Source organism: Procambarus clarkii, chromosome 23, assembly GCF_040958095.1.
Source record: "Procambarus clarkii isolate CNS0578487 chromosome 23, FALCON_Pclarkii_2.0, whole genome shotgun sequence".
In the NCBI taxonomy this organism is placed as follows: Eukaryota; Metazoa; Arthropoda; class Malacostraca; order Decapoda; family Cambaridae; genus Procambarus; species Procambarus clarkii.
This window is the reverse complement of record NC_091172.1, coordinates 24898396-24968061: the sequence shown is the minus strand read 5'-3', so window position 1 is coordinate 24968061 and position 69666 is coordinate 24898396. Positions and strand designations below refer to the sequence as shown.

At 40.6% G+C, this 69666-nt stretch overlaps 1 protein-coding gene across 2 annotated transcripts; it reads left to right on the top strand.

Moving 5' to 3' along the window:
• Positions 1–9444: 9444 nt before the first annotated feature.
• Positions 9445–46780, top strand: Pgant9 (polypeptide N-acetylgalactosaminyltransferase 9; the record flags this gene model as incomplete). Of its 2 annotated transcripts, none has more annotated exon segments than XM_069329988.1 (7): positions 9445–9593; positions 12996–13178; positions 13951–14136; positions 15265–15393; positions 32518–32628; positions 41213–41341; positions 45088–46780. In XM_069329988.1, coding segments are annotated over 7 exon segments (1031 nt in total), but the record flags the coding sequence as incomplete, so codon positions are not given.
• Between the last annotated feature and the right edge of the window lie 22886 nt (positions 46781–69666).

Here is a 69666-nt window from a genome sequence, read left to right as displayed (position 1 = left end):
ATTCCTAATTCAAGTTTCTAAATGCCGTTCTTATGTTGGCCAACCTGGCATATGCCGCTGATATTATTTTGATGAAGGGAGCCGGTCGGCCGAGCGGACAGCACACTTGACTTGTGATCCTGTGTTCCTGGGTTCGATCCCTGGCGCCGGCGAGAAACAATGGGCAGAGTTTCTTTCACCCTATGCCCCTGTTACCTAGCAGTAAAATAGGTACCTGGGTGTTAGTCAGCTGTCACGGGCTGCTTCCTGGGGGTGGAGGCCTGGTCGAGGACCGGGCCGCGGGGACACTAAAGCCCTGAAATCATCTCAAGATAACCTCAAGATGTGGGCTTCACGGGACAGGTTTGGCGAGATATCAACCCTCCCCCCCGGTCTTTCTCACACTGATTCATGAAGAATGTCATCTCCCAAATTATACCTTGTATCTGGCCTTCTGCTCCCTAAACTTATCTTAGTTACTTTACATTTTCCCGGGTTAAACTCTTAACAACCATTGGTTGGATCATTCCTTCAGTTTGTCCAGGTCATCTTGAAGCCTCATGTTGCCCTCCTGTCTTAATTCATTTTCATAATTTTGGCATCAGTCAACAGACAGAGATCAATGAGCCTATAAGCTCTTGGAAGATCATTTACGTATATCAGAAACAAGATAGGTCCGAGTACAGAGCCCTGTGGGACTCCACTGGTGACTTCATGCCATTCTGAAATTTCACCCTTCACGGCAACTTTGCTTCCTATTACTTAGGTACTCCCTTATCCACTGGAGCACCTTACCAGTTACTATTGTCTTTCTCCAACTTGCTTACAGCCTTTTATGGGGTACTGTGTCAAAGGCTTTCGGACAATTCAAGAAAATGCAGTCCACCCAGCCTTCTCTTTCTTGCTTAATCTTTGTTAATTGATCGTAGAATTCTATTAGACCTATGAGGCAAGATTTTACCATCCCTGAACCATCCATTCTTGTGTTTTCTGTTCCCGAATTTGAGTGTGATAGAGGGGAGGGGGGGGGGGAATATAGGTATTAAATGCGTACCTTGAACCACGTGAGAGACTTGTCTGCACTCCTTACGCATACAAGTCTGTATGCGTTAAGAGTGACTGACTTCGTCAAATGTGCCACATTTTGTGATGCCTATCCTAATTCTGGCTGGAACTAATATATCATATGGATTAGGTGCTGTAGATATATATACCTCTGTACACCAGTAAATTTAACAGGAATTGAGAGGCTTGCCCAAAGCCCTAGCTGGAGGCAGCACAACTAGGGGATCAGCGTGGTCCTAGCCTCATACAGCTGCCACACCTCTTCTCGATGGTCAGCTGCCTAGTGATGGACCTCTTGTTATATGTAACTTGTTTTGCACTTGAAATCCTTTTCCTTTCTCCTGTACTGGTTTTTCACTACCGCCTTTACCGTTTCTCTTCATCAGAGAATTCCGGTTTTATTTGTCACAGGTGCATGTGGGGCACACTCCCGTGGGTGGTCACTGTAAACAGCCTACCGCCTCAGCCGTTAGGCTTCCACTCTCGCACCTCGAATATTTCTTCTCGGGGGGAAAAAACTACTTTACACTTCAAAGCTTAATTGTGTTGATGTTTTTCTCACTAGTTGTCACTTCACATTGACACTGTTGCTCAGTACTGGCTCTCCTAGGTTCAATTAACCACACTGACACGACAATGAAGCTCTAGATCACCAGGCTACGTGCTCTGGCTCACGACTCGACTCTACTCGACTGTATGTGTGTGTTGCCCAAGTAGAAGAAAACAGGATTCGAACCCAGGCCGCCAGGGGTCTCCCATTCTATCCTCATAAAGGCCGAAAGTGATTCCATGCTCCTGCCAAACCCCTTGTTTGTGAATGAAAAACTGTTTACCGCGACTCACAACTGATGACGTTCTAACATTTATCAAACAGTGCTTCGCTGACGACTTTTGTTCAAATCGCAACTCTATAACTGCTTCACCCACGTACCACAAATAGTCGCCAACAGAACCTTAGCAATGCCTAAATATGCACAATATGCTAATATGTAATATTATTATTATATTTGAGAAAATTCCTATTTTGAATGAACAGCATATTAAAACTTAAATGCGTCTTTGGGGTCGACCGCTGAATGGAATGAACATAGACTGAGGACGGGTTGGGTCTCCCCCATCAATAGCACTAGTACTCTGACCACTGTACCAGCGATCTATAAATACTACAGGTGTTGGTTGGTCGTGAAACCTATCCGCCAAAGTTCCATAATTAACCAACACCCGACAACACTCGTGGCGGGTTGTGGCCCAGTTATTTAATTACGTACTCAATAACAGACGAGTGATTGACATTGACGATGACGTTTGTGTCGGGCTTAATATCCATCAACCACTGGAGGGTCATTAAGGCCACACAAGTACACTACTGACCACCCAGCAAGAATACTAAAGTTCTGTACATAATGCAGGACTGAAATCAAAACCTTCACTATATATATATATATATATATATATACACACACACAGGCACACACACTCGGACACACACACAGACAGAGCACAACAAGTGGGGAACACATCTCGGTGTACACTGTGAACACTGAAGAGTTACTAGTGCGTGATGGAGGAGGAAACCACTGAAGCCTCGCCTTCATGCCTCAGGGTGGCTGGAAGCCCTCCTGGACCGCTTGGCGCGCAGCCCCACCCGCGTCGTCGCCCCCCACATTGCTAGGATACACGCCCGTACCTTCAAGTTCAATTCGAGACCCCTGCAGTCTATGGCAGTAGGAGGGTTCACATGGGACCTCGCGGTAAGCTGCTTCACGCTCAACAATGTGCGCTTAAAGCTTTCTTCCTCTTGGGTATTTGCGAGTTACCTTTTGATCGTCGATGGCCACAGTGGCTGCCGGTAACGTGGCCGGTTTTAATCGAATTGGGCCAGTTGCTCCCAATTGGGCCCCGCGCTAGGGTAATCTACTCTAGTCTTGTCAAGCAAAATTGGCCTCCAACAGTCAAACCTGTAAAGGCTTGTCATAACCCAACACAAACTTGCAAAATCCCCAAAGACTGCCGAGTAAGAAGCAAGAAAGATAACTTCTTTTATATACCAAATCAACTTGTAGAAATTCGTAAAAAACATGTTTTTAAAAATACTGTTCACTTAATTTTATGTTTAAACATTCAAAAATTAACATGTTAAATAAATCATATAAGCCTGATGGTGTGCAGCTGTGAGCACAACCCGCAGCTGGTCCTGGGCGTCCCTGCAAGATTTCGATTTTGGGACACACGTGGAAATTCCATTCACCTGGGCTCTAGGAGACTCGAATCGCGGACCCCGCGCGTGAGAGGCCCAAGCTCTATCGACCGAGCTATTGAGAAGTGTTAATAAGAAAAGTGTTTTATTAAATATGGAAATCTTTACCGGTCACGTACCTTGATTGACATGTGCAATCGAACGGCTCTCGACTCCACACAAGTCAGACACGCCTCTGTTGCCGTTGATGGGTTGAGAAGATTATAGTTTCTGTTGCTTTTAAATTACATGCATAAAGTTTCTTGACTATGTATATACATGAACGTTTCTTAGGTTTCGGTGTATTGATGGATTACCGTCATTTAACACCATGTAATGGTGTATGTCAGTGCTGTAAGTATAGGTAGTATTGGAACAGTTGCTACACTCATTACCTTTAGTGAGGCTGGAAACACTGGGCATAACGGAGAGTTCTAAAACTTGTAAATACTGTATCTGTAAATGTGTGTTTAATGAATGAAATATTTGTGATAACAAATGATAGTATTACAGAAAACGCGAATCATTACTTCATTTGTTGATGTGTAACTTCAACTTTTTCTAGCCAATGGTGCTGCAAACAGAACACAAGTTTGTCTTCCTCTTCCAAACCTTTTTTTCACCACACAGTCCCCTCACCCCTTCTCCCCCCCCCCTCCCCCTTCACTTCTTCCAACCCCCACCCTTCCCCTTCCGCCCCATTACCACCCGTCGTAAGATACATAGGTTTCACCACATTGTTTGGCGTCGAGTAAGTAAATGAGGTGTGTTCTAACTGCAGCATGTTTGGTGAGCGTGGTGTGTTGGTGGCGGGGTCTTCATGAGCACGTGTGTTTGTTTACCCCCTGCACCACGTGTGTTTGTTTACCCCCTGCACCACGTGTTTACCCCCTGCACTACGCCTTCCTTAACGCTCTTCATGATGCTGCAATTGTAATGAAGGGTCCTGGTAGTACAGTCGGGTTCGTTCCCGACTCGTTCGAGCATTCCAGGTCCGAATCCCGGGCGGGGTAGAAATGATTGGGAGAATTTCTCATCACCTAATGCCCGTGTCCACCTAGCAGTAAAGATACCCAGGAGTTAGTCAGCTTGTTGTTGGGCTGCATCTTGATCCCCCCCCCCCCATTAGCGTGGAAGGGGGGGGGGCAGGGGCAGTAATTCGACCCTGGTTGGGGGGGGGGGAGAGTGACTTTGATATAAGCATAACATGTTTGTATAAATTGACTGCCTGTCCACCGACAGTAATAATAATAATAATAATAATAATAATAATAATAATAATTCATTACGTTTTATGTCAAATCAACTGTGCGTCCAATTAACACCAAGAATACAGCGTTGCTGGAAATATATCAGAATTTTATAATTTTGCAAGGTTTGTTTCTTCTTTGGGTATATTTGGGTAATTTTACGTGTTACTTCAGCATGTAAATCTTGATGAATGTTTAGTAAGCGACCAGATGTTAGGCCAAGAACATGAACTGACTAAAGCTGAAGGATGTCGTTAGGAAAGACCTGAGTAAATACTGGCTTGCACACAGGGCTGTTGATCTATGGAACAAATTACCGGGTAGCATAATAGACGTAGGATAGTTGGATTGTTTCAAGCTTGGGTTAGACATATATTAATAGGTTTAGGCTTATATCAATAACTTCCTCGTATGGGTCAATAGGCGTTCTGTAGTTACTCTTATTCTGGTGTTATCTTTTAGATAAACCTGGTTATTGTTGTGGCTGCTTCCCTGGAGGCTTAAATCAAGGTAAAAAACGGTAAATGTTAGATGAGTAGGAAGGTAAGAGAAATGTGTACCCGTGTTGCCAACGTCGTATGTACACTGGAGGTTGTCCTGAGGTATGGAGAGGCGGTAATGTATAAAATTAAGAGCTGAAGATATGTCCTTGAGGGACACCTTTATTGGTTAAAAAAAAAGTCTTTCGGAAATTTACAAGATTGTCAAGTAGTAGTTTAGACAAGTTTCGGCCCAAACCCGATTTTAAGCGCATTAAAGATAACGAGAACAATATAACGTTGTACAAAAGCCCCGCGGGGGGTTGTACAAAAGCCCCGCGGGGGGTTGTACAATAAACGCTCGAATAAGATTTGCGGCAAAGCTGCTCGTCCAAACTCATACTTTATAATTCTACAAATTTCTTCAAATCAAAGTTCAAAGGCGTAACTACTACTGATTTTCCAACTAATAATAATGTCCAGGGGGTCCCATAGTTCACATCCATACAAGTAACTGTACTTCTGAGCAGGAATCTAGATGACCAGATTTACTCATAATGACATAAATGTTCTGACTGCTAACAAAAATATGCACAGGACCATCAGATTATGTTTGAAACAAATACGTCCATGAATGACGTGCTTCTCTTTGCTCAAACAGTAATTTAATATATTCTCGAACTGATAAATGTATCGGCATCAAGATGCACAATGAAATCGCCCAATGAAGTACAATGCCAGTTTCTCTTCCCGTAAGAATATTCCTGAAGAGTCATTTTGTGTGATGTAAACACAAGATTATGGTCAGAAGAGCCAGGAGGTGGAGTAGTTGGGGGTCAGTGTTGTATGCGTGTGTGTTGACACTAAGTATATTTATGTAAAGTAGCCGAACTGGTTTAGTGCTATTTTTGCATAATTACTTGTAATGGATTTATAATTACATAAAAGTGCTTGTACCTTATCCAAAGCAGTATTTTTATTTTTTAATGTCCATCCAAATGTCTGTTTCAGGCATTTGGATTGTAGGCTATACTTCGATAAATATTTGATGTTTAAGCAATGGCATTACTTTGTACTGTACTTTGGTGAAGTAACTTAATATTTTGTATGAAGAAGTTTCAAAATACATATATAATACGCTTTTTTTTTAAAGGGAAGAAGTAATGGTTTAAATTCATTGTATGTATACAGTATAACATTGTGTATATACAACATAACATTGTGTGTAGATGGAATAAGTGTATACACAGCATAACATTGTGTATATAAAAGTATAACCTTGTGTACATATAATATATATGGCCTACTTTACACTCCAGGCTGGTTGGAACCCCTCCTTGAGAGACTAGTCAAGGACCCCCACACTGTGGTATCCCCTGATATTGATATAATAACAGATGACACATTTATGTACACATACAACCAGCTGCTTGGAGCAGTGGGGGGGTTTGAATGGAACCTCCAGGTAAGGTGTTGCCTGGTCTCCTTCAGTTCCTCAATCAGTGTCTGGGGTTCAGGAGTTGTGTACTAGTATGTGTATAGTTTGTTTGGTATATACATACAAGTAGATGCAAGTTGTTGACCCGCAGACAGGTCCGGCTAACACTGCATGATGCTTGTCTAACATAAAGTCAAATTCCTCAAGTTTTTATCGACAGATACTGATGTTATCAGTGGTGAGCGCTTGTGGCCTCAGCGTGGCGGGAAGAGAGCAGTTTTTGGCACTCTAGAAGCAACAGTAATTGTTTTTTTTCCTGGTACAGATTTTAATATCGAGTGTTGCAGTATAAGGTCATTACTGTAGGTCATTCACGGACATAAATGTGTTAAATATGGGCTTACTTAATTTTTTTTAAGATTTTTTCTTATTCTGTCATTACTTTAAACAGCAAACGCCAAGTGAAAAAGTTCGTTATCACTATTTTCGTAAATTGCGACAGTTGAGGTAAAATTCATACTTAAAGATCTGTTGTTTTGAGAGCATTTATTTTCACAACTTTTCTCATTTATTTCGTAAATGTATATTCCGAGTGAGTTAGCTTTACTCCTCCATTTCCTGAGGCATAACAAGGGAAAGGTACTTTTGACAAACTTTGGCTTCCTGCCCCCGTCGAGGTCACTAGAGATGGTGGCTGGCTGGCCTTCGGGTAAATTCGAGTAAAATTCACAAAACTGTGTGTAAATCCCAGAAGCACGTCGGCATTTGCTTTTGTCTGTTGTACAACATAGCGGACTCCTTCGCCTTGGTGTCCTTCCTACTTTTAAAGCTGAAAGCCTAGGATAATGTAAACACAGCTATTGGATAGGATAAATGTCGCAGTCGGACGAGAAAGTAATGGGTCGATTATAATTAAGACACGTATGGGATAAGAAAGATCTGGTTTTAAAATGAGGTTTTGTACAGTTGCGCTCTGATACGTGGCAGGCAAGTGCAGTCCTGGGAGAGACTATGGGGAAGGTGGTCCGACGTCGTGTGTCGCAGCGGGAGGTTGTCTTATGTGGTAGTGTTAGGCCTGGTAGGGCGGGTGTATTCGGGAGCACGGTGTAGCAAAACGTCCTCTTACAAATTACATCGCTTTTCGCTCGAATGCGCACTCGGGCTAAAAATCGAAGTAATTCAAAATTAAATCGCCTCACGAAAGTGACGTACTGTCCCGTTTTCTGTTTTGGGTCGTCTGGCTTAGGCTGTTAGGTTAGGAGAGGAAACATTCAATTAACGGTTTTCATAACGTTTTGGAACCTTAGGGAAACTTCCTGTCGTCATTACCTACCAGAGGACCCTTAGCTTGCTGTTTTGAAGAAAAGAAAATCCCAAATTTAATTCGAAAATAAATTTTCATTTTGAATTATGTCTATTTTTAGCCCGAGTGCGCATACGAGCGAAAAGCAACGTAATTAGTAAGAGAACGGGTTGCATACGCCTCTGACTGCCGTGTGTGTCCTGGTATGTGGGGTCTCCTCGTTACTGAATTGTTTGGTGTAAGGAAAGTACCGCGATGAATGTTGGAGGGAGAGGAGAGGATGGAACAGAAGTAGAAGTAGAAGTTTAAAAGGCCACGAGGAATAGCTTACGGATTATGGGTAAGACGAAGGATGAACACTGGCTATGGATGAAGGAAAAATAACTAGAGGTACAGCAGAAAGTAGTAACAGGAGCAGGAAGAGACTTTAAAACACTATAGTAATTAAAATAGTATAAGCAGTAAAGAACTTGTGCAATATAGAAATGAAGTAAAGGGGTAGGTAACCTGTGAATGTTAGCAAGTGGCAATCCGAAATTTACCCGAATTTGCCCGAGGGGCCACTAACACTAATGGCCTCGACAAGGACAGGAAGCCGGCGGCTTGTCGAAGATCCTCCCCCTCCCATTTGCCTTGATAAATCTCATGTCTTCAACACCAATCCGTAAGCTAGCGAGAGAAGACGTGCGTCGGACCCCATGGCTGGTCGACGTCCTGTGATGAACAGCGTAATTCATTGATGACTTAGCGGGGAAGGAACCAACCGTGGCAGATTCAGGAACTGTGTATTCCACGTAAGGGGTGATGACTAAAACTGGAAGAGGAATAGTGGCACAGGAGACGGTTAAGGAGAGACTTGGCCATAGTGAGTAATAAGGGCACAGTGGGCACTTGGCGGAGGAGAGGCGCGCTGCTGCTTCATATGGTATTGGTTGCGTGACGGCTCTTCTGACGATGACTACCCGAGCGGTTTTGGAATAAGGTGCTGAAGTAAACCCATGGAGGAGGTAGTGGGTGTTAAGCACACGGGGTGGGATCACATGGCTGGAGTTTGCAAACACCAGGTGTCAAGTAGGAGTTAGCGCAAAGAAGTCGGTGCATGGGCGATGCGATCAAGTGTGATGTGAATGTGTAAGTCAGGTTCATAAATGGATGGAAGAACGGTGTGTGGACTAGTGGGAGCTGTGTCCGCTGTGAAAGGAGAGCTGTAAATGCAGTCCTGGAGAGTTGTGTGTTTCCCAACGTTTCTTGCGGCGCTGCAGACTGACGCTCCCAAATGGGAGGCGGCGGCTTGTCACTAGAGACAGGTGGAAGGGTAGAATTTGTCAAAGAGACGAATCCTGGGAGGAGGAAGCCACGGTGTTAGGCAGGGCTGCTAGGTACGATTGCGTGCATACCCATTATTCGCTGCTGCCGTAGAGGGCGTGGATGGGGAGGAGGACGGGTCACATGGAACTGCCTTAAAAACAACGCGGAGGTGGGGAAAGTCCGGGAGTGTTTTTAATTTTTCCTTGTACAAGTTCTTAAAAACATTCCGCGTATTACAACTTTGCTGTGTTATCATGCCTTTATTATTCCATGTTTCTTGTGAATACCAGTTTGTGATTATATTTGTCATATCCGAGGTTTGGTGAGTGTAAAAGGGAAAGCCTCATATCTTAGGAACAGCATGGATTGAAGGCTCCATGTCACAGGTTGGTTGGAGCCCCTCCTGGATAGCATCGCACGCGACCCCACCACTGTGGTCTGCCCGGTCATCGATGTTATTGCAGACGACACCTTCGCGATCAGACTGTCGAAACCCAGAGATGTCCAGGTCGGCGGCTTCAATTGGGGACTCATTGTACGCACCTGAGCAACGCTGTCTGCTCGACCTGTCCATTTAATTCCCCTCACATCATCACTACCACAGCTTCTACTTGCCATATTTCTAAGCTCACAAACGGGCAAATAAAACTAGCCTGTTTCACGCTTCCATAAGGAGTTTCATATTTAAAATGCTTTAGCATAGTTGACGATCGTATTCATAACCTTGGCTTGGGGACTGAAATATAGAGTTTTGGCATAGTTTACCAGGAAGACTCGGGTTCAGGAGGGCTTAAATAATTAACGAGCAGGATGGACTGTGACATGTGGAGTTAATAACACAAGTTTGGCCAAATTATCAGTCCAGTAGGTTTGTCGAATGTAGCTTCCTTGGCCTCTGTTAGGTCAAATTGTAGATGATCTTAGCATATCCAATTACAGGCGGCTCTAATATATTAAATTGCAAAGCTTACTTTATTTCACACACAAATTGCAAGATACACTTCCATTTACTGAACGAAGACCAATAAAATGATGGTTTGAGGTTACTGCCACAACAGGCGTAGAGTAAGTTGTTGTATAGGATCTCTCTAACAGGAAGCTACGTACTAAATATCGTCATCTCGAAATGTTAATATTTGTTAAAAAACCTATTTTAGGTTATAGAGAAAGGGACCGTATGCTTTTCTGTATTTGGAATTTGTTAATGATATTTTAAGTAGGTATATGACAGACCTAGTAATGCTAGAGGACCTGGCAGACCTAGCAATGCTACAATACCTGGCAGACCTAGCAATGCTACAATACCTGGCAGACCTAGCAATGCTACAATACCTGGCAGACCTAGCAATGCTTCAGGACCTGGCACATTAGTGGTAATGCTAGATACAAGGCGTTCCTCATAGGTACACACCAAAACAAATGAATTAAAATTGTCAACAATTATAAATAACAAGAACTTCAGTTATATATTGGAAATTTGCTTTTATCCTGGTACTAGGCTATAGACTACTCTGCCGTCCAACCCTGCTTGGTAGGACTGAATACCCTGAGTTACTAAATGGTCAGCATCGTCTTGTGCCAATACAAACATATTTTGGTTCCCGGTTTATTGTGATGGGGAATTGGAATTTAGTGCAAATTTTGTATTTTTGCATTCGTATATATATATTTTTTGGATGTCACTGTTATGTTGTGATTTGTTTTATAGATGTGGGTTTGTTGAGTAATATTTAGTGTTCTTTTTCCGTGTTTGATTTTGTAATGATCAAACCTCTCTATAGTAATGAGGCTTTGACTGCAACATATTCTCACTTTGTTTTGAGATCTTGTAACAAATACCAGAGACGTATGTGGCTTAGTGTTAATTATTCGGGCAGTGTGTGTGTGTGTTTTTTAATTTGCATTTAGCCTCGCATTTACGCAACATTGATGATCGTTATCATGATTGATTTATGTTGCAGCAAAAGTACTCTCTTATGATTATCTTAGATTAAGACTAATATTGTTTTTGTTTTTACTAACTGGCAAAACAACTAAATTTCTTTTTTTTTCTGAGGAGGGTGTCTCCTCATAGGCTGTCGCACTATGGTACAGGTGCATAAATAGATGGTGTTTCACACATTTCCGCAGTACCATCAATTGTGCTTGCTCTAGGTATATGGTGGGCTATTTAGTTGTTAACTACATTTGGCAAAGTTTTCGTGATAATGTAGTGAAGTAGTTTTATTTTTTGTATATATAGCGAAGATGGTACTCATAAAATACCATCCGGCTCCCCTTCTTACCATAGGTTGGTTGGAGCCGCTGTTAGACCGCATTGGGCGTAACTGGACGGCGGCAGTCACACCTGTAATAGATGTGATCAGTGATGATACTCTTGAGTACACGTACTCCTCCTTCGTAGCTGTTGGGGGGTTTGACTGGAATCTACAGGTAGCCGCGAGGCCATATATTCCCACCATGTCCGCATGGCTGCTGCCGTAGATACCCCCATGACCAACGAACCAGAGCTGGTGCCCGAGATGATCTTGTACAAAGTTTCACTATATGCTCTTAAGATTGGCTTTAAGCGAATCTTAAGGCACAAATGTTTTGAATGTTATTGATCTCAATCCAGGCTCTTGGTTTTGGACTGGAATGTCAGAAGAAAATAAAATCCACCAGATTATTATTATTTCAATTTATTTTTTATATTAGTTACACAGTCATTGTAGTTAATGGCTGGTAGTCCGTAGTTGATGGCTGGTAGTTCGTAGTTGTAAGGATAACAATTGGTGTTGTATTTTTACAGGATTTTGTTTCGTTAAATTTAATAGCTCTGTTCTTTTAAGTACTGTAGTTATGTTAATTAAAAAAAAAAATATATATATATATATATATAATATATGACATATGACATATGACAATGTCAGACCACGGAGGAAAATGAAACAGGAATTGCCTTAAGTACTTTCGTATATTAAATACATCTTCAGAAGGAAGATGTATTTAACTTCATTCCTTCTGAAGATGTATTTAATATACGAAAGTACTTAAGGAAATTCCTGTTTCATTTTCCTCCGTGGTCTGACATTGTCACATTCTTAATCACGTGTTTATTTTCGTGATATACACACACACACTATATAATATATATATAATATAAATAAAATATGCTGGTGACTCTTTGGTTAGTATAATAAACCACAACTTAAACGAACAGGCGTTACACAATTATTTGTCGTGTATTGTTTTACAAACTTTGGGTTACAAATTTTATTTGTATAATTTATGTATCGTTTTAAGTACTTAGTGTATACATGTATTAAACAGTAACATTAATTTATGTCCTTGCTTTGTAATTTTGTTTTTCTCTTAGTTGTCCTGCGCATTGTAACATCATGCTTGCTTTCAAAACATCATCATGCATGTTTTTTCTTCTTTGGCTTGGCTTTTAATATCACAACTGCATGCCACAATAAAAACAATGTTAAATGCATAAATAAATGTAAGTTTTTATATTCATGAGTTAGTGTTATCTCGAATGTTCTCAAACATGATATAATAATCTATATTGGCATTATGAATGTGTTGATATTAATAAATCTTCGGTAATATTTCAACCTATGCTAGCAATGGCTATCATTGTTCATATTTGTTGCAATGTTCATTGGTTTCAAAGAATTTCCATTAAATATTAAATATATATAGTGTTGTCAAATAATGTCTATGATAGACATGTTCTAACGGAATCTATCAAATTTGCATGTATTATATATAATTACCAAGACAGGCTATTTACCCCAAAATCTCAATGGTTATCAACTATGTCTATAGAGAATTAAATTACATAAATAACAGTTGCAAATTATAAGCAGTAGGCTTTCAATCGTATTAGTGTGGCTCGACTACCATTAAGCGCGTGGTTAATCGGTTGTGTTCTCTGGGGCACGTACAGTTCAACTGGCACGCCATACCCAGCAAGGAGCGGGCACGCCACCAGCACCCAGCGGAGCCAGTGCGCTCCCCCACCATGGCTGGGGGCCTCTTCTCCATCAACAAAGCTTTCTTTGAAAGATTGGGAACATACGACTCCGGCTTCGACATCTGGGGAGGAGAAAATCTGGAGCTGTCATTTAAGGTGAGTAGGCTTTTATTTTCGTGCGTCTAGGAAATGTGAAATGTACTTTCAAACACACACACACACACACACACACACACACACACACACACACACACACACACACACACACACACACACACACACCTGTCATACCTAATAGCCAGAAATGCATTACTTGGCCTAGTAGGCAATGTTCGATTTGCCCAAGAGGCAGTGATTTTCGTTATTTTCACATTTCTCTCCAAATTATTTGTTTGTAACTTACACTTGTTTGTAACTTGACCATCTTGCAGGTAACCCCATTGGCAGTCCTGAATGATGGCTGTACTCTTCGGGAGGTGTTAGTTGTAATTAGTGCACCTAGCATTAGTGAAGAACTTCTTGGAATGTGGAATTCTATAGGGAGTGTTTGTGTGGAATTAACAGGCACATCTAATTTGGAGCATGTATATTACTCGTAATATGGTTGCTACGGTTTAATCCAGTTATTATATTAACATGCATTGCTGATTTAGTTATGTTAGGTTGGATTAGGTAGGTTTGGTCAGGTTTGGTCAAATTTGTTAGTTTTAACATATTTGATCAAACCTAACTTAAGTCAGTCAGTAATTCAAGTTCTTAATATTAATTCAAATAAATCAATTTAAAAAGAAACTTGTGAAAATAATGAAAATCACTCTGCCTGTTACGCAAATCGGGCCTTGCATACTAGTCCAAGTAGTGTGTTCTGTGGCTATTAGATTTGACATGTATGTAATATAAAATTAATGAAGACTTGTGTGGTTGGCAGACGTGGATGTGCGGAGGGACGCTGGAGATCGTGCCGTGCTCTCACGTGGGTCACATCTTCAGGAAGAGGTCCCCCTACAAGTGGCGCTCGGGCGTCAACGTCTTGAAAAGAAACTCCATTCGCTTGGCGGAAGTCTGGCTGGATGAATACAAGAAGTATTACTACGAGCGAATTGGATATGATTTGGTAAACTTTATTTTCTTGGGAGTTATTCTATTTGTTTTTCTTTTGGAAGTGCCTATTTTTGGGGGGAGGGGGTGGGGAGGGGGAATTGCCCATTTGGGGGGAAATTGCCCATTTTTCTATTTTATCAACAATGAAGAAATGTATGAATACACTTGTACATTTTTGAGCAGTGCATGCAAATTCTCCCCTTTGCGATGGTTCAATAAACCATTGTCCCTGTAAAACTCAGATTTATGCAACCTCTCTCATTGCTTCGAATCTCTCGTATATCCTAGTTTCTCTTAGTTGCTTTCTCGCTGTGCTCCCTTACACTCACTTTACCTAGAATACTTAGCTAAATGTTATCTCGCTTTCCCATAGATGATGTTAAAAATTCAGCTATTCGGAAACAAAAAGTTGCAAGTAGCACGGGCTATGGTGAGTCCGTTGTGGACTTACCTGGCACAGGAGCGGGTCTGTGAGATCTCGCAGATATCCACAACACTTACTAGAGAGCAAGGTGTTGTCAATCGTGGCGAGAGAATTCCTTCCCATAAAACATTCGCCCTTAAATATAGACACCACTGCCTACGCCATCCGTCATATTCTTAACGTTGTCCAGTCACCTCACCCCCAACGCCACAATGCATCCAGTTATTCCATACATTCCAGGAGCCTTTTCTTTAATGTGTTCATATAATCTCTAATTTTCCCTTTGTCCTCCTCACGTTCGATCGAAAATCAACTCTGCTCATTTTCAGTTATATTGTTGTTCCATCTTCTGTTTGCAAATCACTTTCTGCGGCAACGGTTATGGATATTTGACGAATCAAATTATTATAATAATTGGCCTACATTGTTCTTGCCTACGCATCTGTTACTAAGGCTCATTCACCCGAGAAAATATCATCTCTTTCCCGTGGACACAATATCCAAGAATGTCGTTGGTTCGACGTTAATATGACGTTGCTATTGGATATTGTGCCCACTTGGTTGCGTAACCTCGATGGGAGTCAGGCTTGTCAATTTTATATATATATATATATATATATATATATATATATATATATATATATATATATAATATTATATATTATATATACGGCTAATCCTAAGTAAATTTATATTTAATTATTATATTTCTTCCAGGGCGACTTCGGTGACGTGAGTGAACGGAAGAAGCTACGAGAGGGTCTTGGGTGCAAGTCTTTCAAGTGGTATTTGGAGAACGTGTACCCGGAGCTCTTTGTGCCGGGAGATGCTGTGGCTTCAGGAGAGGTGAGCGTCTTTAAGTCTCGTGTTGTGCCAGCAAGTTGTCGGTCTGACACACTCGCAACCATATTTAGGCTACTTCAGGCTTATGAGGCTAAATGCTTTACAAAATACTTTACAAGTTAGGAATATGAGTTATTTTACCAACAATGCTCGATATACACAATTATATAAAATAGGCATTGCTTAAAATATTCAACATTTTACGACATGGCGTGTTAATGGATTAATGTTGTATGTACATACATTTTCACACGTAAACACTGTGTATAATACTCGCCGTCCGACCGCCGTTAATACAATCAGTTCCGCTATATGATTTGTTCAAACGAGTCGCCTTACTCTTTCTCCACTCCCATTCCTCCTGTGCTCCTCGCCTCTCCCTCCTGACCGTGTTCAGCCATTTCCACTTCTACTTTCCCTTCCATGCATGTTTTCCTCTCCCTTATTTCCCCCATGTCTCTTCAATTTCCCCATCATCTTCTCCCTCCACTACCCCCTTATTTTCCAGCTCCTCCAATCCCCCTCCCTTTTCTTCCTTCTCCGCTCCTACTCCTCTCCAAGACGACACCTCCACTTTCCCCCTCACTTCTCTACACTTTCCCTACTTTTCCCCCTCTCCGTCTACTACACTTCCCTCCCCTCACACACACTTTTCCCCATCCCACTTTTCCCCTCCCTCTACTACACTTCCCCCACCCCCACTTTTCCCCCCCTCCCTCTGCTACTTCCCCACCTTTTCCACATCTAGGATTAACAATAAGTTGCCAAGAGCCTCTTATAACACCAAGTGAAGGTGTACCATGTAACTGCTGCGGTGGCCACTGGCGCTTGTCATCTGTATCTGTACAAATGTCTGTCTGAAGCTTAGAGCTTGATGCTTGGGGCTAGCCTTGTAAAGGCGTAAGAGCCGCTAATGAGAGAATTCATTTAAATTAATGCTAACGAGAGCTAGACTTAATATACCAGTCATTACAGCCTCATTACACTTTGCAGGATTAATGATTTTTATTCGGAAGTGTCATAAAGGGTTAGTGGTGTCCCAGTGCCTCCCGGAGGTGGGGGGGGCGGCACAACCCCAATGCCCCGCCTTCACAACGTCTGTGAAGTGAAATATTATGCGCCGAGTCCATAGACTTCATCGTTTTTTTATTTTTTATAATTCGGGGATTTATAGATAGAGCTAGTACATACAATACCTAAAACAACTAATACGCATAGCGTTTCGGGCAACTAGGGGGAAATAATCCTGATATTCACTGAATTGATTGAAAGGCTGGAGTATGAGAGGGAGAATGATTGTCACCCGAGTAGGGGAATGGGGCAGGCATATCACTGTTTATCCTAAAGACATATCATGGTAGTATAGACTACATTAGCATGAGACTACTAAATTAGACTATAATTGGTGCTGAAGTTGAAAGATATGATCTGTATAGGCTGACAAAAATGTTAACCTGTTCTGCTATGGAAGATAGAAGGAAATTAGGAGGCATAACTAAAGAACTGTACGAATAAATTGAAATGAAAAATGGATAATGGTCTTACTGGACCACCGACAGCATAAACGGCAAAATACAGATCTTCAACTAGAAAACAAACCCAGAGGAGTGATAAAATATTTCTGAAGAGTTATAAACTCCGGCATCACACCAGAGTGGTTTCTACAGACACCAGCAACAAACTTGAAGTAAACTTGGCAAATGAAAGCCAGAACATAATGAGTTTTATGTGTGACGTAAAAACAGCAAATAGTATTCACTTAATTGTACACATTCACGTGTTTTTTGTACATTTATTTATATATACAAGAGTTCTTACATTCTTGTACAGCCACCAGCACGCGTAGCGTTTCGGGCAAGTCCTTAATCCTAATTTTCACACACAGCTCCAGCACACATCCCAGGAAGCAGCCCGTATCAGCCCGTCTAACTTCCAGATACCTATTTACTGCTAGGTAAACAGAAGCATCAGTGTGAAAGAAACTGCCCATTTGTTTCCGCCTCCATCGGGGATCAAACCCGGACCCTTAGGACTACAGACCTCGAGCGCTGACCACTCGGCCGTCAGTGCTAAAGTGCTGAATAGAATGCCTTGTATAATTCCAGGCATAATTATTTTAATTAATGACCTCAGTGTAAAGCAATTCAGGGCACATGAATCTTCCTTCCTTTTTCTTCAGTGTGATTATCATCTCCCTTCTTTCTTAAAATTCTCTTCAGTGTGTTCTGTCCATCTGCTTTCAGTCATGTATATATTGCATCTTAACTTACTATTCCGTGGCCACATTATTAGCTTTTTGAAAGTAAAGGCGATTTATGTAGTAGTGCAGACACTCGGGCTGTTTTTACTGCTTAAGAACATCATTGAAGACATCTAAATTTATAGCCGTGATTCACACACAGAAAATATTATAAGAAAGAAGTTTACCTTTGTCAGTCTCGCCTCAGAGATAATGGCAACATTGCTTTCCTTTTAATCTGCTTAAACCAGTAATTTGTTAATAAGTTTACTGTTGATTTAAATATAGCTAGAATTATGCCTGAGCATTGTTGGTAAATGTGTTAAGGTTCATTGAAATTAATATCATAGTATATTTTTGTTGTATAAACAACGGGAATTTACTTTGTAAATCTAAAGAATTTATTTGTATTTTATAATTTTGATGGGCACTGGAATGTTTTATAAACTATATTCTATAAGAGCTACATATAGAACAGAGATGGTCAAATTACTTTTGTTCATTTTAGATCACAGTATTATACAGGTATAAAATTTAATAGGAAACTCTAATACAACGTTTTAGCTTAATATGTGGAACTGCATATAGTGTACAAATAGTATCAAGATAGCCACGAAAATTAAATTTATACGATATTTTAAAAACTAAAATGACACGAGCCAGACTTAAATATTGCTAAAATTGTGAAAAATCTCTCTTGCCTTTTATGGGCCTCATATTCATCTCTCACTTCGTTTTCTATACATACTGTTTTCATATTTTATCTTAATAATCATTTTCCATTTCCTATTGACTGTGTTGAAGCTGCTGCCCTGCTGAGCAGTAGAAAACTCTGATATAAGCTCATTTATCTCCATCATTTATTAAGAGACTAAAGTTCATCACATTGCTATTTCACCTTAAAAATTCTATTCAAGCACTTCTCGATCTGTTTCATTTTTTCAGTCGGATTCATCTCTTAACTGTGCTTTAATTTTCATTCAATTTATTTCATATGAGCATAGTTTCCAGTTTCTCTTTTTACAACAGTTGGCTGATCTAATAGTCAATATGCATGTCATCATTTTGTTTAATTTGCATGTTTAATCATTCATTGTTTTATTTTGGAAACCTTCATGAAGCAATTTCAAATTATAAAATAACCTTTCTGCTCAATGTATCAAGTACATTACCTAGTTAGTTTACCTTCATCTATGCTCCTCTGCTTCTCTTTACTTCATATACAGTACTGTTATGATTTCCTATCGGGTATAATCCAACACTGGGGAGGAAAAGTGGTGAAGTAACTTCCCTGGATGAACTTACCTAATTCTCTCGCTTTGGGGAAACAAGATCTACTTTTAGTACCTTTTTAATACTTTTCTAATACTAATATCATGACTTTTAATACCTTTCTCCTCTCCCCTACATAAAATTATTTCTTTACACTTCTCTAGCTCGGCTGTTTTATTATTTTTTTTTTTTTTAACTTTCACCAATTGTTTCAAGTTTTCCTCGATATCTTCGTGTTCAGGGGGCGGGGGGGAGGACTTGTCTGTGATAACCAATTTGTGGTATAAAGTGGGAAAGCTCCAGCTTGTAATGTCATCTTTTACTCATTTATTGTATTTACTCTGAAATAAAGTTATGCTTTTAGGTCACACTACTTCAGTGTGTAGTTTACACACGTCTCCTGCACCTTGTATTGTGCAATTTTGTGTCATCCTAGTTCACCCTGTTGCAGTGCCACCCTAGTTCACCCCTGTTGCAGTGCCACCCTAGTTCACCCCTGTTGCAGTGCCACCCTAGTTCATCCTGTTGCAGTGCCACCCTAGTTCACCTCTGTTGCAGTGCCACCCTAGTTCATCCTGTTGCAGTGCCACCCTAGTTCTCCCCTGTTGCTGTGTCTCCCTGGGTTCTCCCCTGTTAGCAAAGCATCATCCTAGTTCCTTCTGTTGCTCTTTATATCCTATTGCTAATAATTAATAATAATTATTTACAAGGTACAATGGGCATGTAAGATTACATAACATTGGTATTTTTACATTCTTGCAAAGCCACTAACACGCATAGCATAACAACTCTTGGCTGGACTATTGCATTGGACTACTCTTGGCTGGACTATTGCATTGGACTACCCTTGGCTGGACTATTGCATTGGACTACCCTTGGCTGGACTATTGCATTGGACTACCCTTGGCTGGACTATCACGCAATTCATCTAACTATTCATTCCTCATTATTTCTTCTCATTTACTAGCTATACACATCTGATTTCTGGGAATCTGGGGTTCAAATATGCAATTCTTTAGCCCTTTAGTGGAATAGAAAATGTTTTGCAAGTCAAATGATCTTTAACTTATCAGAGGGAATTTTTGTATTTAGTTCATTTATTGTGCATCCCATACCCACCATGTGTGGGTGGTAGTGGAAGGGTTACAGAGGCACATAATGGGCTCAGGGACTGAACCCCACAATTCATTTAGCTAAGCAAGTTACAATCTTGATAATCTAGTGAGGGAATGCAGGGCTATTTTCCTCATTTACTGGTGGGTGATAATGCAGCCACAGTATTAGATTTTGTAAGCATACAACCATATAAACATATTTATCATAATTATAATTAATTTTTCAGCATTTATTGTTTCCCCCTCGTAATTAAAACGATTATCATGCTCTAACTGGAAATAACAAATTGAAGGAATTTTTCAATTTTTTTTAAGTACAGTAATATAATTTAACATTTAAATTTAACCAAAATTTGAGTTTGTGCTGCTGGTGTTGCATGTGACTGCTGACTTGGCGTGGTTTTGGGCTGACTATTGGCTTTATAACACGAGTTTAAGAGTAGTGCACCTTCACTTTCTCGTCTTTTATCTGATTATTTGAGATTTAATTGTATTTATTTTACCACTATATATTTTTAATTTTTAGTTTTTGTACTTACCCATTTTGTACATTTTTTAGATATTTTGGGGGGGATTTATCCTTGATATCCATGCTTGGTGATGCTGGTAATAACTGAAGCTCGTATTTCCATGTTGCGTTGCTTACAGAACATAGTTTAGACATAAACAATAGATTCCCCCTCTTTAAGGGTAGAACTGAACTTAATTTGGAATATTTGGCACAATTCTTTCTGCTAAAAATAGTTTCCTTGTTTTGATTGATTGCTTGGATGAGTTAAATAAGAAAACATCTTGGAAAATCATTTCCTATAATTATCTTTATTCACTTATTATTTTGAATTTACTGTGTCAAACAAGTTAATATTTTATTATATTCTTATTTTAGAATTCAGTGATATAATAGTTATTGTACCTTCCTTAGGGATATATACACAGAGGTGTACTCCACTTCCCAATGTATATACTCTTAAGAGTTTACTTTAGAGCTGACTATGTCCTGGGCTAAAGTATACTTGCTGCTTGGCCAGTAAGCAATTGGGGTGTGCTTAACCCTGTAAGAGACTGATAGGCATTAAGCCCAACACACAGACTACAGCTCCATGTGAATTGTCATATACATTATATACATTCGAGACATAGTTTTATTCTTACAAGCTGGTCCCTTCCCCCCCCCTCTCCCAATCCTTGTCCCATACCATATCCCATGTGTTGTCCGAAGACATTTCCATGCAGCTTCCTCACACACAGCACATAAGGTGATAGGGATGGGGAAGAATGTAAAATGGTACATAACAGCAAACCAGCAAAATCATTAGAGGAAGAGGGAGTAATGGACAAAGGATGTGGAAACATGTTCCTGAAAATCGTTTACACTAACATAATTGGAGTGAAATAAACAAAATACTGAAGCTAAACGATATAATACCACTCAAGATGACAGACTGTTGCACTAACAGACAAAACTTGAAATTATTTCCCCCTCCCCGCTCAGCTCGTTGTCGCCGTGTGGGGGCTTAGTGGGCGGCTGCCGGAGTGTGATGCTCCTTGGGACAGTCCTCTGTCCTTTTCTAGCCTTGTGCTCCTGCTGCCGTCCTCTCCAATTCTGCTGGGCATCTTTTCCTTTTCCTTCTGTTTCGTTTTTCTCCCCCCTCTTCTCCTATCTGCTTGCCGTTTCCTGCCGACCTTTTGCTCGTTCTGGTTCTTCCCTTGGACTTCTTCTATTTTGACGCCCGGGTGCTTGAGGAGGCATACTCTTGCACCCGTAGAACTGCAGTACCCGACGTCGAGAGCGAGGGGAACCTTTTATTGTCAATCCCCACTTCGTCACTGAACCCGATCTCGACGGACTGTCGGTTTCTTAAGGTGGCGTTTGTGGGGCGTATACTCGCGACGCACCCCTAGGAGGCCCCGACAGGATCGGCGATAGCTTCTTGTTGGGTGTCCTGCCTCTAATTGTGGCTCCATGGTGGGTGTGGGGGCACATTCGTGAGTGAATTATTTCTTTCGTCAAGATGATTACCCCTGCTTCGGCTTCTTCTGGTTTACCTTCTCAGGCTCGTGGGGTGGGCGACCAAGCCCCCGAGTCGGTCCGTATTGGAAGACCGGGCTCTGTAGCCTCCGCTGCATTGGGCCCCGACCTTGCTCCTCCTTTGGCCTCTCTGACTCCTTCCTCTGGCTCCCCTCCCTCCTCTGTGGTTGGGTCGAGCCCCAAGCCCCCAGTGGTGACTACCTCGTCCCCTGGCGTGGCTCCTTCTCTAGTTGTAACTACTGCGCCTTTTAACCCCTCTCTCTCTGGGGGTTCTCACCGCCGTCTTCGTCACGGCCGCCCTCGCTCGATTCCTTCCAGTTCTGCTACCTATCAAGCCTTGTTTGGCCCCGCTTCGTGGGCCAAATATTTTGATCTCCTCCCTCTTGATTCTGCGCCTCCTGACGATTTCTCCCTCCATCGACATCTCATTGATTCCGTGGATGCCTCCATTACTTTCAACCCCACTCGTCTCGGTACACGTGTCGTTGCTGCTCCTTCTCAGGATGCTGCTTCCCGCTTGGCTGCCTTATCCTGCCTTGGCGAGACCCCCGTTCGGGTCTCGAAGAACGTTCAGTTGAATGCCAGTGTTGGCACTATTTTGCTCCCGCCCCATGTTGCGACCGGTGTTCGGGACCTACGCGACTGCCACGACGATATTCGACATATCCTCGCTGCCCAGGGCCATTCTATTCTCCAGGTGGACACGTTTACTCGTCCCCCTCGTGGTAGTCGCCGTCAACCCCTCCGGGTTGTGAAGATTACCTTTGATGGTAGGACCCTTCCACCCTCTGTCATTCTTGCTGGTGCCAGGTGCTCTGTCCAGGAGTACATTCCTTCTCCTCGGCTCTGCAACAAGTGCTGGAGGTTTGGGCATGGTGCCCTCCGCTGCTCCGGGACTGTCTCTCTCTGTCCTTTGTGTGGTGGCGAAGGTCACTCTAAGTCGGAGTGCGCTTCTCCCCAGGCTCGTTGCCTCAACTGCGGTGAGGCCCATCCTACCTTCTCCCGTGCGTGTGTCCATTACAAGCTTGAGGCAGCCGTCCTCAACTTGAAGCACCGGGAGCGTTTATCTTTTCCTGAGGCGAGGCGCCAGGTTCGCCGGCTCCCGCCTTATGCTAATATCTCTTATGCTCGCGTGTTGCGCTCTTCCTCTCCTCGTCCTTCCCGCCTTCCTCAGACTCGCAACCGTTTCCAGGCCTTGGACCCTGATGCGCCCACTGCCCCCTCCTCTGTCCCTTTGGGTTCTCTCCCGAAGGATCCTCCTCCTGGTCCTCTGTCTGGGGTTCCCCTTCCTTCTACCCGGTCTGTCGTGTCTTCTGTGTCTTCTTCCTCGTCCCCCTCCGATCCTCCTTCCCATCCTCTTCCTCCATCTATCGGCTCTCCCCGCCGCCTGTCGGTGCGGGCGGATGTCCATCGCTCTCCTAACGGCCGTCGTGTGTGCTCTCGTTCGGCTTCTCCTGTTGAGACACTGGAATCCGTTGCCCGGTACGTAGTTGCTGGGACACCGGTCTCTTTAAGTCAGAAGCGTAAGCCTGGCTCCTCTCCTTCCTCTTCCCCGGCGGGTAAGAAGGCTTCGCTTTCTTCCTCAGCTCCTCCTTCTGGCTCTGTTGCTCCTTCCCCTCCCGTTTCAGTGCTTGCGCCCCCTGTTCCTGCTATGGAGGTTTCTTTGGCCCCTGCTTCCCTTTCGGTTGCTGCTCTTGCTGGGGTGCGCTCCTCTCTTTCTACTCCCCCTCTTCCTGCTGCTGTCCTTGACTGCTCCTCTCCGTTGTCTCCTCCTCCTCCTCCTCCTCCTCCTCCTCCTCCTCCGGACCCTGCCCGCCCACCTCTGATCTGTTCTCCCGTTTCCTTCCCTCCGTCTTTGCTCAGTTTACCCATGCCCCCTAACCCTGACTTTGCTGACCCTGATCCCGACCCTGATATTCTTTAACGTGCTCTGTTGGTCTTTCGCCTTTGTTTCTTCCTTGTTCTCTGTTTTTGTCCTTTCTCTTCTCGTCGTTGTCCATTCTTCAATGGAACGTTCGAGGTTATTACGCCAATTTCCTCGAACTCCAACTTCTGGTTTCGCGGTTTTCGCCCCTTTGTGTCTGTCTCCAGGAGCCGATGCTTGGTGCTCGTCCTGGTCGTTTTCGTGGCTATTCCTTTCTCTCCCCCCCCCCAGCCATTGCTGGGGCTTCTAATTCTTCTGCTCTCTTGATTCGGGCTGATGTTCCCTTTGTTCCTTTACTTTTTCCTTCGCCTCTCCATTGTTCTGCTGCTCGTATCTTTGTGGGGAAATGGTACACAGTTTGTTCCATTTATCTCCCCCCGAGTGTCCCGCTCTCTCTTCCTGATTTGAAACACCTCCTAGACTCCTTGCCGGAGCCTGTGCTCCTGCTGGGTGACTTCAATTGTCGTCATTCTCTTTGGGGTGACGTTCTGACGAATACCCGGGGTCGCCTCCTTGAGCCGTTTCTCCTCTCTTCTTCCCTGTCTCTTCTGAATTCTGGTGAGCCCACTCATTTGGACTCTCGAACTCGCACCCTTTCTTGTCTTGATCTTTCTCTCTGCTCTTCTTCTCTTTACTTAGATTTCACATGGCAGGTTCTTGATGACCTCCATGGAAGTGATCATTTCCCCATCCTTGTTTCCTTTTTCTCTTTTCGCCCTTCCCTCTCTTTCCCTAGGTGGCAGTTTGCTAAGGCGGACTGGACCCTATTTTCCCTCAGTGCTACTCTCTCTGACCTCTCCCTTCTGCCCCTCTCTCGCGCTCTCCTCCTTTTTCATGACACTGTCTTCGACGCTGCCCTCCGCTCTATTCCTCGCTCTTCCTCTCGGGGTCCACGGAAGTGCGTTCCCTGGTGGAATGCGGACTGTGCTCGGGCTGTCCGCTGTAAGCGTGCAGCCTGGAAGAAGCACCGCCGTAGGCAGACGACCGATTCTTTTCTTTTCTTTCGGAAAGCGAGTGCGGTGGCCCGTAGGGCCATCCGTACGGCTAAACGTGAATGTTGGGCATCTTATGTCTCGACAATTACGTCCGAAACCCCTCTGGCCCAGATCTGGAAGCGTATCCGCAAGATAGCGGGTAAGTTCGTTCCCGATGTTTCACCGGTCCTTCACCTCCATGATACTCTTGTGGCGGACCCGTTGCAGGTCGCTTCCGAACTGGGTTCCCACTTTTCTTCTGTTAGCTCTGGTCTTCATCTTCCCCAATCTTTCCTTCTTCGTAAACCTGTCCTTGAGTCTCGTCCTTTAGATTTCTGCACTCATCTTCAGCTTCCCTATAATGATCCCTTCTCTCTCTCTGAACTTCGTTCTGCCCTGGCCCTCTGCGGTTCTACGGCGGCGGGCTCCGATGGTATTCATTATGAGATGCTTCGCCATCTCCCTCCGAGCACGTCTCAGTATTTACTGAGTCTGTATAATCGGATCTGGGAGTCGTCGTCAGTCCCTGAGGACTGGCTCGATGCCGTTGTCCTCCCTGTTCGCAAACCGGGGTCTCTGGGTACTTCCCCTAAGGACTTTCGCCCTATTGCTCTCACAAGTTGTGTCTGCAAACTCTTTGAACGTATGGTTAACGTTCGTCTGATGTGGTTCCTGGAACACCATCACCTCCTCTCCCCTTCTCAATTTGGTTTCCGCAAGTGCCGCAGCACGACAGATGTCCTGATGAACTTGGAGGTCTATATTCGTACTGCTTTTGCTGCGAAGACCTCCGTTGTTGCCGTCCTTTTTGACCTAGAAAAGGCTTACGACACCACTTGGCGTTATCATATCCTATCTCAACTTCATTCTTTTGGCCTTCGTGGTCATCTCCCTCTCTTTCTCCGCAGCTTCCTCTCTCGTCGTTCCTTTCGGGTGCGCCTTGGTACCGCTCTGTCTCCCTCTTTTCAGCAATACGAAGGTGTGCCCCAGGGTAGTGTTCTGAGCACTACTCTTTTTCTGGTTGCCCTCAATGGTCTTCTTTCCTCTCTTCCTTCTGGTGTCTTCTCCGCTCTCTATGTCGATGATCTTACCCTTTGTTGTCAGGGTGATGATTCGCCTCTCCTTCAACGCCGGCTTCAACTTGCGATTGATGCCGTGTCGTCTTGGGCCACAGGTCATGGCTTCAAGTTCTCTACTTCTAAGACTTGTGCCATGACTTTTACGCGGAAACGGGTTGTTCTTCGTCCCTCTTTGTCACTTTATGGTCATCCCCTTGAATACAAAGATTCCGCGAAGCTTTTGGGGTTATTCCTTGACACTCGTTTGTCTTGGTCTCCCCATATCTCTTACCTCCGTGTTGAGTGCTCTAAGTCCCTTACCCTCCTTCGGGTCTTGTCCCATACTTCTTGGGGGGCAGATAGGCGCACTCTCCTTGCTTTACATTCCTCTCTCGTCCTGTCTAAGCTCGATTATGGTTGCCCTGCTTACTCGTCTGCTTCTCCTTCTACTCTTCGCCGTCTTGATGCTTTGCACCATACTGGGTTGCGCCTCAGTTCTGGTGCCTTTCGTTCGACTCCCGTCCTTAGCTTGTATGTTGACACTGGCTTCCTGTCTCTCCAGGACCGCCGTGATCGCTACTGTCTTCGCTATCTTGCGCGGTCCTTGCAACATCCTTCCTCTCGCCTCTGTCGTGCTTTAACTTTTACCCCTCCTGCGGTTCCTGTTCCTCTTCACCACCTCCCTCTTTCTGTCCGGTTATCTCGCCTCCAGGATTCTCTTTCCATTCGTATTTCTGATGTTTCTCCTCGTGTTGTTCCTTCTTTGCCCCCGTGGAGGGTCCCTCTTCCGCGGTTTTGTACATCCTTGACTCGTATCACTAAAGCTTTTACCCCTCCTACAGTTCTAAAACGCCTTTTCCTCGAGCACTTTTCTTCTCACTCCCGCTCCGTTTCTGTCTTCACCGATGGGTCTAAGTCAGCGGACGGTGTTGGCTACTCTGTTGTTTTTCCTGATCGCACTTATATGTGTCGCTTGCCTCCGGAGACTAGCATCTTTACAGCAGAACTTTATGCTATTCTCTATGCTCTTCGTCTCCTGCTTTCTCGTTGTCAGTCTTCCTTTGTGGTTGTTGTTGACTCTCGTAGTGCCCTCATGGCTCTCGGGTGCTTTAATCCAGTTCATCCGGTAGTTGTCGAGATCCAGCATTGGCTGTTTCTCGTTCACAGTAAATTTAAGTCGGTTGAGTTTTGTTGGGTTCCCAGCCATATTGGCGTGTCTTTAAATGAGCGTGCGGATGCTGCCGCTAAGGAAGCTGTCCGCTCTTGTCCCATCTCTCGTAAAGGCATTCCGTATTCCGACTTTTACCCGGTTATCCATTCCTCAGTCCTTACCCGTTGGCAGGCTTCTTGGTTGTCTGTTACTGGTAACAAGCTACGTACTCTTAAATGTTGTGTTTCCTCGTGGCCGTCCTCCTTCCACCGTAACCGGCGGTGGGAAACAGCTCTGGCGAGGTTGCGTATTGGCCATACTCGCTTAACCCATGGTCACTTGATGGAGCGCCGCCCTGCTCCTTATTGTCCTAGTTGCATTGTCCCTCTTACGGTCGTGCATGTCCTTCTTGAATGTCCTGACTTCCAGGACGAGCGTGTGTCTTGCTTTCCGACCGCCCCTCGCGGTCACCTGTCCCTCGATAGAATTCTTGGTGACTCGGATACTTTTGATATCGTTCGCCTTATGCGTTTTTGTTCTCGTATTGGCATCCTTGGTGATATTTAGCGCCCTCTGATTATTTTGCGTATTTGATGGTGCTACATAGCCTTCCCGGTTTGGTGCCTTCTTTTGATAATTACTTACTTACTTACTTGAAATTATTTCAAATGAGATATTCCCGTGGGCATACTTAATTTGGGGATGGGACAGAAAAAACTGAAAAGGTGAAAGAGTTGCCATGCTGATGAAAAAAAAACACCTAAAGGTGTGAGAATTAATAATCAACAACCCACGAGAACTTGACATATTGGCTCTGGAGATTTGCAGTCAGGATGATAAACTGATAATTCTAAATGCCTAGCTACAGTCCACCAGCAAGCAACACATGGACAAAGGAGGAGCTGGACGACAAACTAGAGGACCTCCATAATGATCAAGAGATTACTGTAAGAGCAGATAGATAAATTATGATTGTTGGTACTTGGTTATTTCAACTTTTAAATCAATTGACTGGGGAGCCCATGAAGCAAGAACAAAGGACATTTTGACTGACAGATTCGTTAACCTCACCTTGGAAACATTCAAACAGGCTAAGAGGATGTTCCATTAATGCTCGATTTGAAATTCACCAGGAAAGAAGAAATATTTGACATACCCGAGGAAGGAAGGGAGCCCCTTTAGTAAGAGTGACCATGTCCTTTTGGAAATAAAATGTGAAATGTTATAATCTAAAAAAAGAATGAGCAAGTTTTTTCAACAGCTTCAAATGAAACGGTTGAAAAACTTGATTTCAGGAGAGGACACTATGGGGGGAACTTGGCAAGTTCTTTAATGAATTTGATTGGCAAAATTTGTTGTTAAACTACAAAATAAATCGGATATACTGTATGCCCAATTTTGTGAGAATTGATGAAGGTACAACAAAATTTATAGCAAATCAGAGGTGCATAACTAGAAAGCAAAATTGGTTCGATATAAATTGCAAGAAGTCCAAAGAACAAAAGACAAACTTGGAATTGGTATGGGAAGATGCCTTACCTTCAAATGTACCAACAATACAAAGAAGCAAGAAACGGTGAGATGGTAGTGAGAACAGGCAGAAAGAAACAGAGAAAAGGATTGCGAATGCATGTAAAGGATAAAATCCATAGATTTTAAGGGGGGGGGGACAGATTCACAGAGAATGAAAAGGAAGTGTGTGCAATAGTAAATGAACAGTTCCAAGGTATGTTTGTTAGAAATTAAGTTTTCAGAGAACCAGACACAATGCAAATTTCAGAAAATACCATAGAGTACATAGGTGTCTCAAGACAAAGTGGAAAGATGCTCAAAGAGCTAGGTAAAAACACGGCAGTGGGCCCAGATGGAGTTTCACCTTGGGTTCTGAGAGAATGCGCATCTGTGCTGAGCACCTAGTTTTAATTAATTTGTTCTGTAATCTTTGTGTACTTTGTGTAATCTTTCTGTATTCTGAGCAGATACAGTATATGGAAAAAGACTGATATAGTTTGTCTGCAAGAATGGTAGCAGGGAAGACCCTCTTAATTATAAACTTTTATTATTGACAAGCATGATGGTCAAAACACTAGAAAACTGATTAAAACCAAATAGGTAGAACACATGGAGGGGAAATGATGTACAGTAATAACACAGTATGGTTTTCAAATGGGAACATTCTGTGTAACATTTACTTAATTTTTATGAATGAATCGGAGGTTTTTTAGGAAAAAGATGGTTGGATTGACTGCATTTATTTGGAATTAAAAAAGGCTTTTTAGAGTCCCACATTAGAGGTTGTTCAGGAAATGGCAATACACTGGTGGAGGTGACGGGGGTAACCCATTCTCCTGAATTGCATTTTTGCAAACATTTCATTTTGACGTACCAGTTAATTTGCCCAAGGCCAAAAACTAGTGTACTAAAAAAAGTGAAGTCTTACGAAATTGTCGTAATGTTCCGATTTCGGCTTGCGAGTCTTTGAGTAGATTAGGCTCAGGCAATTTAGTATGACAGCCTAGTATTCTTGGGAACACTCTGGAGAACGTGCTATATAGGGACACATCTGACACTGAAGAATATTTTCGTAGCCAATAGAAAAATGAGGGGCGGTAATCAGAAAGTCATAATGGAGAAATGTTAAGTTGTGTACCTCATGGTACAGTTCAAGCACAGTAATGTTCATTATATGAATGATCTACCAGAAGAAATAGTTATATGAACATGTTTGCTGATGCAGCTCAGCTATTAGAAAAGCTGTGAAACTTGGATAATTGTCATGCCCTTAAAAGTAACTTGGACGAAATAAATGTCTGGAGCAACAATTGGCTAATGGAGTTTAATGTCAATAAATACCATGTTATGGGAATGTGGAATAAGAGAAAATAGGCCACACAACATAAAAATTGTGGCAAACTTTAAAAAACTCTGATAGAGAACTAGTGGTGGTCCTGGATAGAAAATTATCGCCTGAAGACCACATGAGGAACATTTTTATACACTACACTTCCCAGCTTCAGAATTGCATTTAAATAAATGTTAGTTTAATTTAGTTCACGTATCGTGCACCCCCATACCCTTCCTGTGGGCGAGGATGGCAAAATATTAAATACAGAACCAAAATTTAAATATGCAGTGGTTGTATGGTGCCCATCAATCAAGAAGCGCATCATTAAACTGAAAAAGGTACAAAGACATGCCACTAAATGACTAACGTAACTAAAAAAAAACAAGAGCTATGAAGAAGAAAGTATTAAAGATATCAGATAGAAGAATGAGGTGATATTATCACAGTGTACAAAATAGTAGCAGGAATTAACACAGATGACTTTTTGAAACCTACATCTTCACGAAAAAAAAGTCGTAGATTCAAGCTTATGAAACAAAGGTGCCAACAAAAATTAAAATTCTCTTTTTGAAAACAGACGTAAAGACGTATACTGGAGTAATGGAGGAGCCAGCCTTTGCCTGTTACTGCTGTTTTTGCTACCGGTAGTTCTACAGGCGAGGCAGAAATGCTGTGATGGTGGTTCATTCTTACGTATACGTCTGCACCCAACCATTTTTGGGATTCAAACACCGAATTCTTGATTGAGTCGAGAACGAACCCCAATATTCTACCTGAACCCTAAATGTTTATACTATATATATTAAATTTAGATATATTTATAAACTGGGAAAGGGAGAACCACCTCTGGCTGGAAGGGGATCCTTGGTGAAAAGCATACACAATGCATTAGAGGGGATTTTTAGGTCAGCTGTAATGCAGTTTCCATGTTCTTTTGTCATAAATAAATTTATATAGTACAGTATTTATAAATTTATATAAATGACCCAAATTGAGTGTGTGTGTGTGTGTGTGTGTTATATATAGTACAAAATTCTAGAACAAAAATTGAAACGAATTCAGTAAATTATTCGTTTTGTCGTGGACAGGAAATATACTGTATGTATATATTTTCGGCTTATATCGAAGTCCATCTAAGGACAAAGTACTGACCATCTCCAGGATGCAACTTCACAACAGTTACCTAACTCCAGGGAGTCTATTTACTGCTAGGTGAACAGAGGCATTAGGTGAAAGGAAAGGTGCACAACCATTGTTGTCCTGCCCATGAATTGAACTCAGGATCCTAGATTGCAAGTTGAGAATGAAGCAAACTCTTTTCTGAGACACTACCAATGATTCACACATTGATGTATTTGCATACATGCCTGAAAGTGTGTATTTTCAGATTGAAAGTACACTTTTACATGTACAGCATGCATATGTGATTATACATGCATACATTTATGACTGCATATGTATAGCAAACATGTGTTCAAATGCTTGTCTGTGTGTAGTTACCCCATGTGTAGTTATAGGATGAGAACTATTATTGTAATGTCTCGTCTTCCTAGTACTTTGTCACATGATGCTTTGAAACACTAAAAGATTTTAGCACCCACCACCACCTCAGTATGGATGTTCTGAAGTGAGCATGTATTATGGATGTACTTAATAAGTGAGGATGTGTAAAGATGACAGCTGAAACAAATTCAAATACAAAGAATAAACTGAAGAAATTTACACAAACTGAAGTTGTGCAGATCACATATAGTCATATGTATTGTGTATAGGGCCAAAGAATGGCACCATCAGTACAATACTGACATTATTTGTACATTATACTTTTGCAGTACTTTTTTGTGCATCTACTTGTAGATTATTAGTTACTAACTGTAAGTAGATTATTGGGTGCTAGCTGAGAGTTGATTATTGGGTACTATAGCTGTGATTAGACTGTTGGGTTCTAGCTTTGAGTAATTTTTGTTTCTAGCTGACCTTTAATTATCAACTCCAGTAATAGGTTAACTAGTAACTACCACTCTGCTAGGACAATCTTAGCAAACCAATAGCATATACACCTCATGTGTACATTTAATAGGATGTATAATAATTTGCCAGCTTGATACAATGGTAATGTAATCAGTAAGTATTATGGAAAAAGCTTAATTATATACTTGATCATGCTTATCAGTTTTTAGTCACAGTTCTGCAATGACAGTCAAGTAATCCCACTTGATTAGGTGATTGTGGTTAAAGTTTTTTTTCACTCTGCATTCACTTTTTTTGTTGAGCAATTTTGTTTGTGTGCACCTATATCACTTTTGACTTTGATGTTCTCACTATTACACCATGACCAACCTTCATCTCTCAAAGTATTGTATTCCCAAAGATAGAAGTATTTTTAAACCATAAAAAAATGTAAAGCCCTTTTACTTGGATATTAAATATAAACGAAATTTCATATCATAAACAATATCAAGGGATTATAGAGTAGTGGGGATTAAAGACCGCCCATGGGCTATGTCCTTCATGCTAACAGGTCCGCAACTTGGGCGCGGGCGGGTCTACCTGCCTCGACTCACCTGCACGCAGGGCTAACTTGCACAAAGCTGTGGGCCTCTACCCTTGCCACAAGCAAGGGGGTAATCAGGTAACCTAGCCACAATAGAGCAATTCATTAGCCGTGCAGTAGATATATTGTAGTTCTTAGTCCCCCTCCTCGAAGACTGCTAGTGGTCAGAGGATACCATAGAGACCAAGCCACAAGGAGCAAGGACATGAGATGATGGCAGACAACACTGGAAGGTTTGCATGTGTTTCATTGCTTTGCTGGTGTTTGGTTCTGAGCTTTGCATGTCATAGCTATTTAACTTTAATCTTAATTTGCTCCTGCATTATACCAAACTCTTTCCAGAGTGTAGATTGAATTGGTCTACACATTTAGATCTGTACATATTACTTACCTGTATAATACTTAAGTAGCTGTTTAAATTTTCGTATGCATGCTTCTACAGCATATGTGTAGTAGTATATTCAGTACAGTACTGTATTACGTGTCTGAGGTCCCTCTCTGCAACTCCCTAAGGCAAACTCCGTCCTTTGATTTCATTAGAAAGGATCATAGTAAAGATGGGTAGATATTCCACATTGGTGAAACAGAGATTTCAAACCATCTTTACTGGGTCATACTAGCTTTAGATAAATATAAAGTTCAGTGTGTGATGATCTTTTAGGGCTTTGACTATGAATCAATCTTCTTTCTTAAAAATACTTGGTGCATAAAGTCAGTCACTCTTGCTAATTGGCAGTAAGCTTGCATGGCCAATAACCAGACTGCTACCAAGGAGTAGCACCAACACCACAGGGTACTTTGACCTCAGACTTCAAATTCGTTCTGATACTAAATCAAGTTCTACGTATTGAGTAATACAGAATACTCGTGAGGAAATGGAAGGAACAGAGTGTACTGTTCAAAGGATGCACTCAGCCACTCAAAGCTCTACTCTGTTGGTCTTTACTGCAAAGAAATCTCATGAAGATCGAAGAGAAAATGATAAAACTCGAGGCAAAAATTCACTCATGTTGCAGAAGGGTTCTGAAAATGCCGCAAAGGAAGGAAACATTCAGCAGGCCTGGAAGTTGCACGTAAATCCACCCAGCATTCCTGTCAGACTATCAGATGGTCATCTGGATGTTAGCATTGCCTTCTACATGGCAGTCTTCTGCATGTTATTAGCACTGGAGGGGTATTCCTGTTGCTGCCTCAACTTAACCACTCTGCAAAGTAGCTTGGATATGCAGACCTCAGTACAGGGCATCATGGTTATTGAGTTTAAGATGGATCCTCAGATGGACTGTCAAGAAACTAGGAGATACTGGCATGAGGTCGCATTTGGACGACAGAGCGAAATGGATAAAGGCCTAAACAAATCTATGCTTGCATAAAGTTTGCACTCCTGAAAAAAGATGAATTTTGTACCAAACAGATACATTTAGGATGAACACACATTTGTGTGTTCTCCATGACCAAAGGAGGTAAAGCAGGACTGACGAAGAGAAGCATGATCCTCGCTTACAAGCATGAGCTGCTTTTTTGTAAAAAGAAAGTGAAAGATGACATAATAAGCAGAAAGAAAACAGACTTGCTAGATATTGCTGAGAATATCAGACATTTTGGATATACTTAGGCAGTGTGCAGGTGGTAGTTTGTTTCAACCAGATGAGATCCAACAGGCAATTCTCATTGTGATAGCAAGCATTGGCCGTAACTTCTCTTGTGGCTTCTTGAGTTTTAGTCCTCAACACAATCCACAACAGCTGTGTGTTCAGTAGAAGGCATTCTTAAATATCTATCCATCCCTTCACCATTAGTGTCTGCCTGGTCACTCTGTAAGATTTTGAATTTCCTGTATTTGGCCACGTTTTATGCCTACCCCCCCCCCCCCCCCCCCAGAACCTTGTACTCATCGTGGTGCCTTGTACTATGGTTCGTACATTTCGGCTATTGTGACCACAACATGTAGAAGTTTACAATTCTGTGATGTCCTCCAACATTTGACTTTTGAATGTCCAACTACACATGTATTTAGAAAACTCCCTAGAATTCCCTGTCTGTGCTGCCAGTAAATTGCCTTGGTTAGTTGTTGTTCAATTGACCATCTCCTCCTCTGGCAGTGGTTCTTGGTACCTTCAGGTGCATCCTGCTGGGCCATTAGACTCCTCTGGCCCCCTGAAGCTGCTTTTGGGGCATCATTGTACAGGACAGAAGAATTTTCAACCTGTCCTCACACTTGATTAAAATAGTTGTTTACCATCTCAGCCACAATATCAGTAGGTTGGGTGGGCTGCTTAGTATCAAACATTTATGGTTAGGCAAAAACCACCTCACATTTGATGATTGGCAAACCATAAGAATAGGCTGAATTTGTTGTTGTTTTTTGCCCCTTTGCAGTTATTTTATTAATTTTCTATTACAATAATATGGTTTCTTTTTGGAACAACTGAATGGAATAGCTCGGAAACAAGTTTTTGTATGACTAAACAGCATCTTCCTGCAAAGTGCACTTGATTGCTCATTGCCTCTTGTATGTCCCTTATTTTCCTGTAAGCAGAGATTGCCTGGTGTAGTGTGTAGATAAGCAAACTAACAATTGGTAAGAGTGCAATACCAAATAGGGATTTAGCTGTCTCTGAATGAACTTTGAGTATTCCAGACTAGATTGAATACTGTACAGTATTTACGAGTTTCTCCCTAAGAACTGTATGACCCAACAATATTATTTTGAAGCCACTTCTGCTGTGTCAGTATGAACTTGACCTGCCTCTGACTGTTTATGATAGAACCAGAGAGGTACTTTCTTGTCCTAGAGAGCAACACTGTTTTGCTTATCATTAGCCACTTGATTCTTGTTTTATTTTGTGCTAGATGGTAATATTTTCATTTTCACTTGAAAAAGAGGCCCAAGTACACTTATCACATTCTCTTTGTCTCAAAAAATAGAATCTCTCCTGTTCCTTGAATTTTTTAACATTAGTCTGCCTTTATTCAGTCTTGCGCTGAAACGTTTCATATTTACAGTTAAACTATTTACCATAATATACCACATAGTTATTCATTGAATCTCGGATTTCCCATCTTTACAGTTGTTAGGATCAAGGTATTTTGTAGTTTAAAATACATTAAGTTGTTCATCTAATGACAATGCAAACAGGAAAATATTTACTTGAATCTCTGCAAATCACGCAATACTAATTTGACTAGGATAATAGTGTAATTATATGAAAGCACACGACTTTATATGTTGTACTCATGGTAGTACAGTACTGTAGTCTTAAATCTTACCAGCATAGTTCATTTTAAGTGTGTTATTGCTCTTAAGTTACATTTGTGTATCTGCTTGTTTAATTAACATTTTCTTAATGTCAGCTTGATAATTTAACATTCTTAATGCCGCATCCACAACTCCACCTGTGGGTTTTTCTTCTACTACTATATGATGCTTATGGGTGCTTTAAGCTGTTTGTTTTAATATACAAAAGTAGCAGCATTTGTCCTTGAATGTGGGCAGTAATGATGCTGTACATTGTTAAATCCCCCTCCTAACTTCTGCCAATACTGTGCACTACCACTACAGTAACATGACTGTTCCATGGATAGAATCCTTCCTAACTTCTGCCATACTGAGCACTGCGAATACAGTTATGATGCTGTACTTTTGATAAATTCCCTCCCTAACTTCAGCCATACTGAACCCTGCCAGTTGCATGGTTATTGTGGCAGTAGTAGTTAGTGTTGTCTATGTGCAACAGATACACAACCTGATGACCGGTCAGTGTGTGGATTCGGCTGCCAAACCTGAGGATAATCACAAACCAGTGGGACTGTGGCCATGCCATGGTCAGGGTGGCAATCAGGTAAGTGATTCTAACTTGATTGTTGTCACCAGATTCATCACTTTCTTTGAAAGCTAAGTACGTTGTTTCTTTCATGTATATGATGTACAAACTTTGTTACTAATATATCATGTGTATATTTTTATCAAGTTGCTTAAAAAAAATTAATTTTCAAGTGAGTTAAGCCAGTACAGTAGCATTAATTAAGGTATACTGTACCACCAAATAACTAACTTTAAAAGAAAAATATGGCCTAATTTGGAAAAGGAACTTTTTTTGCTTATTTATTAGAGGTAAGCCAATAATCAAGTCTTCAATGTAACCTTGTTGATTGTTCTGACTGTTGCTGCCAGCAGTTGCCAGTTTATTGTATACCCCATCATTAATCTATGAGGCAGAGCATTTTAATCAAGCACCATCTAGGTCAGATATTTATTATTACAGTTACATTCTTTGATTTATATTGCAGTTGCAGCTATAATACAGAAGTATATTTAATACTGGAATTGTAAGCTAGAGTGTACTTTCGTGTTACAACAATGGATAATTCAGAGGAATTTAAATACTGTACTGCAGTTTATATACTGTGATTTTTTGATAATTACTTATTTACTTATATCACTATACACTTCACAGTATATAAGTGACTTGTTTTATACATATAGATCTTCATTTTCTTTGATAAACATTTTATGTACTGTACTTAGAACAGATTTTTTATTTACTGCAAAAAACTTCAGGTATTTTATAATTAACAGTACAGTACAGTAAAGTGATTTGCAATTTCTTACAATATTTATTTGCTCTTTCCCTAAATGACTGTGTTCTCGTGTAAAGCTTTATTATTAGTGTTTGATTGTCTTCACTTAAAAATGTTTCTGGTGGTTTTGAGCCACTGAAATATGAACTCCCCAAAATGCTTGCAATGGAGTTATTTTTGAGCCGCACCAACACCCAGTAACCTCATCTTGTTGTATATCAAACACAAACATGAAGTATAAAGCCAGTACTGCATTATTGAGAGTTCCTTCCTGGTTCCCTAAAGATTGCAGCTTACGCTCCTTTTTGTCCCTGGCATTCCAGCCCCCTCCACTTGCTGCAGTTGCTAAACAACTTCCACCCTTAACTGTAAAGGAGCTAGCAGGGGTTTCACTGGTAGTTGGTGTTTCAGGAGGTTTCAATTCAAACCTCCAATGAGGTTTGTTCCAGACTTTAAATTTGGGGCTAGGTAACCTCGGCTGAACTTTTTTTTTTTTTCCCCCGTAGGAGACAGTGAGAAGGAGTATATCTAATTTGCTAATGTTCAGGCTTTTCTTACTGCTTCATGTTGGGATACAGTTACTAGATTGGAGAATGATCCTCCTTCCTCATTGGAGGCAAATGGTATCCATTATGATGCCTTTGATCCCTCTTGGTCACTGATTATCCCAATACCTCCTTGAGTGCTTTCTATCCTCCTATGGGGAGAGAAAAATCATACTTGTAACCAAAGTTCCACCTGCCTTAAAGATGGACACGGCAAAGTTTCTTGCTCCTGCTTTGAGAAGAGAACCGCATATCTCGATTGGAACCACTTCTCTTTTGAGTTTGTCATCTCGGAAGTCTGGCCGCCTCTTGGCTGGCATCAGGTTCTGACCTCCCCTTTTGTTATTTGTACAAGGAGATTTTGTGCATGTTTAATGTTATATACTGTGATAACACGTAATATTATTAACACGTAATAATAAGATATTAACACGTAATATTGTGTGTACTAGAATCATTTTACTTTGTCAAAGAGGCTTTCTGTGATCCTGCCCTATCTTTGTACTTAAGGTTTTGGCAGCTTCAGGATTTCTTCTTGGCTTCATTGTTGGTGCATTTCTGCAGGCTTTGCATCATTTCCAGGAATCTGCTTGGCTGCTCATGTTACTAATGTCCTCTCCCTTCTCTTCCCTCCTTTTCCTTGATGTGAATCAGGTTTTGGATTCCACACGTGCAGCATTCCAACCACTTGGTGTTTTGGTTGAAATCCACCCCCACCCACTTTCCACTGGGGCATGGTTAGCCCTAGGGAACTTGGTATTCTGGATGATATACTGGTGCTAGTGTGTTGATTGCCCATGTTTGTTCAGATCATCCCAATTTTCCTCCTCCTAGAAGGCTGTGAAGGGCTTGGACAAGGTATGCTTGTGTATAACAATTTCAGATTGTTGCCGATAGTTTCTTGTGGGATTTGACTCCCGCTGCTCTTGGAGTGTCCCTGGGTCTTGTACAATTTTCTACCACACTATTGTGTGCCCACATCTAGGGGTGTGGTGTCTATGATCCAATCCTTGCAGGTCATATCAAAGAGTTCCAGATGGTGCAGACACACACCCCACAAGACCCGGTCAATTCTTGACTTGGTATGGGTCAGTTTTCATATCCCTTGTCCAACATTCTGGATAACTACAGTCTCTGTAGTTTGCTATGAGCCCGACACCTCTTAACTTGTATCTTTGGACCTCTTGGATATCTGTTAGGATATCGGGGCCATTTGGATGGACCATTTCCATCCAAGGTTCAATAATTGGCTGATACACACCTCTTACTACTTTCGAGCTCTTCTTTTCAGGCACCTGATCCCCAGGATGTTTACCAGACTTGTCTGGGGTTCCATATTTTACTCATCTTGACAATTGGTTGTTTAAGCTTCCAGTTGCCAATCTTGTCTTGTTAGCCAGAGATTCAGTGGTGCAGATTCTGGGCTAATTTGGGTTTATGGTGAACATACCAAAGTCCCAACTCTGGTGTACAGTGCTGTCATTGGTTGTGGTTGGTAGGACACAGTCAGTGCCTCCCTCTCAGATACTGCATTAAGTTGGCTTGCTTCGTATTTAGGCTCAGTCATTGGTAGTCTATTCTCATTTCAGGATGATCTTGTATGCTTTCTTTACCTGCAGTTTATACCCTCCCTGGGCTAGATGTGGCTGATGGCCTCATACTATTTTCCATGAATGCCAGCTCATGGAACGCATCATTGTAAGCCTTGATGACCCTGATGGCTCTACTACTACAGTGCTTTTCTCCTCTGGCTTTTGGAGGTTCGATTCCAGGGGTTCCATCACTTGAGCTGTTTGCTGTTGAGTTATATATTAGGTGAAGCTTTGCTTTCAGTGTTTGACAAGCCAGATGTGGGGTGTTGGTATCTAACGCTGCTGTGCACCTACATCAACATCAGGAACAAGTAGCAGTTTGAAAGGTGCTTTGCTACATCTCTCTCCTGCAAGGATGTGCATTCAGACCTTGCAAAAAAGGAGATACTGTACTTCTCAATCTCTCCTGATGTGGTGCTGGACTCTGGCCAGAATCTATGTTCTGGATTATCTGGATTTAACATTCCATGTGGTTCATATTTGGGGTATGTTGAGAGTACTCATGGCTGGTGTCCTCCAGTTTCACCCCACAAAAAAGTGTGGGATGTGGTCACAGAACTATTTGTGCCTCTATTCCACAACAGAGGCATTTATATTAGATGTTGTGCATCTCAATTGGAACCAGTGAGAGAATTTTTCACCCAAACTGTCACTCTAATTCTTCTGGTTTACTTCATCTGTGACCCTCCTGCTCTGTTGTACACTCTTGGATATGTTCCTTTTGCTTGGGGAATTGTCCTGCACAAGTGGTAGATGTGCCTGTTTTCTGCGGGTTTTCTCAGTTTTGCTTACCAACTGCAAGGGCTATGCAGAATTTGTTGTTCATGCAATGGGACAGGGACCATACATCTGATCCGGATCCTTCTTGGTTGGAGGTTTAATCCCCAGTCACTTTCTGGTTGCATTGTAAAGTTCCTGCTTCTGATTGGCCAGCAGGCAACTTTTTTTTATGTGCTGGTCACAGAAAGAATGGGTGTTCCAACATTGTTAGTGTTTATCTTTCAGGAAAGTCATTCATTAGACTTCTTGAACAGCCTGCCTTATTCCTGGATGTTGGTGTCCAATTTTCCCCTTGTCTCCAGCTTTAGTTAATTTTAAAGATCTGGACCTAGCGTTCCTAAATTTACCCATGAGCTATTAGTGGCTGAGCCACTTGAGCCCATGAGCCACTTTTAGTGGCTTTGATAAAGCTAGGAAGCCAGGGACTTCTCTAAAGGTCCCTCAATTCTTTGTTATTTGGGGATTGTCCTACCTGGGAGCAATTTACTGTTAATTAACAGTTCGAGTTTTCTTTCCTGTGCATAGATTCTTCACTAGCCTTGATAAATATTTTTTCAGCCACCAAGGCTTTGACGAGGTTCACATCGCTTACACAGGATATACTGTCAGACTTCATGGCCCATCTTGTCAGTAGATTTTCTATGTTGGGACATTTCCAGGTGTACTCTTGGTCATTCTCACTGTTGATGATCTTGCCCTTTTATTTCCTGTTTGTTTCCTGAGGAGGAAGTGAATTTGGTACAGGCACTCCTAAACTGCTGACATTTCTTGCCCTCTCATAGGTCAATTGTCACAGATCGTGCGCAAGATTCCAATTGATATTTGTAATGGACTTCTCTGCTAAAATTTATAAGAATGTTTTGATGCATTAACTATAATTATTACATTGTTGACACTGAAGTACACAGAAAAGTTTTAGGTGCATTTACTGTACAGTATTTTAACCCAAGTCACAAATATTTTACTTTCATAATATATTAAATGTTCAAATAATAGCAATGAATATTAGATTAACAATTTTCTAATTATTTAAACCAAACCATAAATGTTACATGCAGTTTTACTATTAAATTTTAACAATTTTATTGCATAATTTAGATACTTTTTCTCCTTTGTTGAGCTTTGAGATAATTTGAATCCTCTAACACACAATTATATTGTTAGTACTGGATGCTGAGCAAAGAAGGAGAAATAAGGAGAGATGAAGCATGCATGGATTATGCTGGAACAGATGTCATCCTATACCCTTGTCATGGTTCCAAGGGCAATCAATACTGGGAGTACAATCCAGAGGTAGGTAATGCTTTTTGTTCTATTAGGTTGCTTTAACATAGTGTATGGGAACAAATTCCATCAAACCGTTTCAGAATCTGGATACGGTATTGTAATGAAAAGTATGTGTAACTATTTCTCAACTTGTAGCAAATAATTACAAGGCCAAGTTTTGCAAGAAAATGCGTTCCTTGAGACACCGTGTAAGATGGGACTCTGTAAAATGACTCTTAAGATAAGAACCTTATGATAAAAAAAGGATGCATTCTGGAAAAATTAGATGCATGACAATAAATATAACTACCTTGTGTAATAAGTAAAAACACAATGAATTATATATTTACTGTTCCTTAAACTAATTAAACTTGGTAAAATGAAATGAAGTTTAATAGTAATATAAAAAAAATGAAGGAAGACCAGACCCAAACATGACATAACCACCATACAGCACCATTTCTTCTGCCTCCCAAGTGGATTCCTTTACGTACTTGCTAGTTTTTATATTTTTATTAGTACAATGTAAGTTTATTCAAAGCTTAGAGTATTCAAATATTTTAAGTGTCAAATGTGTAGAATCGGATTTTACCACATAGTTTCAATAAACTTTCAGTTATTTTACTCTCTTGCATCGGGTTATGTAGTATTACTCGTGTAGAATCAAGATTTATTATGTTTAACAGAATTTTAACTAATAAATTTAATTGCAATAATTATATTAAATATATAATTATGGTGGGGCCTCGTAGCCTGGTGGATAGCGCGCAGGACTCGTAATTCTGTGGTGCGGGTTCGATTCCCGCACGAGGCAGAAACAAATGGGCAAAGTTTCTTTCACCCTGAATGCCCCTGTTACCTAGCAGTAAATAGGTACCTGGGAGTTAGTCAGCTGTCACGGGCTGCTTCCTGGGGGTGGAGGCCTGGTCGAGGACCGGGCCGCGGGGACACTAAAAGCCCCGAAATCATCTCAAGATAACCTCAAGAAGATGCAATTTAAAAAAGCAGCCTTTAATGTAATGAAATGCTGCATTCTGGTTGGTCCATGGTGGTTCCCTGCTGTTAACAGTCTGGTTACTTATACATACATATTTCAAGTTGTATAATTATAATTCACTGTCATGGTAAAGGTAGCCAGTGTGTATTCCTACAATTTAGGCTTTTATCGAGGCCCCCCATCCCTTCCAAGGCTGAATTACTAACCCCTGTCCAGGATGCAACCCTACAACAAGCTGACTAACTCCTGAGTATCCACTTACTGCTAGGTAAACGGAAACATTATGTGAAAGGAAATGTGCCCAATCATTTTTGTCCTGCCCGGGATTCGAACCCGGAATTCTATATTGTGCGTCGAAAACGAATCCGACTGTACTACCGGGACCCTTAAATCTGATCAGGTCCTTAAGTCATTAAAAACCTGCTGGGGACCAGAGGCCAGAACCTGACTCCCTCACTAAGGCTCACACAGCAGGGAATTCATGATCACTTTAACCGAGAAATAAGCCATCGGAAAAGAAGTGAAACAAAATGGACAAGGCAAATTTAAACAACTCTCAAGATGAGACTCCCAATTAGGGTAATCATCCACTAGTAGCAATTGCTCGACTCCAGATGGCAGCACCAGGCACTTCTGGAACAGCCAAGGCAGCTCTGCAGTCATTCACCTGGTGCGACAACATGTATTAAGTAAATTTATATATTAAATAAAGCCATATATATAAAAAGCATTTTGGACATTTAAAAAAATATTGTAGTTTAATGGGGTAAGAGTACTGTACTAAGCGAGAAGCTAATATATTTGAATTCTTAGACATTTAGCAAATCATATTGGGATATTTAATATATTATTGTGATGGGTTGTGGTATTGCAGCTATACTGAACCAAGATAATATGGCTCTCCATCACATAAATAAAAAAAAAATGCTGCTATTGGCCCTTGCAGTGTGGAAGTCACTGGTAGAAACAAGTGAAAATCATCAAATAAATATTTAAAACAATTTACTGAAATATTAATGAACAAAAATGGCACCTGAGAACACTTGGCAATCATATAATGCAAAGGTTGACAAGATAATATGAAAATTAATACAAAAATAAGCTGTAAGAAAGTCAGTGAATACAATGCATGAAGATATACTGGTGTACTGAAGACGGCTACCATACCACCACGGCATCAGACACACGGTGTAGGCCGAAGGCAGATGACGGGCGAGACACCAAGGTGATCCAAGAGCACTGAGAGACTGGCTCTCCAGGGAGGCGGCGCCCTTTATATAGTCTGGCGGTGATGACTCATCCAGTGTCAATGCAAGGTGGACATCTGGTTAACTAGCAAACTGCTATCTTGAGATTCTTGAGGTTATCTTGAAATGACTTCGGGGCTTTTTTTTTTTTTTTTTTTTGTCCCTCCACCCCCAGGAAGCAGCTCGTGACAGCTGACTAACTCCCAGGTACCTATTTACTGCTAGGTAACAGGGGCATCAGGGTGAAAGAAACTCTGCCCCCATTGTTTTTCGCCAGTGCCCGGGATCGAACCCGGGACCACAGGATCAGGCATCCAGTGTTCTGTCCACTCAGCTGCCGGATCCTGTGTTTCTGCTGGTTTGTGGCTGGCAGTGTCTGTGTGTTGAGGCGCCCCACTGCTAGTTGAAGGTGGCTAACTGCTTGTTTGTGAGGGCAAACCAATGGTTAGCAGAGGCGCCCTGCTTGCCTCCGAGTCATACCAGGCCGTGCCAGGTCCTGGGGGTACGGAGAGGCGAAGAGGTGGCAGGACTGATGACTCATCTGGGCTGGTGTAGAGGTAAACTTCCAGTACAGAGGCATTGAAGGTGAGGGGAAAAGGCAGTTCCACTGCTATGCAGGGGATTCACGTGACATTATTGTTACATGTATCACTCAATTTTATTATATACCGTGACGTGCTCGGTGATAGCACAGCTACTATCTTGGCAGGTGTTGTGTGCCAAACACAATAATAATAATAAAAAAAAGAGAATGTAAATTAAAACTGCTAATCCTTCTCGGTGTGTAAGTTGCGGGAAATGAACAAGAGAATAAACACTTTAAATATTTTACTTTAATAAAGCTTAACAAAAATTCACTTAAATTGTACAGAAAATAATAATAAACCATTAATGACAAAAAAACCTGAACCACTTGGCTTTACACAAAGAAATGTATATACAAGTTACTTTACGTTAATATTAATAATGGTGAATGCTGCACTTTATACAAAATGCTCTGAGCATATACCGTCACCCGTCGTAAGAACGTCGAGGTGAGGGAAGATACACAAGTCAAATGGGCACCAGAAGGGTTCCTGCTGGACCATGCCACTGGCAAGTGCTTATATACTAGGTGGTGACCTCAGACAGGTGAGGTAACGGGGTATGGAACGAGATGTCGGCAGAGTAATGGTCGTTAACGAGTGGTGAAATGGGAAAGGGCAAGCCGCAGGTGGGCAGCTCTCATGGAAGGCAGGGCAGGTGGGAGGGGGGGAAGAGTAGAGACTGGACAATACATTTTGGAACGTATTGCTGGCAATTCTTGATGTTGAAGGGGAGTATGCTGATATTGAAGATAGTAGGAAGGGGCAGAATCCACTGCTATGCAGGGGATAATTTAATAATAATATAGTGATATTTACACACAGAAATCACAATAGCATGATGCATCAAATAAACAAATCCACAAGGGCAGTGACGAGGGTCACAGCACTTGTGGATTTGTTCATGTACATGTTTTCTCTTCATGATTACTTTATATATTTCAGACAAACCGTATAACGCATGGTAGCAGTAAGAAATGTCTTGCTATTACTCAAGACAGGAAGAAGTTGGTGATGGAGGACTGCAATTTGTCGGAATCCAGACAAAAATGGAAATTTGAAAATTACGATCCTAGCAAAAAACTATGAAGACATATCTGAGTTAAAAGTACCTTTGTTTTATATTTTTCAAGTGCCTGTGTCTATTTTTTTAATGGAAAAAAAAAACACAGTGGAAAAAAAAAGGATGCTATGTTGACTGATTTAGTGAAGATTCTTTGTGTATTTTCTTAAGCTACACTGTAGTTGAAAACATCCAATATATTTATTTTTTGTCTAGCAGCAGTTACTTTGTACCAATGAATATAAATTATAACATACACATGAAAAGATTGGAATTACGACACTTTGGGTCCAGGATGGACAAAAACACTGTCACTTTCCTATCTTTTCGTGTGTATGAGTTGGGTTATTAATTTTCAGCCATGATATTATGACTTACTCTCTGCATTGTGTTTATATCTGTGTGCCCAATACTATGTTTTTTTTTTCATCTTGTGGCTACCAAAAAAAACTTTCTAGGCTCAATGTACAATTAAATCAAACTCGGCTATGACTGTGCAAGTGCTTTATCAGCCTGCTACTGTAGCTATAAAGGATGTGATCAAAAGCTTCTTCCTTTTCCATTTGTAATACATTAGCTTGTTAAAAAAAAAAGTAATTGAAAAATCACAAAATTTAAGGTGAAAAAACTACAGTGTAGTGAATGGAATTTTTGAAGGTTCAGTTTGTAAAATATTTTTGTACAAGTATATAGGTTAGACATGAAGCCATTATTTGAAATTACTGTAGTTTAAATGTAAAGTAAAAAATGCAAGATAGTAATTTCTAAATGAACATAATAGTAAATAAAATGGATTTGCACTATAAAATAAAAACAATGTTATATAACATTTCATATGCAGGAGAAGAAAGCTTAACATACTGTTTTATGACTCGAGAATTAGTAACTAAATTTGTTACTATTGTACTGTAATAAGAATAATTTACTGTACAGCATTTAGAACTTTATTAAATCCAAACTCTGAAGTATTGTAAGTAGAAATGTTGTATGAATTTTATATTGACAAAGCAAAGATTGATTGGCTATTAGCCAATTTTCTTGAAACAAAATTAAACACTAAATGAAGGTGTTATTAGTGCAGCAAATATTAACTTGTGCCAGTTGCGACTACTTGTCGTGTGTGCCTCGGATATTTTTGCCAGGTTATTTAATACATCAATAATAGTTTGAATTTTACTGGAATAATTTATGAACATTTCTAAAACTCTGATTTTTTTCTTCTCGTATTGAATACTAACACTGTATAAATCACTCATACTGTACATAGACAAAATGTACACATTATTTAAAATGGGGTAAATATTCTTGTGCTATTATTGACGATACTGTAATAAGCTGTGCATGCTTATGACTAAAACCAATGGTATTATAAATATGTCCCTCTGTATGTAAAAAAAAAAAACTGGAAATTTATTACTTAGAAATACTGTAGTTACATTGTAAGTTTTTTCATGACTCCAGTACTGGTTACTGAAGTTATGGCCTCTTTAATGTGTTGGTGCTTGGGAACTACATCAGCAACTTGGGAATAGATAGCAGGGATAGATTCTGAGGAAATAAAGTGTACACGTTGCATTCATTGGAATTATTGTTAACTAGGCCTTAACAAATTTAGAACAATTGTTTTTCCGTTGGCTTGACTTTACAATAGAACCTCACTCCAACTAACTACTATTGTACAGTGCACCCTCCAAAATCTCGCCCTCCATAAAATTGGGTTTTTGAAACAATGGATAAATTCCGACCATTGGATCTCCCGTCTAAATTTGAGTTTGTCAACAAATTATTCAGTTTCTGGAGGGAAGGTACGGTGAAAATCTAGATTATGTGAAGTAATTTCCATCTGATCATATTTATTTTTTCAATTTTTTGCTAATCATCTCTTAATCAAAAACTGAAGAAATAAATATTTGAAATAATACATTTACATTTTAAAGCATTAAAATGCTTTACTAAGCTTGTACTGTGCTACAGATTATTCTCAAGTTTAATTTTTTCTGTGGCTTCCAGACCTACTGTGAGGGTAAACATACTGACCTTATGTTTTCATTGTGTGCGAGTGCAGTTTGATCTGTCATTACTCCAACATTTTCACCGGCTTTTCTTTGCATGTAGAATATCATTATTTGCAAGTTGAAGCCCTGTTACCTGGCTAGAGTTGAATGGATACATCAGGGAAAGATAAGAGGAACCTCAATACCACAGAAAAGAAGGCAGTTATTAGAGAATTATAGATGGGGAGTTTATAATTGTGCATTTTAGCAAATGAATCAATATAAACGAAAATTAAATTTTAATAGTTAAATAAAATTAATGTACCGGGTAAGTAGTAAAATAAGTTATTGTAATGTACTAGGTCAAAAATGTTGCTTAATAACCCATAAAGTAAGAATCATGATTTGGAGGTTTATTATTTACAGCAATATTTAGCAAATAATGTCTTAGCATTTATGGCATCAATGGGTAAGTGATCCTATAATTGAAAATGCATCATCTGTTTTGTCCTACATTTGACATCTGGACCTTATAGTTGTTGCCCTTTGTGTGTTACATGGGACTTTTTAAAGTGGTCTGGATTAATCTATTCCAATTTATTCAGTACTGTACTGTACAGTATTTTAAAGGCCTTATGTCTAATTAGAATTGTGTCTTGAGGCCCCTTTATAAAACATTCTATTAACAAAAATAAACCAGGTGTTCCCTCTCAAATTTGTGAACATTAAAAGAAAATATTTACCCAAATTTTGTTTATTTGAATGGTACTGTATGGTTCAGTTGGCAATTCTGGTTAGTGAGGTATGACATTTCTTATCGTAATGTTTCTAATTATTTTCTTTATATAGTATTACAAGTTTCAAACCTTGCAATACTAAATAACATTGGTGGTCCTATACTGTATATTGTATTATATTAATTGAATTATAATAGTGATGTATTTTCTGTGAATTTTCAAATTGGACATTATGCAACATAAATGGCCCAAGATTTTTCAACACACTTCCCCCAATACATAAAGGGCATAACTGGCCAACCTCTTGCAGTGTTCAAAAGAGAACTTCACAAGCACCTTCAAAGGATGCTTGACAGGCTGCAAGCAGCCTCGCTGAACAGCCTAGTTGATCAGACCAATAACGAGGTCTAGTCAGAGACAGGGCCGCAAGGATGTTGATTGTCGGAATCAAAATAGGTAGTGCATTTTTTTATTTTTTCCTGAAGTACTGTATGATAGCAATACCAAGCGATGACCGAGACAAAAGTCGATGGCATGTCAAATGTTTTCTCCCCATCATTCCTGGGAATTTTGAACTTTAATACAATAATGTTTTAGCATTTACAGCTTCAACAGATAGGTAAATTCATGGGTTTATTAATTTAACCTATGAGCGAAAAATCACCACCTTTTCTGTCCTACCATTGCTTTTTGAGCATTAGTATAGGCTGTTGCCCCTTTTGGCTGTGGCCTAACTGCACTGACCACTCTGTGAAAGCAAATAAGTGGACCTTGTATTACAGTTTCAGATCACTTTCAAGTTTAATTTCGTTACTAAAATAAAAATTTAATATTCGTCTTTTCCCAGCTCAGTTATAAAGCATGTTGCACTAAAATCCCTGAATCTACCCTTGAAAATATTATTTATGGCTGTAGTTCCTTAGATAAATCATTATATGGATCATTAATGCATAAATATAGAGGCCGCCATTCCCACTATGTGGGAATTCAAATGGATAGAGGAAATAATGCAACTCAAACCCAAATGAATGCATTGTGACATCCTCTGAATTAGATAGTGTCTAAACTTTAACTCTGTAATAAATACAGTGCAGAATTTGCATACTTTTAATAAATCTCTGGATATCCAGATGCATTTTTGAAAATTTAATGTGAAAATATACCCAATTACGTGTACATCTATTACAGAATATTACTAGTTTTCCTATGTTTGTAAATTTTAGAGACCTTGAGGGGAAACTCTCAGCTTTACAACCATTTCCAGTTTGACTACAGGCAATCAATAAGGAAGAGACTTATAGCACATACAGTACATTTTCTTACTATATGCCAGCCCTGGTACCAGTTTTTTGAAGTACTGTATTGTAATAACCTGCATATTCTACCATTTAATCATGTCACTTCATCTCTCCTACAGACATTATACTAAGTATGCATTATTCAAAATTCTGGTTTGGCAATGTAATTTTAAATATGAAGTCCAGTACATCAATACAGGATGTCTTGGGTGATTCAATGCGAGCTAAAATTGAGGAATTCTATAGAAATTTCAACCTAATTGGCTATATACAGTAGTTTAATTATATATGCAAGTAAACTATATTCTAACATTGTCACCGTTGCTGAATATAATGGTTACTTTTTATTTGTAAATTTTAAGGTGAAGCATTGAAACATTTCAAAATATTCTAGTATCCATTCTGTAAAATTGATGTAATGATTTGTAATTACAAGCATTTTCTGGGTTAAATTGTCAATAAGTAGTTTTAAATTTATCATAGACATGTGTTATAATTTAGAATTTATGTACTGTATTTAAATATTATGGTTTGGTATTAATTTTAGTTTCAATTTTTATGCATATATAATTTAAAAAGTAGCTTTATCCCTCAATATTAAAAAAAATCAAAGTTCTGTACCTTAAATATCTTAATCTTGGCTATTGATTTTTGAGGTAATCATCAAAGATTTGGTTTTATGTGCAAAATTCTGACTATTATTATTTAAACTACTGTATATACTGTATTTGACTACTGTATTTAAAAAATTAAAATAATATTCATTTAAGTAAATATTGAGAGAATTATTTATTATTTCACATCTCTATAAGCTACAACATTCCATTTGTCATTCCATAGTAGTCTGAATGTTTATGTATGTGAGATATATCAGAATATGTACAGTTTATATGATATGTAGTTGCAGCCATTGGCATGGCACTCTAGATGTCTGCATTGCTCTGTAAATCAAGTTAAGTACTACTGGGTCTGGTCAATAAGTATAAGTGACTATATAGAAATAGGCTTGCTGATGGCTAGAGTGATGTCAACAAAAAATAGGATTACTCTCCTCAATAGGGTATATCCATATGGTGGTGGGAACCTGAGGAATTACTATTCTTGAATTTTGAATTGTAATATCGTCTTGGCTTATAACAGCTTCAGCTATATTCACTTTTATATAAATGTATTTTGAGCCTGAATCTTGCCTCATGCGAGTCATTTTGTACATAAATACATACACAATAGCACACACGCATTCACATACTCACTTCAGAATCGCTTTTGATTACATTGATGGTGAAATACTAAAGAAACTGTGCATGACTTTTGTGAAACCAAAATTGGAATATGCAGCAGTTGTATGGTGTCCATATCTCAAGAAACGCATCAATAAACTGGAAAAAGTGCAGAGTCATGGTTCAAAATGACATCCAGAAGTTATGAAAAGAAGCTAGAGGCATTAAATATGCCAAAACTAAAAGAAGGGTAATATGACCACCACTTACAAAATAATAACAGCAATCGATCAAATTGACAAAGAGGAATTCCTGATACTGGCAACCTCACGAACAAATGATCATACATTCAAGCTAAGGAAACAATGGTGCCCAAAAAATATTGGTTTTCTTTTGCAAACAAAATGGTAGATGGAACAACATTAACAGGCCTAATTAGGCCTGTTAATGTTGCCTGCAGGCTTAACATTATTACTAATACTCTTATAAGATGGTTCTTTTCACATGCGTTGCTTCATAAAATGTCAAACTATAATTGATGTGAAAAAAGCGCCATCATGAGCACTGCTCACAAAATGTTTCCTTCACTTGTAAATGTTAAGCGAGATGGTGGAGGCCAAAAGCGTCGGTAATTCCAAACCGTTATGACAGTGTACTGGGAAAATGAGACACCATGAGTGTAGCTCTCGTCCTGTAACTATACTGTACTTGGGTAATCACGCGCGCGCACCTAAACCATCAGTAGTTTTCAAAGCGTCATATGACAAGTACTGGGAAAATGGGACACCATGAGTATAGCTTTTATCCTGTAACTAAATTTCGGTAATTACATGCACACACCCCTGTAACATTTTATGTAATTAATTTAAATGGTTAAGTTGGATATTATATTTCCTAACTTACTTACATACTGGACATGACAAAAGTTACAATTTAAAGATCTCTAGCTCCTCAGGGGTTGAATGTGTGGCCAGGATGGAGCAAGCATTTTCCCTTTCAATTGTTGCTCTAGTCTTTAGTTATCCTGATTAGTGTATTGTCCAACTCTCGGAAACTTAAATTCCAATACGCTCGGAAACCTTGAGCCTAAGGTTTCCGAACATATTGGAACGAAGCTGTAGTAATGTGCCAGACCTATCTATTTACTGATTTTCTGAGCCAGTGTTGAAGTGCATGTGTAGTTCCATACAACCAGTTTACTTACATTCAGAAATGCATTGGTGCCCCTATATGGATGCTTTGACTGTAGTTGGGTCTGTACAGCTGTGGTTCTCTTTGTGCTGGGCAGTGGGTTGTGATGAGGCTTCTCTTGATAATGTTAACTGCTTCACATCTTGGAATTCTTCTTGTTGATGCACTACTCCAGATACACATCTGTTCAGTTAGGATAGTGGCAGCTAAGGGCTAGACCAAAACGATCAGATAAAGGGTCAAGGCGAGGTCTTGGGGCATAATTAGGAAATGGGAATAAAAAATCCTCTGCATTTTTCACCAAAAAGAAAGGGTTTATCCAGTCAAGATGCATTTTAAAGCCTTTTGAGGTAATGTTTTTAAATATGGGACTATCCCTGTGAGCCTGTCGATGACCATCTTGGGGTTTGTGGTCAGACGGAATGGTATGCAATAGTTTTGCACCAGCTGGCTTCCTCAGTGACCATTGAATTATAAAACTCTGTACTCTTGTGCGCTCTGGTTGGATCTTCCTTACTAATTTATTGGCAGCAATGAAAGAGGATTAAAATTCCAGTGGTGCTACCAGTGTTGCTTTGTGTATGCCTGTCCTCAAAAGTCTGGCATTGTTGCTTGCTTCCTTCAATTAAGTCAAGTATTATTGGCTTCCTGGTTATTGACCTGAAGAGTTTGTCAATACATCTTCAGAAGTTTGGTCCTTCTGAAGATGCATTGATTAATATAAAAGTACTTAAGGAATTTCCCAATAATCACAGATATTGTACTTCACTTTTTTTTTTTTAATGTTATCCTTGGCATCTTTAAAATATTAATTAAAAGGCAAAGTTGCTATTATTCAGTTTTGCATGTGAATACTTATTTTATAGCACTGTGTATTAAGTTTTATTTATGCTAATTTCATGGTAAATATTCTTAATGTATTTGGATATTTAGCATTTAAAACACACATTTACTAAGATTTTACAGCCACAGTCATTAAAAATGTTTGCTCAGGCAAGCTCCATTATTTTAACCATGTGAATCATTAACCATTAAGAATGGTTTTCACCATTCTGTATCTGTGAAATCTTGAAATAATTAAACGGAAAACTTAAATGACAAATTGATATAAATGAACAATTATTTACTGCTTGCATATTATGAAACAATACAGGGATTTGGTTTTTAGATCCTGTACTTAAAAATTGTACAGCAAATGGTAATTAAGGTGTTAAAATTTTCAGCCTAAACTAAATAATTGTAACAATTTATTCCCATAAAATTACTACAACTCGTGCGTCAGGCTGCGAGCAGCCGCACTGAACAGCCTGGTTGATCAGACTAGCAACCAGGAGGCTTGGTCAGAGACCGAGTCACGGGAATGTTGATCCTCAAAATCAACAAGTAGTCAAAAGGCAGGTAATTAATTCAGTATTAATTAGAAGGCCTGTTACTGTTGCCTACAGGCTCAACACTAATAACCTTACAAGATGGATCTTTTTACTTGTGTTGCTTTGTAAAATGTCAAACTATAGTTGGTGTGAAAAAAATACTACCATGAGCACTGCTCACAAAATGTTTCCTTCACTTTTACTAACCACAAAGTTAATTGTATAATATAGGGAAACTATCATTTAAAATAGATCTAAAAGCAGCAGCTATACCAAATGACATTGTCATAGTGTAATGTGTTAATGAAAGATGTGTGCCCAGTAAATCATCTATTTTAAGATAAATATAGTACAGTACTGTACTTGGAGGTTTACTTGCATCTAATTGGTTTTAGCCATGTACAAGTTTTCTTTATAGATGCTCAAATGCTTTTCATAAGATTGACAAGCCAACATAAGTATATAATGGAATACCAGGAAATGTGAGGGAAAACAAAATTGTTGCTTGAATGTCAGAATATGGTTTTTAGTACTACTTGTTATTAGTTATTTAATAAATAATTTTGTAATTTAGCTATAATTTTAGTAAGTAATGATGTGTACACTGATTGTACAGGTATATTGAAAATAATTTCCTGTAAAAATATGAACATATGTACAACAGTATAAATATCAATGTAAAATTAGGTTGAGTGTAAGTGTGAGCGAATGTTTCCAGAATTGTGTGCTATGATTGTGGTATGCCAAGTTGAATAAACAAATTGTTTTCCATTATAAAGGGATGACACTGTATGGATGGGCAAGTTAAAGTGCTCATAATACATTAAAGCCCTACATGTGTGATTCCTCTGAGGGTGCCTTATTAAACTATTCCTACAAATCATTGTTTTACTTTTATGTCCAAATGTTCCTTCGATTCATCGGTGAATCTTGTACTTTTTTACTTCTGTGCCACAAACAGTACTAATAATTTTCCAGGCTTGGTGCTGCCTTTTGATAAGTACTTGTATGAATTGCTAAACTGGGCCAGGGATTCATCAAACATTTATGCAACCACTTATGAATCTGTACATCTTTCCTCAATCTTTGGTGGGTTTGTTTACATTTATTAATTAAATAGTTTGAGCTCCAAAGCACTATGAAGCTATTTATAACAATAAGAACATTTGTTTGGGAAGTTTTGATGCTTGTAAATTGTTTAAAAAATGTAAACAAAGCCGCGAAAGATTAAGAAATGATTACAGGTTCGTAAGTAGATGCATAAGTAATTATCAAAGAAGGCACCAAGCCAGGAAGGCTATGTAGCACCATCACATGTGCAGAATAATCAGAGGGTGCTAAATATCACTAAGGATGCCAATATGAGAACAAACACATAAGGCGAACGATATCGAAAGTGTCCGATTCGCCAAGAATTCAATCAAGGGAAAAGTGACTGTTGGGAACAGACGGAGAGCAAGACACACACTTGTCCTGGAAGTTGGGACATTCAACAAGGATATGCACGACTGTAAGAGGGACAATGCAGTTAGGACAACCTAACCTATGCAGGCGATGAGTCACAATAACGTGGCTGAAGTATGTTGACCAGACCACACACTAGAATTTGAAGGGACGACGACGTTTCGGTCCGTCCTGGACCATTCTCAAGTCGATCGTCCCTTCAAACTCTAGTGTGTGGTCTGGTCAACCTCACCTCACCTCACCTCACCTCACCTCACCTCACCTCACCTCACCTCACCTAACCCTAAACCTAAACCTAAACCTAAACCTCACCTCACCTCACCTCACCTCACCTCACCTCACCTCACCTCACCTAACCTATCCTCACCTAACCTAACCTAACCTAACCTAACCTAACCTAAACTAAACTAACCTAACCTGACCTGACCTGACCAAAGCAAACCAAACCTAACCTAACCTAACCTAACCTAACCTAACCTAACCTGACCTGACCTGACCTGACCTGACCTGACCTGACCTGACCTGACCTAACCTATCCTAACCTAACTTTTTAGGCCAAAATTGGGCTACTTTTGCTACTTTTTAGGCCAAAATTGGGCTACTTTAGCTACTTTTTAGGCCAAAATCGGGCTACTTTCGCTACTTTGTAGCCCAAAATTGGGCTACTTTCGCTACTTTTTAGGCCAAAATCGGGCTACTTTCGCTACTTTGTAGCCCCAAAAACTACTTTTGCTACTTTTTAGGCCAAAATTGGGCTACTTTTTAGGTCAAAATTTGGCTACTTTCGCTACTTTTTAGGTCAAAATTGGGCTACTTTCACTACTTTTTAGGCCAAAATCGGGCTACTTTCGCTACTTTATAGCCCAAAATTGAGCTACTTTCACTACTTTGTAGCCCAAAATTGGGCTACTTTCGCTACTTTGTAGCCCAAAATTGGGCTACTTTCGCTACTTTGTAGCCCAAAATTGGGCTACTTTCGCTACTTTTTAGGCCAAAATCGGGCTACTTTCGCTACTTTGTAGCTCCAAATTGGGCTACTTTTGCTACTTTGTAGCCCTAAATTGGGCTACTTTCGCTACTTTGTAGCCCAAAATTGGGCTACTTTCGCTACTTTTTAGGCCAAAATTGGGCTACTTTCGCTACTTTGTAGCCCAAAATTGGGCTACTTTCGCTACTTTTTAGGCCAAAACTGGCCTACTTTCGCTACTTTGAAGCCCAAAATTGGGCTACTTTTGCTACTTTGTAGGCCAAAATTGGGCTACTTTCGCTACTTTTTAGGGCAAAACTGGCCTACTTTCGCTACTTTTTGGGCCAAAACTGGCCTACTTTCGCTACTTTTTAGGCCAAAACTGGCCTACTTTCGCTACTTAGGCCAAAACTGGCCTACTTTCGCTACTTTTTAGGCCAAAACTGGCCTACTTTCGCTACTTTTTAGGCCAAAACTGGCCTACTTTCGCTACTTTTTAGGCCAAAACTGGCCTACTTTCGCTACTTTTTAGGCCAAAACTGGCCTACTTTCGCTACTTTTTAGGCCAAAACTGGCCTACTTTCGCTACTTTTTAGGCCAAAACTGGCCTACTTTCGCTACTTTTTACGCCAAAACTGGCCTACTTTCGCTACTTTTTATGCCAAAACTGGCCTACTTTCGCTACTTTTTAGGCCAAAACTGGCCTACTTTCGCTACTTTTTAGGACAAAACTGGCCTACTTTCGCTACTTTTTAGGACAAAACTGGCCTACTTTTGCTACTTTTTGAGCAAAATTGGGCTACTTTCGCTACTTTTTGGGCCAAAACTGGCCTACTTTTGCTACTTTTTGGGCCAAAACTGGCCTACTTTCGCTACTTTTTAGGCCAAAACTGTCCTACTTTCGCTACTTTTTAGGCCAAAACTGGCCTACTTTCGCTACTTTTTAGGCCAAAACTGGCCTACTTTCGCTACTTTTTAGGACAAAACTGGCATACTTTCGCTACTTTTTAGGACAAAACTGGCCTACTTTTGCTACTTTTTGGGACAAAACTGGCCTACTTTCGCTACTTTTTGGGACAAAACTGGCCTACTTTCGCTACTTTTTAGGCCAAAATTGGGCTACTTTCGCTACTTTTTGGGCCAAAACTGGCCTACTTTCGCTACTTTTTACGCCAAAACTGGCCTACTTTCGCTACTTTTTATGCCAAAACTGGCCTACTTTCGCTACTTTTTAGGCCAAAACTGGCCTACTTTCGCTACTTTTTAGGACAAAACTGGCCTACTTTCGCTACTTTTTAGGACAAAACTGGCCTACTTTTGCTACTTTTTGAGCAAAATTGGGCTACTTTCGCTACTTTTTGGGCCAAAACTGGCCTACTTTTGCTACTTTTTGGGCCAAAACTGGCCTACTTTCGCTACTTTTTAGGCCAAAACTGTCCTACTTTCGCTACTTTTTAGGCCAAAACTGGCCTACTTTCGCTACTTTTTAGGCCAAAACTGGCCTACTTTCGCTACTTTTTAGGCCAAAACTGGCCTACTTTCGCTGCTTTTTAGGACAAAACTGACCTACTTTCGCTACTTTTTAGGACAAAACTGGCCTACTTTCGCTACTTTTTAGGACAAAACAGGCCTACTTTCGCTACTTTTTGGGACAAAACTGGCCTACTTTCGCTACTTTTTAGGCCAAAATTGGCCTACTTTCGCTACTTTTTAGGACAAAACTGGCCTACTTTCGCTACTTTTTAGGACAAAATTGGCCTACTTTTGCTACTTTTTAGGACAAAACTGGCCTACTTTCGCTACTTTTTAGGCCAAAATTGGGCTACTTTTGCTACTTTTTAGAACAAAATTGGGCTACTTTCGCTACTTTTTTAGGCCAAAACTGGCCTACTTTCGCTACTTTTTGGGCCAAAACTGGCCTACTTTCGCTACTTTTTGGGCCAAAACTGGCCTACTTTCGCTACTTTTTAGGACAAAACTGGCCTACTTTCGCTACTTTTTAGGCCAAAACTGGGCTACTTTCGCTACTTTTTAGGCCAAAACTGGCCTACTTTTGCTACTTTTTGGGCCAAAACTGGCCTACTTTCGCTACTTTTCAGGCCAAAACTGGCCTACTTTCGCTACTTTTCAGGCCAAAACTGGCCTACTTTCGCTACTTTTTAGGCCAAAACTGGATTACTTTAGCTACTTTTTAGGCCAAAACTGGCCTACTTTCGCTACTTTTTAGGCCAAAACTGGCCTACTTTCGCTACTTTTTAGGCCAAAACTGGCCTACTTTCGCTACTTTTTAGGCCAAAACTGGCCTACTTTTGCTACTTTTTAGGCCAAAACTGGCCTACTTTCGCTACTTTTTAGGCCAAAACTGGCCTACTTTCGCTAATTTTTAGGCCAAAACTGGCCTACTTTCGCTACTTTTTAGGCCAAAACTGGCCTACTTTCGCTACTTTTTACGCCAAAACTGGCCTACTTTCGCTACTTTTTAGGCCAAAACTGACCTACTTTCGCTACTTTTTAGGACAAAACTGGCCTACTTTCGCTACTTTTTAGGACAAAACTGGCCTACTTTTGCTACTTTTTGAGCAAAATTGGGCTACTTTCGCTACTTTTTGGGCCAAAACTGGCCTACTTTCGCTACTTTTTAGGCAAAAAACCGTCCTACTTTTGCTACTTTTTAGGCCAAAACTAGCCTACTTTCGCTACTTTTTAGGCCAAAACTGGCCTACTTTCGCTACTTTTTAGGACAAAACTGGCCTACTTTCGCTACTTTTTGGGACAAAACTGGCCTACTTTCGCTACTTTTTGGGACAAAACTGGCCTACTTTCGCTACTTTTTAGGCCAAAATTGTGCTACTTTCGCTACTTTTTGGGCCAAAACTGGCCTACTTTTGCTACTTTTGGGCCAAAACTGGCCTACTTTCGCTACTTTTTAGGCCAAAACTGGCCTACTTTCGCTACTTTTTAGGACAAAACTGGCCTACTTTCGCTACTTTTTAGGACAAAACTGGCCAACTTTCGCTACTTTTTAGGACAAAACAGGCCTACTTTCGCTACTTTTTGGGACATAACTGGCCTACTTTCGCTACTTTTTAGGCCAAAATTGGGCTACTTTCGCTACTTTTTAAGCCAAAACTGGCCTACTTTCGCTACTTTTTGGGACAAAACTGGCCTACTTTCGCTACTTTTTAGGCCAAAATTGGGCTACTTTCGCTACTTTTTAAGCCAAAACTGGCCTACTTTCGCTACTTTTTAGGACAAAACTGGCCTACTTTCGCTACTTTTTAGGACAAAACTGGCCTACTTTGGCTACTTTTTAGGACAAAACTGGCCTACTTTCGCCACTTTTTAGGACAAAATTGGGCTACTTTCGCTACTTTTTAGGACAAAATTGGGCTACTTTCGCTACTTTTTAGGCCAAAACTGGCCTACTTTCGCTACTTTTTGGGCCAAAACTGGCCTACTTTCGCTACTTTTTAGGCCAAAATTGGCCTACTTTCACTACTTTTTAGGCCAAAACTGGCCTACTTTTGCTACTTTTTAGGACAAAACTGGCCTACTTTTGCTACTTTTTGGACAAAATTGGGCAACTTTCGCTACTTTTTGGGCCAAAACTGGCCTACTTTCGCTACTTTTTGGGCCAAAACTGGCCTACTTTCGCTACTTTTTAGGCCAAAACTGTCCTACTTTCGCTACTTTTTAGGCCAAAAGTGGCCTACTTTCGCTACTTTTTAGGACAAAACTGGCCTACTTTCGCTACTTTTTAGGACAAAACTGGCCTACTTTCGCTACTTTTTAGGCCAAAACTGGGCTACTTTCGCTACTTTTTAGGCCAAAACTGGCCTACTTTTGCTACTTTTTGGGCCAAAACTGGCCTACTTTCGCTACTTTTCAGGCCAAAACTGGCCTACTTTCGCTACTTTTCAGGCCAAAACTGGCCTACTTTCGCTACTTTTTAGGCCAAAACTGGATTACTTTAGCTACTTTTTAGGCCAAAACTGGCCTACTTTCGCTACTTTTTAGACCAAAACTGGCCTACTTTCGCTACTTTTTAGGCCAAAACTGGCCTACTTTTGCTACTTTTTAGGCCAAAACTGGCCTACTTTCGCTACTTTTTAGGCCAAAACTGGCCTACTTTCGCTACTTTTTAGGCCAAAACTGGCCTACTTTCGCTACTTTTTAGGCCAAAACTGGCCTACTTTCGCTACTTTTTACGCCAAAACTGGCCTACTTTCGCTACTTTTTAGGCCAAAACTGACCTACTTTCGCTACTTTTTAGGACAAAACTGGCCTACTTTCGCTACTTTTTAGGACAAAACTGGCCTACTTTTGCTACTTTTTGAGCAAAATTGGGCTACTTTCGATACTTTTTGGGCCAAAACTGGCCTACTTTCGCTACTTTTCGGGCCAAAACTGGCCTACTTTCGCTACTTTTTAGGCAAAAAACCGTCCTACTTTTGCTACTTTTTAGGCCAAAACTAGCCTATTTTCGCTACTTTTTAGGCCAAAACTGGCCTACTTTCGCTACTTTTTAGGACAAAACTGGCCTACTTTCGCTACTTTTTAGGACAAAACTGGCCTACTTTCGCTACTTTTTGGGACAAAACTGGCCTACTTTCGCTACTTTTTAGGCCAAAATTGGGCTACTTTCGCTACTTTTTGGGCCAAAACTGGCCTACTTTCGCTACTTTTTGGGCCAAAACTGGCCTACTTTCGCTACTTTTTGGGCCAAAACTGGCCTACTTTCGCTACTTTTTAGGACAAAACTGGCCTACTTTCGCTACTTTTTAGGTAAAATTTGGGCTACTTTCGCTACTTTTTAGGCCAAAATTGAGCAACTTTCGCTACTTTGTAGCCCAAAATTGGGCTACTTTCGCTACTTTTTAGGCCAAAATTGGGCTACTTTCGCTACTTTGTAGCCCAAAATTGGGCTACTTTTTAGCCCAAAATTGGGCTACTTTCGCTACTTTGTAGCCCAAAATTGGGCTACTTTCGCTACTTTTTAGGCCAAAATTGGGCTACTTTCGCTACTTTTTAGGCCAAAATTGGGCTACTTTCGCTACTTTGTAGCCCAAAATTGGGCTACTTTCGCTACTTTTAAGGCCAAAATTGGGCTACTTTCGCTACTTTTAAGGCCAAAATTGGGCTACTTTCGCTACGTTGTAGCCCAAAACTGGGCTACTTTCGCTACTTTGTAGCTCAAAATTGGGCTACTTTCGCTACTTTGTAGCCCAAAATTGGGCTACTTTCGCTACTTTGTAGCCCAAAATTGGGCTACTTTCGCTACTTTTTAGGCCAAAATTGGGCTACTTTCGCTAATTTTTAGGCCAAAATTGGGCTACTTTCACTACTTTGTAGCCCAAAATTTGGCTACTTTCGCTACTTTTTAGCCCAAAATTGGGCTACTTTCGCTACTTTGTAGCCCAAAATTGGGCTACTTTTGCTACTTTTTAGGCCAAAATTGGGCTACTTTCGCTACTTTGTAGCCCAAAGTTGGGCTACTTTTGCTACTTTTTAGGCCAAAATTGGGCTACTTTCGCTACTTTGTAACCCAAAATTGGCCTACTTTCGCTACTTTGTAGCCCAAAATTGGGCTACTTTCGCTACTTTGTAGCCCAAAATTGGGCTACTTTCGCTACTTTGTAGCCCAAAATTGGGCTACTTTCGCTACTTTTTAGGCCAAAATTGGGCTACTTTCGCTACTTTTTAGGCCAAAATTGGGCTACATTCGCTACTTTTTAGGCCAAAATTGGGCTACTTTCGCTACTTTTTAGGCCAAAATTGGGCTACTTTCGCTACTTTTTAGGCCAAAATTGGGCTACTTTCGCTACTTTTTAGGCCAAAATTGGGCTACTTTCGCTACTTTTTAGGCCAAAATTGGGCTACTTTCGCTACTTTTTAGGCCAAAATTGGGCTACTTTCGCTACTTTTAAGGCCAAAATTGGGCTACTTTCGCTACTTTTAAGGCCAAAATTGGGCTACTTTCGCTACTTTGTAGCACAAAATTGGGCTACTTTCGCTACTTTGTAGCCCAAAATTGGGCTACTTTCGCTACTTTGTAGCTCAAAATTGGGCTACTTTCGCTACTTTGTAGCCCAAAATTGGGCTACTTTCGCTACTTTGTAGCCCAAATTTGGGCTACTTTCGCTACTTTTTAGGCCAAAATTGGGCTACTTTCGCTACTTTTTAGCCCAAAATTGGGCTACTTTCGCTACTTTGTAGCCCAAAATTGGGCTACTTTTGCTACTTTGTAGCCCAAAATTGGGCTACTTTCGCTACTTTGTAGCCCAAAATTGGGCTACTTTCGCTACTTTGTAGCCCAAAATTGGGCTACTTTCGCTACTTTGTAGCCCAAAATTGGGCTACTTTCGCTACTTTTTAGGCCAAAATTGGGCTACTTTCGCTACTTTTTAGGCCAAAATTGGGCTACTTTCGCTACTTTTTAGGCCAAAATTGGGCTACTTTCGCTACTTTTTAGGCCAAAATTGGGCTACTTTCGCTACTTTTTAGGCCAAAATTGGGCTACTTTCGCTCCTTTTTAGGCCAAAATTGGGCTACTTTCGCTACTTTTTAGGCCAAAATTGGGCCTAAAAAGTAGCGAAAGTAGCCCAATTTTGGCCTAAAAAGTGGCGAAACTAGCCCAATTTTGGCCTAAAAAGTAGCGAAACTAGCCCAATTTTGGCCTAAAAAGTAGCGAAAGTAGCCCAATTTTGGCCTAAAAAGTAGCGAAAGTAGCCCAATTTTGGCCTAAACAGCAGCGAAAGTAGCCCAATTTTGGCCTAAAAAGTAGCGAAAGTAGCCCAATTTTGGCCTAAAAAGTAGCGAAAGTAGCCCAAATTTGGCCTAAAAAGTAGCGAAAGTAGCCCAATTTTGGCCTAAACAGCAGCGAAAGTAGCCCAATTTTGGCCTAAAAAGTAGCGAAAGTAGCCCAATTTTGGCCTAAAAAGTAGCGAAAGTAGCCCAAATTTGGCCTAAAAAGTAGCGAAAGTAGCCCAATTTTGGGCTACAAAGTAGCGAAAGTAGCCCAATTTTGGGCTACAAAGTAGCAAAAGTAGCCCAATTTAGGGCTACAAAGTAGCAAAAGTAGCCCAATTTTGGGCTACAAAGTAGCGAAAGTAGCCCAATTTTACGCTACAAAGTAGCGAAAGTATCCCAATTTTGGCCTAAAAAGTAGCGAAAGTAGCCCAATTTTGGCCTAAAAAGTAGCGAAAGTAGCCCAACTTTGGCCTAAAAAGTAGCGAAAGTAGCCCAATTTTGGCCTAAAAAGTAGCGAAAGTAGCCCAATTTTGGCCTAAAAAGTAGCGAAAGTAGCCCAATTTTGGCCTAAAAAGTAGCGAAAGTAGCCCAATTTTGGCCTAAAAAGTAGCGAAAGTAGCCCAATTTTGGCCTAAAAAGTAGCAAAAGTAGCCCAATTTTGGCCTAAAAAGTAGCGAAAGTAGCCCAATTTTGGGCTACAAAGTAGCGAAAGTAGCCCAATTTTGGGCTACAAAGTAGCGAAAGTAGCCCAATTTTGGGCTACAAAGTAGCGAAAGTAGCCCAATTTTGGGCTACAAAGTAGCGAAAGTAGCCCAATTTTGGGCTACAAAATAGCGAAAGTAGCCCAATTTTGGGCTACAAAGTAGCGAAAGTAGCCCAATTTTAGGCAACAAAGTAGCGAAAGTAGCCCAATTTTGGCCTAAAAAGTAGCGAAAGTAGCCCAATTTTGGCCTAAAAAGTAGCGAAAGTAGCCCAATTTTGGCCTAAAAAGTAGCGAAAGTAGCCAAATTTTGGCCTAAAAAGTAGCGAAAGTAGCCCAATTTTGGCCTAAAAAGTAGCGAAAGTAGCCCAATTTTGGCCTAAAAAGTAGCGAAAGTAGCCCAATTTTGGCCTAAAAAGTAGCGAAAGTAGCCCAATTTTGGCCTAAAAAGTAGCGAAAGTAGCCCAATTTGGCCTAAAAAGTAGCGAAAGTAGCCCAATTTTGATCTACAAAGTAGCGAAAGTAGCCCAATTTTGGCCTAAAAAGTAGCGAAAGTAGGCCAGCTTTGGCCTAAAAAGTAGCAAAAGTAGGCCAGTTTTGGCCTAAAAAGTAGCAAAAGTAGGCCAGTTTTGGCCTAAAAAAAACGAAAGTAGGCCAGTTTTGGCCCAAAAAGTAGCGAAAGTAGGCCAGTTTTGGCCTAAAAAGTAGCGAAAGTAGCCCAATTTTGGCCTAAAAAGTAGCGAAAGTAGGCCAGTTTTGTCCTAAAAACTAGCGAAAGTAGGCTAGGTTTGTCCTAAAAAGTAGCGAAAGTAGGCCAGTTTTGTCCTAAAAAGTAGCGAAAGTAGGTCAGTTTTGGCCTAAAAAGTAGCGAAAGTAGGCCAGTTATGGCTTAAAAAGTAGCGAAAGTAATCCAGTTTTGGCCTAAAAAGTAGCGAAAGTAGGCCAGTTTTGGCATAAAAAGTAGCGAAAGTAGCCCAATTTTGGCCTAAAAAGTAGCAAAAGTAGCCCAATTTTGGCCTAAAAAGTAGCGAAAGTAGCCCAATTTTGGGATACAAAGTAGCGAAAGTAGCCCAATTTTGGGCTACAAAGTAGCGAAAGTAGCCCAATTTTGGGCTACAAAGTAGCGAAAGTAGCCCAATTTTGGGCTACAAAGTAGCGAAAGTAGCCCAATTTTGGGCTACAAAATAGCGAAAGTAGCCCAATTTTGGGCTACAAAGTAGCGAAAGTAGCCCAATTTTAGGCAACAAAGTAGCGAAAGTAGCCCAATTTTGGCCTAAAAAGTAGCGAAAGTAGCCCAATTTTGGCCTAAAAAGTAGCGAAAGTAGCCCAATTTTGGCCTAAAAAGTAGCGAAAGTAGCCAAATTTTGGCCTAAAAAGTTTGAAAGTAGCCCAATTTTGGCCTAAAAAGTAGCGAAAGTAGCCCAATTTTGGCCTAAAAAGTAGCGAAAGTAGCCCAATTTTGGCCTAAAAAGTAGCGAAAGTAGCTCAATTTGGCCTAAAAAGTAGCGAAAGTAGCCCAATTTTGGGCTACAAAGTAGCGAAAGTAGGCCAGTTTTGTCCTAAAAAGTAGCGAAAGTAGGCTAGGTTTGTCCTAAAAAGTAGCGAAAGTAGGCCAGTTTTGTCCTAAAAAGTAGCGAAAGTAGGTCAGTTTTGGCCTAAAAAGTAGCGAAAGTAGGCCAGTTATGGCTTAAAAAGTAGCGAAAGTAATCCAGTTTTGGCCTAAAAAGTAGCGAAAGTAGGCCAGTTTTGGCCTAAAAAGTAGCGAAAGTAGGCCAGTTTTGGCCCAAAAAGTAGCGAAAGTAGGCCAGTTTTGTCCTAAAAAGAAGCGAAAGTAGCCCAATTTTGTCCTAAAAAGTAGCGAAAGTAGGCCAGTTTTGGCCTAAAAAGTAGCGAAAGTAGGCCAGTTTTGGCCTAAAAAGTAGCGAAAGTAGGCCAGTTTTGGCCTAAAAAGTAGCGAAAGTAGGCCAGTTTTTGCCTAAAAAGTAGCGAAAGTAGGTCAGTTTTGGCCTAAAAAGTAGCGAAAGTAGGCCAATTTTGGCCTAAAAAGTAGCGAAAGTAGGCCAGTTTTGGCCTAAAAAGTAGCGAAAGTTGGCCAGTTTTGGCCTAAAAAGTAACGAAAGTAGGCCAGTTTTGGCCTAAAAAGTAGCGAAAGTAGCCCAATTTCGGGCTACAAAGTAGCGAAAGTAGCCCAATTTTGGGCTACAAAGTAGCGAAAGTAGCCCAATTTGGGGCTACAATTTGGGCTACAAAGTAGCGAAAGTAGCTCAATTTTGGCTTAAAAAGTAGCGAAAGTAGCCCAATTTTGGGCTACAAAGTAGCGAAAGTAGACCAATTTTGGGCTACAAAGTAGCGAAAGTAGCACAATTTTGGCCTAAAAAGTAGTGAAAGTAGCCCAATTTTGACCTAAAAAGTAGTGAAAGTAGCCCAATTTTGACCTAAAAAGTAGCGAAAGTAGCCAAATTTTGACCTAAAAAGTAGCAAAAGTAGTCCAATTTTGGCCTAAAAAGTAGCAAAAGTAGCCTTTTTTTCCTAAAAAGTAGCGAAAGTAGCCAAATTTCGGCCTAAAAATTAGCCCAATTTTGGCCTAAAAAGTAGCGAAAGTAGCCCTTTTTTCTAAAAAGTAGCGAAAGTAGCCCAATTTTGGCCTAAAAAGTAGTGAAAGTAGCCCACTTTTGGCCTAAAAAGTAGCGAAAGTAGCCCAATTTTGTCCTAAAAAGTAGCGAAAGTAGGCCAGTTTTGTCCTAAAAAGTAGCGAAAGTAGGCCAGTTTTGGCCTAAAAAGTAGCGAAAGTAGGCCAGTTTTGTCCTAAAAAGTAGCGAAAGTAGGTCAGTTTTGGCCTAAAAAGTAGCGAAAGTAGGCCAGTTATGGCTTAAAAAGTAGCGAAAGTAATCCAGTTTTGGCCTAAAAAGTAGCGAAAGTAGGCCAGTTTTGGCCTAAAAAGTAGCGAAAGTAGGCCAGTTTTGGCCCAAAAAGTAGCGAAAGTAGGCCAGTTTTGTCCTAAAAAGAAGCGAAAGTAGCCCAATTTTGTCCTAAAAAGTAGCGAAAGTAGGCCAGTTTTGGCCTAAAAAGTAGCGAAAGTAGGCCAGTTTTGGCCTAAAAAGTAGCGAAAGTAGGCCAGTTTTGGCCTAAAAAGTAGCGAAAGTAGGCCAGTTTTTGCCTAAAAAGTAGCGAAAGTAGGTCAGTTTTGGCCTAAAAAGTAGCGAAAGTAGGCCAATTTTGGCCTAAAAAGTAGCGAAAGTAGGCCAGTTTTGGCCAAAAAAGTAGCGAAAGTTGGCCAGTTTTGGCCTAAAAAGTAACGAAAGTAGGCCAGTTTTGGCCTAAAAAGTAGCGAAAGTAGCCCAATTTCGGGCTACAAAGTAGCGAAAGTAGCCCAATTTTGGGCTACAAAGTAGCGAAAGTACCCCAATTTGGGGCTACAAAGTAGCGAACGTAGCCCAATTTGGGCTACAAAGTAGCAAAAGTAGCTCAATTTTGGCTTAAAAAGTAGCGAAAGTAGCCCAATTTTGGGCTACAAAGTAGCGAAAGTAGACCAATTTTGGGCTACAAAGTAGCGAAAGTAGCACAATTTTGGCCTAAAAAGTAGTAAAAGTAGCCCAATTTTGACCTAAAAAGTAGCGAAAGTAGCCAAATTTTGACCTAAAAAGTAGCAAAAGTAGTCCAATTTTGGCCTAAAAAGTAGCAAAAGTAGCCTTTTTTTCCTAAAAAGTAGCGAAAGTAGCCAAATTTTGGCCTAAAAATTAGCCCAATTTTGGCCTAAAAAGTAGCGAAAGTAGCCCTTTTTTCTAAAAAGTAGCGAAAGTAGCCCAATTTTGGCCTAAAAAGTAGTGAAAGTAGCCCACTTTTGGCCTAAAAAGTAGCGAAAGTAGCCCAATTTTGTCCTAAAAAGTAGCGAAAGTAGGCCAGTTTTGTCCTAAAAAGTAGCGAAAGTAGGCCATTTTTGGCCTAAAAAGTAGCGAAAGTAGGCCAGTTTTGGCCTAAAAAGTAGCGAAAGTAGGACAGTTTTGGCCCTAAAAAGTAGCGAAAGTAGGCCAGTTTTGGCCCAAAAAGTAGCGAAAGTAGGCCAGTTTTGGCCCAAAAAGTATCGAAAGTAGCCCAATTTTGTTCAAAAAGTAGCAAAAGTAGGCCAGTTTTGTCCTAAAAAGTAGCGAAAGTAGGCCAGTTTTGTCCTAAAAAGTAGCGAAAGTAGGCCAGTTTTGGCCTAAAAAGTAGCGAAAGTAGGAAAGTTTTGGCGTAAAAAGTAGCGAAAGTAGGCCAGTTTTGGCCTAAAAAGTAGCGAAAGTAGGCCAGTTTTGGCCTAAAAAGTAGCGAAAGTAGGGCAGTTTTGGCCTAAAAAGTAGCGAAAGTAGGCCAGTTTTGGCCTAAAAAGTAGCGAAAGTAGGCCAGTTTTGGCCTAAAAATTAGCGAAAGTAGGCCAGTTTTGGCCTAAAAAGTAGCGAAAGTAATCCAGTTTTGGCCTAAAAAGTAGCGAAAGTAATCCAGTTTTGGCCTAAAAAGTAGCGAAAGTAGGCCAGTTTTGGCCTAAAAAGTAGCGAAAGTAGGCTAGTTTTGGCCCAAAAAGTAGCGAAAGTAGGCCAGTTTTCGCCTAAAAAGTAGCGAAAGTAGCCCAGTTTTGTCCTAAAAAGTAGCGAAAGTAGGCCAGTTTTGGCCTAAAAAGTAGCGAAAGTAGGCCAGTTTTGGCCTAAAAAGTAGCGAAAGTAGGCCAGTTTTGGCCTAAAAAGTAGCGAAAGTAGGCCAGTTTTGGCCTAAAAAGTAGCGAAAGTAGGCCAGTTTTGGCCTAAAAAGTAGTGAAAGTAGGCCAGTTTTGGCCTAAAAAGTAGCGAAAGTAGGCCAGTTTTGGCCCAAAAAGTAGCTAAAGTAGGCCAGTTTTGGAATAAAAAGTAGCGAAAGTAGCCCAATTTTGGCCTAAAAAGTAGCGAAAGTAGGCCAGTTTTGTCCTAAAAAGTAGCGAAAGTAGGCCAGTTTTGTCCTAAAAAGTAGCGAAAGTAGGCCAGTTTTGGCCCAAAAAGTAGCGAAAGTAGGCCAGATTTGGCCCAAAAAGTAGCGAAAGTAGCCCAGTTTTGTCCCAAAAAGAAGCGAAAGTAGGCCAGTTTTGGCCTAAAAAGTAGCGAAAGTAGGCCAGTTTTGTCCTAAAAAGTAGCGAAAGTAGGCCAGTTTTGTCCTAAAAAGTAGCGAAAGTAGGCCAGTTTTGGCCTAAAAAGTAGCGAAAGTAGGCCAGTTTTGGCCTAAAAAGTAGCGAAAGTAGGCCAGTTTTGGCCTAAAAAGTAGCGAAAGTAGGCCAGTTTTGTCCTAAAAAGTAGCGAAAGTAGGCCAGTTTTGGCCTAAAAAGTAGCGAAAGTAGGCCAGTTTTGGCCTAAAAAGTAGCGAAAGTAGGCCAGTTTTGGCCTAAAAAGTAGCGAAAGTAGGCCAGTTTTGGCCTAAAAAGTAGCGAAAGTAGGCCAGTTTTGGCCTAAAAAGTAGCGAAAGTAGGCCAGTTTTGGCCTAAAAAGTAGCGAAAGTAGGCCAGTTTTGGCCTAAAAAGTAGCGAAAGTAATCCAGTTTTGGCCTAAAAAGTAGCGAAAGTAATCCAGTTTTGGCCTAAAAAGTAGCGAAAGTAGGCCAGTTTTGGCCTAAAAAGCTAGCGAAAGTAGGCCAGTTTTGGCCCAAAAAGCTAGCGAAAGTAGGCCAGTTTTGGCCCAAAAAGTAGCGAAAGTAGGCCAGTTTTCGCCTAAAAAGTAGCGAAAGTACGCCAGTTTTGGCCTAAAAAGTAGCGAAAGTAGGCCAGTTTTGGCCAAAAAGTAGCGAAAGTAGGCCAGTTTTGGCCTAAAAAGTAGCGAAAGTAGGCCAGTTTTGGCCTAAAAAGTAGCGAAAGTAGGCCAGTTTTGGCCTAAAAAGTAGCGAAAGTAGGCCAGTTTTGGCCTAAAAAGTAGCGAAAGTAGGCCAGTTTTGGCCCAAAAAGTAGCTAAAGTAGGCCAGTTTTGGAATAAAAAGTAGCGAAAGTAGCCCAATTTTGGCCTAAAAAGTAGCGAAAGTAGGCCAGTTTTGTCCTAAAAAGTAGCGAAAGTAGGCCAGTTTTGTCCTAAAAAGTAGCGAAAGTAGGCCAGTTTTGGCCCAAAAAGTAGCGAAAGTAGGCCAGATTTAGCCCAAAAAGTAGCGAAAGTAGCCCAGTTTTGTCCCAAAAAGTAGCGAAAGTAGGCCAGTTTTGGCTTAAAAAGTAGCGAAAGTAGGCCAGTTTTGTCCTAAAAAGTAGCGAAAGTAGGCCAGTTTTGGCCTAAAAAGTAGCGAAAGTAGGCCAGTTTTGGCCTAAAAAGTAGCGAAAGTAGGCCAGTTTTGGCCTAAAAAGTAGTGAAAGTAGGCCAGTTTTGGCCTAAAAAGTAGCGAAAGTAGGCCAGTTTTTGCCTAAAAAGTAGCTTAAGTAGGCCAGTTTTGGCCTAAAAAGTAACGAAAGTAGGCCAGTTTTCGCCTAAAAAGAAGCTAAAGTAGGCCAGTTTTGGCCTAAAAAGAAGCTAAAGTAGGCCAGTTTTGGCCTAAAAATTAGCGAAAGTAGCCCAATTTCGGGCTACAAAGTAGCGAAAGTAGCACAATTTTGGCCTAAAAAGTAGTGAAAGTAGCCCAATTTTGACCTAGAAAGTAGCGAAAGTAGCCAAATTTTGACCTAAAAAGTAGCAAAAGTAGCCCAATTTTGGCCTAAAAAGTAGCAAAAGTAGCCTTTTTTCCTAAAAAGTAGCGAAAGTAGCCAAATTTTGGCCTAAAAAGTAGCCCAATTTTGGCCTAAAAAGTAGCGAAAGTAGCCC